Below are 72,089 nucleotides of genomic sequence, written 5' to 3' on the forward strand. Positions count from 1 at the left end.
ATTCTTCACGCTAAATCATTAAATTTGCTACTAGAAACTAAAGAGGTAATAACAACATATCTTCATGCTCTCCATCGGCTATGGAAGAAAACCAAAAATTCCAGCAAACTCCAAAGGAGAAAACTTTGGAATTAAACATTCCTTAAACAATCTTTACAGTAGCAATTGAACTAAAAAAAAGAACCTATATTTCTAGCAACCATATCCGGTCACAGCAGGTTCCAAAGCAAGGAACTAAAATCCCTAACCTATACCATCTTTCCTTCCTTTGTTCCCATTTGAGGCTCACGGCAACAACCTCAAAACCAAATCCGAATTGCAATGGAAGCAAGGAAAACCAATCGAAGCTCGGAACTACTCGGCACGGCAAAAACCGAAGCAAGGAAAACAAATCGAAGCTCGGAGCAACTCCTACCGCAGGTGAGTAGTACTTACCTAGGGTTTCTTGCACTTACAACCGGAAAGAAGGGAAGGGAACTTCTAGGGCTAGGTAGATCCCTTTTCCGGCGTGTCCTCTGAGCTCTCGGGCTTCTCTCCGTCGGGAACAGCCACCGTGGATGAAGGACGGCTGGAGGGAAGCTTCGCCGGCGTCGGAATCTCCAACCCTAGCTGCTCCTGGTTTCCGCCGAGAGTTCTTGCGCCGTCGCGAGGGAGAAGGCGAAGAAGAATTTAGAGAGAAGAAGTTAGGTTTTTTAAAATCCCAAAACTTATTTCCTTTTATAAGTAATCGGATATAACTCAACTATACTATAACCTTATTTAACTCTATTTGAGATTAACATAAATCTCTTATCCCAGCTGGTCAAGCCGGTTTGGCTTGGTTTGGTCCGACCCGTGGTCGCGGGTTCGAACCTCTTCTCCAACACTTTTTTGCTTAAACTTCTTTGGTTTTGTAAAAATACTAAACGACCTCCAAAAATTACGTAAAAATACTCTAAAAATTCCTAAAAATCTCTAGAATATTTTAAAGGAATTTCCAAATATTTTTATGGCCCTTAAAACTTGAAATGGGAAAAATTGGGTCGTTACATCATGTGTGGCCAATGAAAATGTTCAAGCAGCATTTCTAAGGTCTTTTGAACCCCAAAGTGTCCCATTAAACCCCTCTCATGTGCTTCCCTAACTAGCAATTTACGCATCGATCCTTTAGGCACACAAAGTCTGTTATTCTTAAACAAGTAGTTGTCATGCATAACAAATCCATTTTGTGATTTCTTTTCACATGCAGCATATAATTGGGAAAACTCATTATCATGTACATACAATTCCTTAATATGTTCAATGCCAAGCAATTTAGTTTCAAGTGTAGCTAACAAATTATACCTTCTTGAAAGTGCATCTGCTACAACATTTACCTTTCCTTGCTTATGCTTAATCACATAAGGAAATTGTTCAAGAAATTCAACCCATTTGGCATGCCTTTTGTTGAGCTTCCCTTGCCCTTTCAAATACTTCAAAGATTCATGATCACTATGAATGATAAATTCTTTAGGCAAAAGATAATGCTGCCATGTTTGCAATGCTCTAACAAGGGCATACAATTCTATGTCATAAGTGGAATAGTTGAGGGTGGCACCACTTAATTTCTCACTAAAATATGCAATGGGATGACCATCTTGAAGTAAAACAACCCCAATACCCACTGAAATGCATCACATTCAATTTCAAATGATTTGGAAAAATCAGGTAAAGCAAGAATGAGTGCATGTGTGAGTTTATCCTTAAGTGTTTGAAATGCATTTTCTTGATTCTCTCCCCATCTAAAACCCATATTTTTCTTAACAATTTCATTTAGGGGTCCTGCCACTGTGCTGAAATCCTTCACAAACCTTCTATAGAAACTTGCCAACCTATGGAAGCTCCTAACCTCACTCACAGTTTTAGGAGTTGGCCAATCTCTAATGGCCTTAACTTTCCCTTCATCAACCTGCACTCCTTTAGAACTTATGATAAAACCAAGAAAAACCACATGATTAGTGCAAAAAGAACACTTTTCCAAGTTAGCATATAGTTTTTCCTTTCTAACGACATGCAAGACAGATTGGAGATGTGCAATATGCTCAACAAAACTCTTGGAATATACCAAAATATCATCGAAGTATACTACCACAAATTTTCCAAGAAATTCTCATAAGACATGGTTCATAAGCCTCATAAAAGTGCTTGGTGCATTAGTTAACCCAAAAGGCATTACCAACCATTCATACAATCCATATTTGGTTTTGAAAGCTGTTTTCCATTCATCCCCTTCCCTTATCCTAATTTGATGGTACCCACTTTTTAAATCAATTTTAGAAAAGAAGCAAGCACCATGCAATTCATCAAGCAAATCATCAAGTCTAGGGATTGGATGTCTATACCGAATTGTGATGTTGTTGATGGCTCTACAGTCAGTGCACATCCTCCATGTTCCATCCTTTTTAGGCACCAAAATTACGGGTACAGCACAAGGACTTAAACTTTCTCTAACCCATCCTTTTTGCAATAACTCCTCCACTTGATTTTGTATCTCCTTTGTTTCTTGAGGGTTGCTCCTATAAGCTGGCCTATTGGGCAGAGAAGCGCCAGGAATAAGGTCTATTTGGTGTTCAATTCCCCTCATTGGTGGCAATCCGTGAGGTACTTCCTTGGGAAACACATCTTTAAAATCTTGCAAAATAACAACAACTTCACTAGGCAAAGAGTTAGTATTAGATTCCATGCACAAAATAAGAAATATTGGTTGCCTTGTCAAATAAGCTTTCTTCACCTCACTTACTCTTGTAAACAAATTTTCTATTTTTCTCTCTTTTTTTTTCTCATTCTTTCTTTTCTTTTGAATTTTGTCCTCAAAATCAAGTATTTTCTTTTGCACACACTCTTTCTTTTTCTTATGCTCTCGCTCTTCTTTTTCTCCTTTCTCTCTCATTTTTATTTGATCCTCACAAACCTCACTAGATGATAATGGTACAAGTGTAACTTTGCGAGAATTGTGGACAAAAGGGAACTTGTTGGAGAATCCATCATGGTGCGTCTATCAAACTGCCAAGGTCTTCCAAGAAGAATGTGGCTTGCCTCCATAGGCACAATATCACATAGAACTTGATCTTCATATTTGCCAATGGAGAAATTAATCAACACTTGCCGGTTCACTACCAATTCACCACTATTACTTAGCCATTAGAGTTTATATGGTCTTGCATGTGGTGTAGTCTTGAGGTTGAGTTTGGTGACCAACCTAGTGCTTGCCACATTGGTGCAACTTCCACCATCAATGATCATAGAGCATGTCTTTCCTTGAATAAGGCAGCGAGTATGAAAAATATTTTCTCTTTGGTCCTCCTCATGCTCCTTGGCTTGGCTTCCCAATAATCTCCTAACCACCAAGAGATCTCCATCTTGCGCATAGGCTGCTCCATCATTTTCTTCATCGCTTGAGGAAGAGGAATGAGAAGAAATTTCTTCACTAGAGATACTCCCATTATCCCTCACCACCATAGTCTTCTTATTCGGGCATTCGGATGCAATATGACCTTTTCCCAAACACCTAAAACACTTGATATCCCTACTCTTAGAAGTGGAAGAAAAGGTAGTAGGAATAGGCTTCTTAATGCTTGCTTCCTCCTTAGAATTTGAAGAAGAACCCTCCTTCTTTGGCTTGTCCTTCCAACTTGAAGAGTAGTTTGGAGAAGATGATTTCTTCATAACACCCTTTCTCTTTAATTGTTGCTCTATTTTCATTGCTTGATGCACTAAGTCATCAAGCTCCACATAATGTTGTAACTCTACAATGTCTCCAATGTCTCGGTTTAGGCCATGGAGAAACCGAGCCATGGTAGCTTCCCTATTCTCCACAATATTGGCCCTAATCAAAGCCACCTCCATCTCCTTGTAGTAATCATCCACACTCCTACTCCCTTGGGTGAGTCTTTGCAATTTGTTGTGCAATTCCCTATGGTAGTGGGAAGGCACAAATCTCTTTCTCATCAAAGTCTTCATTTCGTCCCAAGTGTTGATAGGATGCTCTCCATACCTTCTTCTCTCCTTTTGCAATTGATCCCACCAAATTAAGGCATAATTGGTGAACTCAAGGGCAGCCACCTTTACTTTCTTTGCATCATTGTAATTGTGGCATGAGAAAATTTGTTCTATTTTCATCTCTCATGCAAGATATGTTTCAGGATCATTCCTCCCTTGGAAGGAAGGTATCTGGACTTTTACACCTCCTAGATCATCTTCTCGTCTATGATCTCTACCTCCTCTTTCACGTCTTCTTCCCCCTTCATGTCTCCTTCTTTCTCTTGGTGAATCATAGAATGGTTCACTTTGACGAAATTCTTCATGATTAGAATTGCCCCCACGGTTCGAAACTTTTTCTCCTTCAAGTCGGTCCATCCTTTCGTGTATTTCTTCAAGTTGTCTTTGAAGTATTCTCTCAAATTGTTGAGTAAGTGCCTCCATTTGAAGCCTATTAAGATCTCGCCTAGGGGAATTAGGTGATTTTTCCCCACTCATGCTTGCAACAAAAGAAGATGACAAGGAAAATTACAAAAGAAATGTTAAACGTATCTCACCACTCTACTCACGTGGTTGCACTCAGATTTATCCACTCAGCTTCCGTTATAAGCTCTTAAGGAAAGAACCTTATCATGGTCTTTCTCAAGACAGCAAGTAGACAATCAAGTGAACAAGAAACCAACAAGAGAAATATGAGTAGAACAAAAGAAATAAATGGATAAAATGAGAAATTCAGCAACGATAAAGAGCAATGAAAGGAATATCTTTTGAATTCAGATTTCACAAAAAAAGAATATTGAGTCCTTTCAATTCATAAATCCTCCTCATTTTTTTTTATATTATTTTTATTTTTTTTTTCAATCAGAAACCAATGACTAATGATTCCTTTTTTTTCCTTTTTTTTTTAAGTTGAGGACCCAAATAGTGAATAGAAATTTGCGACAGATAGGGATGGAGAGATCAACAAAGATGGACAAGAACAAAGATGAAAACAAAACACAAACCTGAAAATCAAGGAGCCAAGGCTCTAATACCAAATGATAAAGAAACCTTATAAATGGATCGCCTTGAAATTCAGCTTGGGAAAGGGTATTGACGCCACACTCAAGCAAGATGAGAAGGTGAGTGATAAGTCATGGAGTTTTGATCGCCACAAGTTGCCTTGATAAAATCGAAATTAGTTCTTTGCCTTAGAACAAGAAGGAAGCTCTCACAAAAGAAAAACTCAAATTTTCATTCAAACTTACATCATTTGTCATACAAGAGTTCTCCTATTTAACATCCCTTAAGATCCACTATGCACTAATTATGTAATAAATATCATGCTTGCATACATGAGTTTTATTATCCACTAATGCAACCACTAATCCCTAATACTAGCTTAATGCAACCATGCATGCATGGTATTTGTTATACTAGCTTAGGAACTCTCAAAAATATATTAAAAACCCACAAAGGACATCAAAAGTCACTTTAGAAAAACCCCCCGATGCATGCACACGAAAATGGTCCTCATGTTGGTCCAATTTCACTTTCAAATTGAAGGAATGTGATCCACTTAGTTGTTGCCTCCATTGTGCATTGATCCTCCTTTTCCTTAAGCCTCATTATTAAGCCTTCCAAAGCTTGCTTTATTCTCTTAGTCTTGGACCTTGTCATGGGTCCCCCAATTCCCTTCAATGCCTCTTCTTGGCTCACATCAACATGTCCATAAAATGACTCTTTAGTCAATGACATAGTAAAAGGATCAGCAAGCATATTTCGTGTAAGGGTGTACTCAAGAATTATCTTTTTCTTGTCAACAATATCCCTTACAAAATTATACTTAATTTCTATATGTTTGTCTTTGCTGTGATATTTGGGATCCTTGGAAAAAGTTATCGTAGCTTGACTGTTACAGTACACAGTAACATGACTCCCACTATCCTCAGCAATCTTCAGATGCTTCAGGAACCTTCTTAGCCAGACAACCTCTTGCATAATCGCTGCACAAACCACATACTCAGCTTCCATTATCGACAAGGCTACACAAGCCTGCTTCTTGCTGTTCCATGAGATGGCGCCACCATTCAGCAAGAAGACATAGCCGGATGTGGCTTTTCTGTTATCAAGGTCCCCTGCCCAATCTGCATCTGTGTAGCCACTTAGGCTCATTTCTGATCCTTGGAAGCAGAGGCAATAATCTGTTGTTCCTTTAAGATATCTGAATATCCTCTTCACCGCTTTCCAGTGTCTCGATCCTGAGTTTGACTAGAAATGACTCACTAAGCCAACAGCATAGCTTATATCAGGACGAGTACACAACATAGTGTACATCAAACTACCAATGGCACTGACATATGGTTTCTTCTTCATTTCGGTTATTTCCTCAGGAATCTTGAGATACATACTTTTGTTCAAAACAGTGCCTTTCGCTATAGGCGTCTGTTCAACATTACAATCTGACATATTGAAGTGTTGCAGCATCTTAATGATATAAGCTTCTTGAGACAAACCCAAAAGCCTCTTTGATCGGTCTCTAACGATCTTCACTCCTACGATGTACTCTGCTTCTCCCATATCTATTATGTCAAATTATGATGAAAGCCAACTTTTGACTTTTATCACATACTTTATGTCACTTCCAGCTATTAGCATATCATCAACATATAATAATAAAATGATAAACTTTCTTTTTTCCTTTCTTAGGTAAACACAATGATCCTCATTAACCATTTCAAAATCATAAGATAATATTACTTCATTAAATCTTATGTTCCATTGTCTTGACGCTTGCTTTAGCCCATATATAGACTTCCGAAGTCTACATACTCTTTTCTCTTGGCCTTCAGCAACATAACCTTCTGGTTGTACCATATAGATTTTTTCATCAAGATTACCATTAAGGAAAGCCATTTTTACACCCATCTGATGTAATTCCATGTCATATTGTGTTACTATAGATAGGATGACACGTATTGACACAAACTTCACAACTAGAGAGAATGTCTCTTCAAAGTCAATACCCTCCATTTGTGTATATCCTTTTGCAACTAATCGAGCTTTGTATCGATTAATCGATCCATCTGCTTTCCTCTTTACTTTGAGAATCCACTTATTCCCAATAACCCTTCGGCCCGGAGGAAGATCGACTAAATCCCAAACTTGATTCTTTCTCATTGACTCTATTTCTTTATCCATTGCAATTTTCCATTCTTTTCTAACTGAGCTTCTCAAAGCTTCCTCAACTGTTCAAGGTTCCTCATCATCAACTGGGAGACCCATCAATGCCCCATTCTCAATATCAAACCTTCTCCGAGAAATAATCTGACGATTACTTCTTCGAAGGTTAAACTGTTGAGAAACTGACTCATTCAGTGGCAAATTACTCCCACTCGGTTAACTAGTTTCAGACATCTCCTGATTTGTTGATAAAGGAACATTATCCTCCTCCTCTATCTCATATAGAGGAATTATCTTATCAACTTCACCTCGTGTTGGGAACTCAGTTTCAAGGAAAGTAATATCTCTTGACTCTATTTCAGAGATGGTTCCATCTTGTCGCTCACCAATAAAAACATAATTCTTAGAAGTCTCAGAGTACCTTATAAAGATACACTTCTTAGTTCTGGGTCCTAATTTTCCATGTTCGTGAGTCTTATCATGAACGTAGACAGTTGACCCCCAAGGTCTCAGATTACTTAAATCCGACTTTCTGCCTGTCCAACGTTCATGTGGGGATGGAACTGATTTTGAAGACACTTTGTTAAGTATATAGGCCACAACCAATAATGCATCTCCCAAATAGGAGATTGACAAATTAGCCTGCGCCATCATAGACCTAACCATTTCAAGAAGAGTCCTATTTTTCTTTCAGCAACCTCATTTTGCTGTGGAGTTCCAAGGATAGTTAGTTGTCTAATAATCCCTTTCTCATTACACATTGTCTTGAACTGATCAAACAAATATTGTCCTCCACGGTCAGTGCGCAAGGTTTTAACCTTACATTCCAATTGATTCTCAACTTCGTTCAAGTAATGAATAAAGCAATCCAATGCTTCAGATTTGTGAGAAATCAAATACACATGATCAAAACATGTGAAGTCATCGATAAATGTAATGAAATAAAAACTCTCATTTCTAGCCTTCATATTCATTGGACCACAAATATCCGAATGAATTAATTGTAATGGTGATTCAGCCCTAATAGCCTTACCAAATGGTTTTCTAGTCGTCTTTCCCGCAAGACAATGCTCACATATAGACAAATTAATCTTAGCATGAGTGTCTAATAGGTCCTCCTTAGCTAATCTATTTATTCGTTCTTGTCCTATATGTCTCAATCTAGTATGCCAAATTTCATCATTAACATCAGCATTACTAGTAAGAGCAATGTTTGAAAAACAACCATCATTATTATTTGGTTCTACATCAAGAACCATAAAACCATTTGTTACAAAATCATATCCAATTAACACAGAGTTAATTCAAAGTTCCACACAATGACTATAAAAATTTACATTGTAACCTAAATCAAGAAGACAAATGACGGATACCAGATTCCGTCGAATCTCAGGAGCGTACAGGACATCATGTAGAAACAAGGTGCCTCCACCACGTAGGTTGAGCTTGCAAGTGCCAATTTCTTTGACTTTAATTCTTGCATTGTTTCCTACATATATCCATTTGTTGCCAGCTGGTACCCGACGGAACTCCACATATGTAGCTCGATCACGAGCTACGTGGTTCGTTGCTCCTGAATCTACAATCCACAAAGGATACGAATCAGCTAACAACACTGTACTTGCAACATATTGCTCGTGGAAAGAAGACAAAGATAAATATACTTTTTTAGGCTCAGCACACTCCCGAGCAAAATGACCCTTCTTGCCATAGTTGAAGCAAGTCAACTTGCTCCTAGGTTTTTGTCCATATCTCTTTCCTTTATTCTTAATTTGGTTTTTCGCAGCAACAGCATTAGCCTCCTTTCCTTTTCCCTTTCCTTTCTTAAATAATCTTTTTTTATTCTTGGAACCAGAACCTTTATCTACAAAAGCTTGACCAGAAATCCTTGCGGATTCAATCCTCTTTGCCTCAAGTTCAACATGGCGTGAGACATCGGTGAAAGTCTTGATACTCTCACTGTTGGTCAGATTCTGTTTCATCGTTTCCTAAGAATCAGAAAGGGAACGGATAACTGCTTGAACATGTTGTTCATCGGTCAACGCATGACCAGCAGTCTTAAGCTTTCGAATCATGTTACCCATCTCCCTGAGATGTTGGCCATGGTAACATTTGAACGCTTTTTACAGCTATCAAAGTTGATAGTTAGCTGACTGAGCTTACTCAGACTGACTCCACTGTACTTCTCTCTAAGGGCTACCCAGACAGCATGAGTCGATGGTAATGACTCATATTTAAACATCAGGTCATCCACCATTAAACTAATCAATATGTCCTTAGCAATGGAGTCCTTCCTTTTCCATGCTTTATAGGCATCAAGGTCACATCTGTGCTGTGCTGTAGAACCATCAACCGGTTCCTCCAAGAATTGATTTATAGCCTCTAGAACTTCTTGTTCCTCAAGAACGTATTGTATCTTGAGGTGCCAGATTTTGTAATTATCCCTATATAATTTCTCACCCTTATTGAATTCAGGTATGATATTTTTAGTTGTCATGATCTACATAAATAAATAAATTATTTATCATTTCAGTGTAATTTATATATGTGTAATTAATTATTGACTCAGTATAAATTAGAATTAGTTTACAGAATCAAGTGATAACATTGTTTCCACTCATCATTTGTATGTTCTAATCTAATCAACATTGATCAATTATATTACACACATCTCATCTAATGAACGAATCATTTTTCATATGAACTAATCATATGGATATATGAATTAATCATATCATGAAATGAACTAATCATTTCCAAGTTAGTTAACATATAACATAACTTTTCATTATTTAATTCTGTTTGTACAAAACAATAGAAATTATTACATGACTCAAAAACTAGATGAGCTAACATTGTTCGTACATAACGACAGTAAACAGAACACTAATAAACTAGATAGTGTTAGAGTGTATACTAAAAGCCTAGCTTTTGGTATAAACATTTATCTAGAAATAAGAATCACATTGGTCAAATGTCTATATTTATGATAAATGTAGTTGTTCAATTAATTTATATTGTAGATAACATGGTGTGTGGTGTCACACACAGAGGATCATGTTATCAGTATCTTATAAATTATAAACAGTAGCTCACGACCATAATGGAAAGGAACAAACCATTGGAAGGTCGTAGTGTAATTAGGTATCAGTTTATCTTGACTGTATAATTACACTAGTACACTCAGAGTGTATTGAGTAGGACCATATGAGGTCGTTTCTTTTATACTGACTTTATAAAGAAACAAAGACCTCGGTTATTATGGAAGTGTGTGCTCTTAATCCTAATATAATAACAAGCACATATATTTGATATTTATTTCTTTAATTTATCAATGGGTGAGATTTAGTTCGATAAATCAATAAGCCCGATAAATTGGGAAATAATATCACTTATAGTATGTGTTGTTGATTATAGAAGGAAACTGTGTCCTAGAGATACTAGGTTGATAATGTCCTCAAGAGGAGCTCATAAGGATTGTCATGTTAAATCCTGCAGGTGGACTTAGTCCGACATGATAATAAAGTTGAGTGGTACTACTCTTGGACTAAGATATTAATTAAATGAGTTGTCAGTAACTCACTTAATTAGTGGACATTCGATATCTTAAACACAGGGAGACTAACACACTCATAATAAGAAGGAGCCCAAAAATGTAATTTGGGATTGGTGCGGTAGTTCAATAATAGTTCTCTAGTGGAATGAATTATTATTGATAAAATTAAGTTGTGTGTTCGGGGCGAACACGGGATGCTTAATTTTATCGGGAGACCAAAACCAATTCCTCCTCTCGGTCCCTATCGTAGCCTCTTATTTATAGAGTTCTATACCCACCTATACCCACCTTCTATACCCACCAATAAGGGGCCGGCCAAGCTAGCTTGGGAACCAAGCTAGGGCCGGCCTAGGTATAAAATTGGGTGGCCGGCCCTAGCTTGAACCCAAGCTAGTGGGGGCCGACCAAATTAAATTAAAAAAGGGATTTTAATTTTAGTTTTTATTATGTGGAAGAAATAATTTATTAAAGATAATTAAAATTAAAATATCTCTCTTGTAAAAGATCTACAAAAGATTAAAGAAATAGATTAGATCTCTTTCCTTATTTATAGATTGGTGAGTTATTTTATTTTCTCTTTAAAAATTATCCACATGTTGATAAAATTAAAATTATAGAAATTTCCTTTTATCAACCATGAAGAGATTTTTAAAGAGAAATTTTATTTTTAAAATTTCCGGAAACAAATTAGGAAGTTTTAATTGTTGATTAAAACTTGTCTAATTTTTTCCTTCATTGATGTGGCCGGCCATTAGAGTTTATTTGGGAAATTTTATTTTATTTTCTCAAATAAATCATGTCAAGGAAATTAAGGAAATTTTATTGTAAATAAATTTCCTAATTTGCCTAGGCCAAGGAATATAAAAGAAGGGGTAGGGGTGCCTTCATGAGACACAACCTCTATTTTTTTCTCTCCCTCTTTTGTTCCTTGGTGTGGCCGGCCATCCTTTCCCTCTCTTCTTCTTGTGGTGGCCGAACCCCTCTCTTTCCATTGGAGCTCTTGTGGTGGCCGGATACTACTCGGAGAAGAAGAAGAAGAAGGAGAGAAAGCTAGCATCTCTTGGAGCTTGGTTAGTATTTTGGTTTTTCTCCTTGGTGAAGTTTTCCTTTGTGGCTGAAACTTGCTTGGAGGAGAAGAAGGTGGTTGGTGGTTTCTCATCTCGGTAGATCGTTGGCCACACAACGTCCGAGGTTAGAAGAGGAATACGGTAGAAGATCAAGAGGTTTTTCTACAAGGTATAACTAGTAATTTTTCCTTTCCGCATCATACTAGTTATTTATGGAAATAATACCAAATACAAGAGGCTTACGTTCTAGAATTTCGAATATGTTTTTCGATGTTGTGTTCTTTTGATTTTTCTTTTCCTTGTGATTTGATTGTTCTTTTCGGTTAACCTAAAGTTATTTTAGGAAATTAAATATTATATTTCTATAAAAGGTCTTGTCTAGTCGGTGGTGGTTGCTCTCATATCCAAGAAGGCCGTGTGCCTCGCCACGTCAGTACTGGGAACCAATTATGGAAATTAATATTTAATGGAATTAATAACTTAAGGTGATTTGGGTCGAAAGTGTTAAGTTTCGCAGGAGATCCAAGTCTAAACCTAAAATAACATATAGATTAAGTTTTGGATCAAAAGTGTTAAGTTCCGCAGGCGATCCAAAATTTAATTTAAAAGAACACATGGTAGCTAGGAAAAGGTTCAGACCTTTGTACAAAATTTTTGTACAGTGGAACCTCTAGGTTTTCCGAGTAGCAACCAACAATTGGTATCAGAGCTAGGGTTTTGTCTCTGTGTATTTGGTATTAGTTTAATTATGCACATGTCATACATAATTTAGGCAGGATAATAGTAGGATGTGCTAACTTTGTGGATGCAGGATCCAACTATTATGGCTTATAGTTTTATGTGTGTGATTGGACCCTTGGACATGTCAAGGGCATTTATATGTGTGTGTATGATTGTATTATAAAATACAGCAGGAGCTGTATTTAGTTTTATTAGGATTTTATTTTTGATCTAGATACATGTACATTTCTTTTATGGAATATAGGATCAAAATTGTAAAATTCTATTTATGTCGCGGATCGAATCTTGCAAAGCGTGGAACCTTCTAAGGACCAGAGGCGCTGCGGAACAAGGAGCAAGGTGGATGCGACAGCTAGACCCGGTGGCGGTGGCCAAATATGGCAGCAGCTTGGGATGACAACACACGGAGGACAACTAGAGATAAAAGCCATAATAGTTGAAAATTAGATTTTCTATTTATTGCTTTTATATTGTGTTGTGCGTGCATGTTAGTTTACAAGTTTAGTAGGCTAGCATAGTTAAAATTCCTCATTAATAAATAACTATGTGGGAGAGGGATTTTTAAGTAAATCCCATGGTCTCCATTACTGGTTTGTAAGTGATGCAAACAAGCTTGCGCGTTGGCTCTGAGTACCTTCCTCCATAACGGATGAGCTAGTTTGCAGATCACTAGAACAGACTTCCATTTTTGGATGACTATAGGAAGTTAATTAAGAGCGTGTGATCTTCCCCAACGGAAGAGACATAATCTTATTAATGGACTTAGTGTCAAGTAATGGTATACACTTAGACATATCTAATAGTATCCTCCCCATCGGAGTCACTGTTATTATTTGTGTGACCAAATGAAACCAACTATTAATTTGTCATAAAACTAGGTTGACAAGATAATAAAATTAAAGGGTTAAAACCCCTCTTACAAATGATTGATTTTGTATACGTCCACACTAACGTGGCATACAAAATTAACGGTGTTTGAGATAATTTTATTTGTCATAAAGTTACGTTGACAAGATAGTTAATGGGTAAAACCCTCCTCTTACAAATGTTGATTTTGTATACGTCCACACTAACGTGGCATGCAAAATTTACGGTGTTTTGAGGTGTTGGTAAATTTAAATAGTATTGTTAGAGGAATCAATATTATTTTAAATTTAGAAGTCTTGACCAAATATTTGATTAAAGATAGACCAACTATTAATTTTATTCGTCATAAAGTAAGGTTGACGAGATAATAAAATTAAATGATAAAATTTCCTCTTTGAATTTGTATACGTCCACACTAACGTGGCATACAAAATTCATGGGGATTTTTAAGGAGTTGGTCTTAACCAAATATTTTTGTGATTCTTAGGATGATGGTCAATCCCTAGCTGATATACTTTAGGATAGACTTAGTGGTCCCAATTATAATTGATTGGAAATAGGATTTGGACATTAAGGTAGACTGTCCTCTTAGAACTAAGAACAATATAGGTGTATTTTATTCATTAGTTGAAACATGTTTAGTGGTGTTATCTACCAGAACCTGGAGTGTAGATACAGATGCCATTAATCATGTCCGCAATTCATTGCAGGGTTCCAGGAAACCCGACAACTAAATGAAAATAAAAACACCGCCCACATGGGCACTGCTGTAAAAGTGGCAGCTGTTGCAGTGGGAGATGTTTATCTTTTGATAAAAACAAAACATGGATTTTTAAGTAATTGTCTTTACGCACCAAGTTTAGAAAGAACTAGTTTTCAGTTTCTAAACTATTCAAAGAATATGATATTCTGTCTCTTTTAATAACAAAGTTGTTATTAAGAAAAAGAGGGAAGTTATCTGTTCTGGTACATTGGTTGGCAATTTATAAATCCAATAACTCTCACGATGCAACAAATGGAAATTAGTAACACATCTTCTAACTTTAAGAGAAAGTAACCTTCGGAAATAAACCAATTATATCTTTGGCATCTAAGGCTAGGTTATATTAACTTGAGTATGATTCATTGGTAGCTGATGAACTTTTGGGTTCATTAGTAGTGGAAATCTTTCCAACCTGCGAGTCTTACTTGGAAGGAAAAATAACCAAGAAGCTTTCAAGTCTAAGGGGTATGGAGTCAAAGATATGTTGAAATTAGTTCATTCTGATTTGTGTGATCCTATGACTATCCAAGCAAGAGGTTGTTTCAAATATTTCGTCTATTTTATAGATAACTATTTGATATACGGATACATTTACTTGATGTGCCACAAGTCTAAGTGCTTTGATTAGCTCAAAGAGTATGAGGCTGATGTGGAGAAATGTCAAGGTAAAAGTATCAAGACACTACGGTGAGATCGTAGTGGCAAGTACCTCTTGGGAGAATTTAGGAGTCACTTATCAGAAGTAGGGATTCAATCCCAACTAACTACACCTAGGTATATCCCAACAGAATGGTGTAGAAAAGGAAGGACTCTTATGAAAATAAGTAGATTGATGATGAGTTATTTAGAAAATTACCAAATTCATTTTAAGGATATACTCTGGAAACGGAAGTGAACATAGTACCTTCCAAATTCATAACTCTCTACTCATATAGAATTGCTGAATAAGCGTAAGTCTATTCTGAAGCATATTCGGATTCAGGTAGTCCAGCACATATGCTGAAGAGAGACAATGAAAAGTTGGACAGGAATTCACTTGTTTATGGGTTATCCTAGAGAAATGAAAGTAGGTTTATAGTCTTAAAAATCAGAAGGTCATTATTAGCATCAATGATCGATTTTTAGAAAAGAACTATGTAATAAACCTCATGCCCATAAGAAAATTTGTTCTTAAGGAAATAATAAAAGACATGTCTAATCTAGTATCAACTGTACAAGATGAGATACCACAAGGAAACTGCAACACGTATCACAAATGATACACAATTGCAGAAAGTGCCTCATCGTAGTGGGAGGGTTGTTAGGCAACCTAAAAAGATTTATGTTTTGGGAGAGTTTTTGGACTCGATCCCTGGAGGACATGAATCTGATCTCCGGACATATGACGAAGCACTCCAAGATAAAGATGTAATATCTTGGCAAAGAGTAATGAATAACAGAATTAGAATATATGTATTCTAATAAAATCTGGAAGCTTATAGAACCACCAAATGGTATAAAAGCCTTTGGGTGTAAAAAGGTCTATATTAGGAAAAGATGGATAGACAGGAAGGTAGAAACTCTCAAAGCAAGGCCAGATGAAAAAGGAAACTTTTTCACTGGTAGCCATGCTTAAGTCTATCCGGATTCTTTTATCTATTTGGCAAGTGGATGTTAAGACAGCATTCCTTAATGGAAGTCTAGAAGAAAACATCCATATAAAGCAACCAGAAGGGTTCATTGCAAAGGGCTAAGAGCATCTTGTGTGTAAGCTCAATCAGTCTATGGACTGAGGCAAAGCTTCAAGGTCTTGGAACATCCGGTTTATCAAAGTAATCCAGATCTATGGATTTAGTAACCGGATAAGTTTTGTGTATACAAAAGGTGTGATGGAAGCGTGGTTGTATTTCTTGTACTATACGTAGATAACATTTTTGGTAGTTGGAAACAATATCAAAATGTTGTCAGAAGTAAGGGTATGGTTGTCCAAATAATTCGATATAAAAGACTTGGGAGAATGAATATATTCTTGAGATCAAAGTAATAAGGGATCGCAAGAAAAGAATATTTTACTTATCCCAAGCTTCATACATCGGAAAAATCCTTGCTCGTTTTAAGCATACAAAACTCCAAGAAAGGTTTCTTACCTTTTCAGGATGGAGTAACTTTATCTAAAGATATGTCTCTGTAGACATCAAAGGAGATAAAGGAAATAAAGGCAGTTCTTTATGCTGCGGATGTTGGAAGCCTAATGTATGCTATGCACGAGATCAGAAATTTGTTTTGCCAAGGGCATAGTTAGCAGATATCAAAGTAACCCTGAACAAGGACAGTGGACTGCAATAAAACATATATTGTAGTACCTTAGAGGCACTAGAGATTATATGCTAGCTTACAAGGCAGTTAATTTAGTCCTTGTGGGTTGCATGGATTTTGACTTCCAATCAGATAGGGACAATAATAAGTCAACCTCGGGGTTTTGTGTTTACTTTAGAGAGGTAAAGTCATAACTATGGAAGAGTGATAAGCATAGGTATTTTTCTGGACTCCACCATAGAAGCTTAGTATATGGCAAGCCTCTGAGGTAGTCATAAAAGCTGAATGACTCAATAATCTCAAGATAGACTTAGATATGATTTCTGGTTTGTCCAAAGATTATTACAATTTATTGTAATAATATTGGTGCAGTAGCAAACTCGAAGAAACCATAAGTCTATAAAGGCAAGTAAACACAATAGAGCGCAAGTACCACCCAATACGAGAAATCGTATAAACGAGGAGAAGTTGTTGCTGCCTAGATTGCATCACCTATAGATCCTTCCTCCGAGGTCCTTAAGGCAAGAGCTTTTGATGGACATGTTGAAGGGTTAGGAATCAGATGTATGGCAGCAGATATATCAGCTTAGTCTTTTAGTATAAGTGGGAGATTGTTAGAGTGTATACTAAAAGTCTAGCTTTTGGTATAAACATTTATCTAGAAATAAGAATCACATTGGTCAAATGTCTACATTTATGATAAATGTAGTTGTTCAATTAATTTATATTATAGATAACATGGTGTGTGGTGTCACACACAGAGGATCATGTTATCAGTATCTTATAAATTATAAACAGTAGTTCACGACCATAATGGAAAGGAACAAACCATTGGAAGGTCGTAGTGTAATTAGGTATCAGTTTATCTTGACTGTATAATTACACTAGTACACTCAGAGTGTATTGAGTAGGACCATATGAGGTCGTTTCTTTTATACTGACTTTATAAAGAAACAAAGACCTCGGTTATTATGGAAGTGTGTGCTCTTAATCCTAATATAATAACAAGCACATATATTTGATATTTATTTCTTTAATTTATCAATGGGTGAGATTTAGTTCGATAAATCAATAAGCCCGATAAATTGGGAAATGATATCACTTATAATGTGTGTTGTTGATTATAGAAGGAAACTGTGTCCTAGAGATACTAGGTTGATAATGTCCTCAAGAGGAGCTCATAAGGATTGTCATGTTAAACCCTGCAGGTGGACTTAGTCCGACATGATAATAAGGTTGAGTGGTACTACTCTTGGACTAAGATATTAATTAAATGAGTTGTCAGTAACTCACTTAATTAGTGGACATTCGATATCTTAAACATAGGGAGACTAACACACTCATAATAAGAAGGAGCCCAAAAATGTAATTTGGGATTGGTGCGGTAGTTCAATAATAGTTCTCTAGTGGAATAAATTATTATTGATAAAATTAAGTTGTGTGTTCGGGGCGAACACGGGATGCTTAATTTTATCGGGAGACCAAAACCAATTCCTCCTCTCGGTCCCTATCGTAGCCTCTTATTTATAGAGTTCTATACCCACCTATACCCACCTTCTATACCCACCAATAAGGGGCCGACCAAGCTAGCTTGGGAACCAAGCTAGGGCCGGCCTATAGGGTGGCCGGCCCTAGCTTGAACCCAAGCTAGTGGGGGCCGGCCAAATTAAATTAAAAAAGGGATTTTAATTTTAGTTTTTATTATGTGGAAGAAATAATTTATTAAAGAGAATTAAAATTAAAATATCTCTCTTGTAAAAGATCTACAAAAGATTAAAGAAATAGATTAGATCTCTTTCCTTATTTGTAGATTGGTGAGTTATTTTATTTTCTCTTTAAAAATTATCCACATGTTGATAAAATTAAAATTATAGAAATTTCCTTTTATCAACCATGAAGAGATTTTTAAAGAGAAATTTTATTTTTAAAATTTCCGGAAACAAATTAGGAAGTTTTAATTGTTGATTAAAACTTGTCTAATTTTTTCCTTCATTGATGTGGCCGGCCATTAGAGTTTATTTGGGAAATTTTATTTTATTTTTCTCAAATAAATCATGTTAAGGAAATTAAGGAAATTTTATTGTAAATAAATTTCCTAATTTGCCTAGGCCAAGGAATATAAAAGAAGGGGTAGGGGTGCCTTCATGAGACACAACCTCTATTATTTTCTGTCCCTCTTTTGTTCCTTGGTGTGGCCGGCCATCCTTTCCCTCTCTTCTTCTTGTGGTGGCCAAACCCCTCTCTTTCCATTGGAGCTCTTGTGGTGGCCGGATACTACTCGGAGAAGAAGAAGAAGAAGGAGAGAAAGCTAGCATCTCTTGGAGCTTGGTTAGTATTTTGGTTTTTCTCCTTGGTGAAGTTTTCCTTTGTGGCCGAAACTTGCTTGGAGGAGAAGAAGGTGGTTGGTGGTTTCTCATCTCGGTAGATCGTTGCCCACACAACGTCCGAGGTTAGAAGAGGAATACGGTAGAAGATCGAGAGGTTTTTCTACAAGGTATAACTAGTAATTTTTCCTTTCCGCATCATACTAGTTATTTATGGAAATAATACCAAATACAAGAGGCTTATGTTCTAGAATTTCGAATATGATTTTCGATGTTGTGTTCTTTTGATTTTTCTTTTCCTTGTGATTTGATTGTTCTTTTCGGTTAACCTAAAGTTATTTTAGGAAATTAAATATTATATTTCTATAAAAGGTTTTGTCTAGTCGGTGGTGGTTGCTTCCATATCCAAGAAGGCCGTGTGCCTCGCCACGTCAGTACTGGGAACCAATTATGGAAATTAATATTTAATAGAATTAATAACTTAAGGTGATTTGGGTCGAACGTGTTAAGTTTCGCAGGAGATCCAAGTCTAAACCTAAAAGAACATATAGATTAAGTTTTGGATCAAAAGTGTTCAGTTCCGCAGGCGATCCAAAATTTAATTTAAAAGAACACATGGTAGCTAGGAAAAGGTTCAGACCTTTGTACAAAATTTTTGTACAGTGGAACCTCTAGGTTTTCCGAGTAGCAACCAACAGATAGGTCAGCATTGCTCCCACTAGGACAAACACTAGTGTAGCAGCCAACATTATCCCTATTAATCTGGACTCATTTGGGATAATATCAGATGGGGTAGCTTCAGGAGTCTCCATCAGATCCATTTTTGGATCTTCCTCGAGCATCTCCTGATCCTCTTCAAACATTTCAGGCTCTTCTTCACCCATATGGTGAAGTAGTTCCTCACACAATACTGAATATGTGACGCGTCCTTCATGACGCCCCCATACATAGTCTGCTATTACCCTGAGATACTCTGACAATGAATGCATCAATGCCTAGATCCTATAACTGTCCAGGACTGGAAACTCTTCTTGCTCAAGTTTCCAAAATAATCTATCCAGCCGTCTAACATGTCCGTCGACTCCATAAGCAGACTTATACTCTATCTCCTGAATTTCCTCTCGGAGCTGGTTTCGCCGCACTTTGCGACGAGTCAATGTGGTAATCGTTCATGCCATCTGAAAAATTGAATTTAAATAAGTCAGTAAAAACCGACTAACCAATACAAAACCAGTTTAATTCAATTTATACAGGCATACCATCATTATAAATCAAGAAAAACAAATCTTCTCGATTTTCAGGAGTTTAAGTCGACTGACCCATTAGACCGGTCAATCAGGAGTCCGGATGTTAAACTTAGTCTATTGTCCTCATTAGAACTAATTTAATTGGACTTATGTTCTGTTATTGTTTAAGTCCATTTGAGTCAATCTCAGACTTATTGATCAAACTTAGGTTCGTTTGATTCATCCAATGCCCATTAGATTAAGTCTGACCCATTAGAACAAATCTAATTTTTATGATTAAATCTGACACAATAGAACTAATCCGGTCATATTTGATCAGCCCAACTTCTGTAATCAAAGTCACCCCAATTAATTTAATAATAAACGAACTTGTTAAACCAACAAATAATTTGAACCAGATCTTGATATCATTGAATCAATTTGGTTTGCTTAAATTAATTAATAATTTAAACCAGACCTGAGTTTGTTGGACAAGTTGGTCTGGTTCTATTTTCAGTAAATTAAACCATAAATTAATTAAATATCTATTTATTAATTAATAATACATATCTATATGTATTTAATTAATTAATAAAAATATTTAATTAAAACTTAAACGATGCACTATTCATGCATGCAACGAACAGGATTTTATTTTTTTTACTCAATCGATTGAAGAATCGATTGAACACAGATATACTGTGCTGTCAAAATCTATTGTTCATGCCATTTTTTTCGATCTTTAATCGATTCAAACTTGGAATTGAATTGATTCATATATTTAAAAATATAAACTGCGCACTTCAATCTTTAAGCGATTCATGCACAGTGTTGAATCGATTCAACACTGTGCTTCGTCAAAAGCGGCATTGTTCGCGATTTTGGATCGATTGAAACGAAATTTCAATCGGTTCAATTCAATTGAATTGATTGGTTAATCGATTCAATTGATGAACAGTGTTACTGTTCATCTTCTTCTTCGCGACAGAAGAAGAAAAATACGAGTCTTTTCATGTCAATTTTCATGCTTTAAAAACCATTGCTCTGATACCATTGCTGGTAGTTTTGAGAGCATGAAACAAAACCTAAATAAAGCGGTAACCACTCACAGTGAATCGCCGAAGACGTCACTGAAGAACCGTCGGTCGACGAAGGGGCTGTCGCTGTCGGAAGCACGATCACGGAGCTACTGGAAAGCGCTTCAAGATTCACGAGCCAAATCCCAACCTCTGGATGCTCCCCCTTTGCTCGCACACGATCACCTCACAGTGCTCTTTGATCACCTTCGAAACCTTCTCCACCGTCCTCTTCTCATGGCTTGGATGCACCTTAAATAAGAAGGTTGAGGAAGACGAAGGGGAAAGGACACCCCTTCGTCTCCTTGGCGTTTTGCAGCAAATGAGCGTTTGCAGCAACGAAAGAGACGAACCCTTTCGTCTTCTGTAATGCCCAACAGTTAGTAGCTACATGACTACAATAGTTGTAGCAGTTACGGTTTTGTAGTAGCTATTACATGTAAAAATAACTTTAATAAAGAGAACTAAATTTTTTTGAGTCTCCGAAAAGACTTTAAATGTTTTTTTTTAAACTTAAGACTGTGCCGTTACATGTTACACTCAGTGACAAATGTAAATCTCTGAACGAGTTTCGATTTAATATATTGTGTGTCTCATAGTTTAATCCGAATAAAAAATTATAACCTCTCAAAGTTTACCTAACATTTACATTATAGTAACTATAAAATTGTAATTATTAGAAGTTCGTAACTACTATTACAATGTGCCTTTGGTTCAAGAATTAGGCTAAAAATATAGGCAAGAGATAATAATAATAATAAATAATTGGATAATTATATATATAGGATGGAGTACTCTTTCATTACAAAAAAAAATTAAACATTCCGAAACCATGATGAATCCCAAAACTAAGGGACACCTCTTATATTTTTGTTTCCCTAAAATATATTCCTAAACACTTGTTAACTCTAAAGGAGAGAAAACAAAAAAATAAAAGAGAAGAAATATTAATTCCAAGCTCAGCCTCGGGCCTAAAAGATCCTGCAGTCACTGTACGACTATGGATTTCCGGCACCGAATTGGGAGACTGAGAGTGGAATTGCCTTAATTTAATGAGATCAGGTTTTCTGTCCTTAAAATTTTCTGTCCCTGTATTCTACTCGTTACCTCAATCCATCACTGACAGCCTTCTATCACCGCTCAATCAAAACTATATTTCGGGAGAAAATGAATCCAAAGAGATTGTCATCAACATGATCTGCATCAAAATTCGGCCATATTTAAATAGATTTTTTGTTACCGTTGATCTGAACTCTTGGTTAGATCTTATCGGATTCCGGCCTTGATCATGCAATGACGGATCCAGAAATTTAAGTATGGAGGAATGATTTTTACGTGCAACAAGGGACGATATTCTCTATCTCCACCGATGGAACCCTATAATACTAGGGATTCCACTGCCGATAAAGGGAACAACCGCCGATGCCGCCCCTCTCTAGATCCGTCCCTGCGATCATGTCGGTGATCATCCCCTTCCCCTTGTATCCATCTTTCTCAGAATATATTTTTGGCCGGTCCAACAGCATGTGATGTGTTGGAGGCGATCAATTGATGACGTGGAAACAGGATCGGATACTAATTCCGTTCAAATGAGTTAAGTCAGATGAATGCAAAGACGACGAAAAAACAATTAGAGTAATTTCTCCGTTATTTGTGGAGCCATTCGTCCAATCAAAAACTTAGTAAATAATTTATTCACTTTAGTAAATTTATTATTAATCTTTTAATTGATACAACATATTGGACTTTTTCGAATCATTAATTCTACAATAATTCGTCTTTACAAAAATTTTATAGAGACTATCAAAATAAATCAAAAAGCACTGAGATTCAACCAAATAACATCTATTTTTTACCGGAAGAAAAATACTTTTTATTGAATAATATATAATATCTTTTCTTTCATTATTTATAGATGAAATCAAATAGAAAAACAATTAATATTAATTCAACAAAAAATTAAATCTTTTTTCTTAGAAAATTCTATTAGAAAATTCATTATAACCTAATTATCTCAATCTTAAAATTATAAACCCTAAATATATATAATATACCCATAACTATCTAAATTTTTTAATTTTGAACACTATAATCTAAGAGTAAAATCTGAACCTTAGGAAAAAAATCTTATTGGTTCATATATATATATATATATATATATATATATATATATATATATATATATATATATATATATATATATATATATATAATTGATATCTCACGCATCGCACAATGTAAGACTGCGCACAGGATATCAATATATTTTTTTTATTTTAGTATTTTTAGTTTTTTTAAAAAAATAATATTTCCTTGAATATAAATCTCAAATACATTACTATATCCTGTAAACACATTACTATGCCTCTAAATTTTATTCTTTTTAATTTCTCTTTTAATATAATACTATAACTCAATTGAAAAGTCTAAACCTTGGTTATGTGATTACCTGGTAATCACATAACCAAGGTTATACATGATGACTTGAATCAAACACACCCTAAAGGTAAAATCTTAAAATTTTTTAGCTTGAACAGTATAACCTAATTAGAAAGCCTAAACCCTAGGGGTAAAGAGTTAAAAAAAAAACTATATTAAAATTTTTTAAAATTTTATCTCTAAGGTTCGAACTTCCCAACTTGGGTATAGTGTTTAGTTAAAAGATAATTAAAAATAAAAAAATTAGATGTTTACAAATATAATAATGTGTTTACATGGTATAATAATATATTTGAGATTTATATTCGAGAGAATATTATTTTTTTAAAATAAAAAAAATGTGTTGTGCGAGCACAATCACACATTGTGCGACGCGCAAGATATATATATATATATATATTATTGGGAAGTGGTCCGAGAACCCCGACTTTGACTCACTTGGGATCGCATGACTCACTCAAGTCTGCAACACAAGTGTGGAAATCTAGTTTGCAATATATAAATATATATACATAGTTTTACCCTAAATAACATGTGAGCGGGAGCACCTCTCACAACTACCTAAATATTATTTTTTAATTATTTTTTAAACTTTTAGTTATGTCAATAAACTTTTACTTTTAATGATAGAGATTGAGTTATAGTATTAAGTAAAAAAATAATTTTAAATCAATTTTTTTTGAAAGTGCAAGCTACAAGATGTCAAAACTATATCCAATGTATTCAACATTTTTTTTATTTTTTATTTTTTTTAAATTTTTGATTATATCAATAAGATTTTACCTCTAGACTTTAAGAGTTGATTTATAATATTAAGTATAAAAATATTTTCAAATCAATTTCAAGTTTGCATTGTATATGACCCTAGTATCAAAATCATGTATATATATATATATATATATATATATATATATATATATATATATATATATATATATATATATATATATATATATATATATATATATATATATATATAAAATACAATTACTATAACATATAAACAAGTAGAGATAAGATCTGTATGTTGCCCCATCTGTCCGTGCACAACTTCATCCGTGACTGACTTATCATTTTCGGACGCCCACACACTCAATCGAGCATGTAGATCGAATATATCAATTTCATGCACAAGTATAATTCAATTTTTATGCATTCAAGCTAGCGCGGTAAAAAGAGCTAATTTAGATATCAAAAAAAAAAAAAAAAACAATTCCAATAAAAAAATGCCTTTTAATTTTTGCCCAAAGAATATCCCATCTTTTTCTCAAATAAATGCCGTGAGTTATGCAGCAGTATCCTCAAAGAACACGAGTTCACTCCATCATTTAAATGTCAATTGGACCACTTGCAAGTTAGATGCAATTCAACTATATACTCTACTACTAAATATATTTAAGTTGACTTGAATCATTGGCAATATTTGCATGGAAACTGAGATTGATCACATAAAGCTGAAGTTGTATAAAATCATGAAATTTGGATACTCTGCCGCTGTTCACTGAGATCACTGATAGAATTAATCAAATAACTAATACTGGTACTTGTATAAAGCATATAACAAAGACTGCAAAATTTTAAACAAAAAACACAGACAAAAGTTTTAATACACAATGTTCTGAAAGGGCAGCGAAGAAAACAGATCATCGTCCTTTTCTCTCTCTATATATAGATAGATAGATACAGAGCTAAAAGAGAGAAACTGCAAAAATAAATGCCATGATGCATGGGATGATCAGACTACAGGAGATATGGGCTGGTAACTAAAAAAAACAGAAGGTAATTTAAAGTCAAATGACTGAATTAATTCCCCATAACAATACTTCAAAACTATTGACTTGATGTAAAAAATCTAAATAACAGTAATGAACTTCATGTCCAGTTTAGTATTATTACCTCAGCACCCTCCTTGGCCATGGAATGTTGCGCAATTTAACTGGTAACAGATCAACAATGACATCTACTCCCAAAAAATAAGTAGCAGCGTGCTCCTCAAGTGCGTTTGTAAATGCATTGAATTGTACAATGGTCGAATGAAAAATCATATCGTTGCACTAGGGTTACATCCTGATGATATTGATCCTAAACTACCTCGAGATCAACTGAATGAATAAAAACCTCATAAAAATAGCACCATCTGAACAAAGATATACAGCTATCGTAGCTGAAATTGTAGATACATCTTCCAAAAAGGCTTTAGCATGAAAACTGACAAGATCTGAAGAAACCAAGATTTACAACTAATTGCCAAGGACGACAAAGATGTTTTATTTTGTTTTACTTCTCCTTTAGAAGGGAAGAGCCCTAATTCTGAAGTTTATTTCAATTTAAAATATGTAATCATACTAATACTCATCCCCTGTTCGAAAATGAAGACCTACTCTTTCTTTCTTTCTTCTTCATTGATATACAAATACCTATATTTAATGAAGCATTAAACATCAAGAATCAATGCTGTTTCAAATGCAACACCCCTACGAGGTAGTTGAATCAGAATAATGACTACCTGCCCCCTCGACTCGTGTTCAACTGGGCGTTGGTGGATCAGATGCTAAGTGTTATCTAATACTTTTCACTGGGGGAGTGCTTGAATGATCATGGACAATTGGTGGGGCTTTTTGCCATTTTGGCAAGGAGAAATTATCACTGACCTAGAGTGACAAACACATTACCCCGTCTGGAAGATTTCCTTGCATGGAAAGTGCGGTGATGTGTCTCTGTGCAAAGGTTCTGCGAGGGACAGTTCCAGAGGCAGAAACTTCGACTGCATCAGGATGAGTTCGACCATGAAACTTTGCCAACCTATTGACTATGGAGAACCTCTCTAATTCTTGACATTCCAACCGTACATCTAATAGAAAAGTTTCCTTCTCCATCCTGAAATATGTTCAGTAATGAAAAATGTAAGGATTAGGTACATCTATGTACAGAAATTTGGGACATTACATAATGGATATTCCAACTGTAAGAAATGCTTGTTTTAGAACAATAAAATTTATAGAAGGATCATACAAATCCAAATTTCAGTATCTATTGGTTCAATAAAATAGAGAAATATAGAGGAAAACTTTAAATATAGAGGAAAACTTTAGCATGATCCTCCTTTTTTTTTGTAATTGCTAGGTAAAAGTGACTGGATGGTGCAAAACGAAGAATATCTAAAAGTGAGCTAAGAAAGAGTCATAGAAAACTTGTAATTAATTTTCTTATATGCTTATAGCATAGGTGTTTGATGAATTATCAACCATAAGAGCCTTCTTGCACCACTGAAACAGAGAAGCAAGCTGTTTTTCTCTCTTAACAGAATTTTACAAACAGATATAGGTTGACAATGCTAGAGGTAAATCAAGTCCCTGAAGATAGATGGCAAACTCCTCTACAAGCTCACTTTTTAATATGATTACCACCTAAAGAAGGAAAGCTTAACATCAGCGAATTTTATTAATGCCTACATATTATCTTATGACAAGCATGTTGTTTAATTCAAATGCTCGACTCTGTTTATTCCTCTAGATAGATAGGCCAGGTAAAGGATTGATTGCACAAGAGTGAAGACAGTTACATCAGTTTACTTCACATAAAAAATTAAGGGAAGGACAGATCTAAAATTCATCAGCTAGATCATTTTTGCCCATTTTCTCGTCCCCCCAAAAAATTTGTTCCTCCCTAATCAAATTTTCCAGTGAATCACAAACCCCAACAACAGGCTCCAGTAGAGATCTTCTGGTCCACAAATTGTGGATCCGGGATGGTCCATCTAAATCAAGGGTCTAAAAAAATGGATCATCTTCTGGTCCGCAATTTGCGGACCAGAGGATCCGTCCTCCAACAGGCTCCAGCGAACCAACAGCCCACCAACAAGCTCACCGCAAGCTCAAGGCTTGGCTGTGCAATACAAGTTCCTTTTATTCTCCTTTCCTCCCCTCTTTCCCTCTTTCTTTCATTTTCCTTTCTATTGTTGATCCTTTTCCACTGTTAATCTTTTTTGCCTATTCTATCCACTCTCCAGCGGTAAAACCAAGTTTTAGGGTATAAAAGGTATTGTTCTAATGAACACAGGCGCATGTTCTTGGCTCTTATTGGCTAAAGAACTAAGGGTACTTGAGCAATTTAGGATCCAGACTAGTTCAATTTATTTGATGAATACAAATACCGGTAATCATAAAGCTTCAAATGGCACAGGGCATGTGACCATTTTTGTCACTCCGTAACGTAGCCTAGCGGGCGATTAAGGCAAACAACCTCTCACAAACTGGAGAACTCTCACACACATATACAAAAAGAAATTCTTATTAATTTAGAAGTATAAAATTATGTCTGACTTTGGGTTTCTTCTATAGGTGCAAACCTAAAAAAAATTAAATAACCAAATAGGGAACACGCTAGATCATAATTGGGAGCACAATTACCCTAAAATTAATTGCAAAACAAGAAAAGGTGGCAATCCTAAATTACCAAATCCCTCAACAATTAATCAAACAATAAACAATCAAATTTAAAATTCAGTTGGACTCAAATTATTCTCCAATTTGTTTCATTTTCTGCAACATTCTCCCCTCACCAAGAACTCAACTTCGTCGAGTGAGGAAATGAGACTATCCAAATCAAGTTTGGTAGCACTGCACATATGTGTGAAGTGTAGGCACCTCTTTGATGGATCTGGTGTCTGCCACTCCATTTCTTTAAGTAACTCGGCATTTGCTGCACATAGGTGCGAAGTTCACCTTTGATGATCTGAGCATCATCAATCTTGGAAAGTCTTCTCCAATATATTAGATACTTTTGGGTGTTTTCACTAGAGGATATCAGCAAATTAGCAACCTCAATCAACTAAAAGTGTCAAAAAGTGATCCACTTCAGCAAAAGCAAAATAATGGTGCTGCTGTGAGTAATGCCTAGGTGATAATCATGAAGCCACATTAGATGTATGATATACACTCTTGTCCTACTATTGTCCTTAACTATCTTATCAATTACACTAGCAACATAATCCCTCAATTGTTCTAAGTCTTCCACTTTCGATTGTAAGATCTTAAGTTTATCATCTACCAGCTCACACCTAATATCTACCTCTCTAACGGTGAAGATTCTTATTGTACTTAATGTGGAGATTTAACAATTAATGAAAATTATAAAACTAAGGGTACTAAGTAGTAGGCATGCCAATAAGTAAAAATCTAAATTGGATTCCTAGATGGAATTGAGGAAAGGATATCTTTGCAACAATGACAACGTTTTTTTTTTTTTTTTTGCTTATTGTTGCCATAAGAAGGGGAGCTTTGGCGTAACGGTAAAGTTGTTGCCTTGTGACCAAAAGGTCACGGGTTCGAATCTTGGAAATAGCCTCTTGCAAAAAGCAGGATAAGACTGCGTACAATGGATCCTTCCTCGGGATCCGCATAGCGGGAGCTTCGTGCACCGGACTACCCTTCTTGTTGCCATAATAACATAGTGTTTTTTCACAGAGGAACAACCTGCAAAATATTAAAATTGTTAGACAAACTTGCAAAAATAGCTAAGTATCATTGGGCTTGCAATGGGAATGATCTTAATGGAAGCCGCAGGGCCAGCGAGTTGTGGTGCAAGGAGAAAATCTCGCCAATGCAGGAAGCATCCAGTGCAGATGGAAAAAGATGCGAGGGTCAGACAATTACATTAGTAGGTTCTCCTATTAATGTAGGCAAGTGGATGAGCCACCGTAGGCAATCCCTATTGGAGGTTTGTCAGCATTGAGTTGGTAGACGAAATTGTTAGGATGAGGTAACACTCAACTACAACTCGAAGAGCAGCATGATATGATGGACAGGAAGGGGGCTGAAAGTGGAGTGTTGGTAACTGATAAGATGGTTGGCACAAAGACAAGAAGTAGTTTTGGTTCCCCACAGAAAGGGCTTATCCTTGTGTAAGGCTTGCCAAAGGAAAAAAGAACTAGCATAGAAGTGCGATTGAGGCAAACAAGCTTCCAAAGATATCTCTCACATGGAGAAAGAAGTAGAAATTCTTATTAAATGAAATTACAAGGACTCTAAATTTCTTTTATAGATGCAACCCTAATGGAAACTAGGGAATAAATAACCATATTGGATGACACGCTAAACTATAATCAGGAGCTCAGTTATTCCTCTAATTAATTACCGAAAAAAATTAACAAGACTAGATTAAATATGTCAACAATTTACTAATCAATAAAAAATCAAGTTTAAAATCCAATTAGACTTTATTTTACAATTTGTTTTCTTTCCCACGTCACCATATTCTTATTTTATTGTGTTTCCTCATAGAAGTTGGTTTTCACAACTTGGTATGAATAAACTTAGTATATATAATATAAGCAGAGGCAAAATTGTTCCTAACTAGAACAAATCAAAGTTTTAAAAGCATATACACATGGTTTAAGAAGGATATGCCAGTGCATATGGATCCATAATTTCAGTGGCATAAAAGTGATATTGACAATAAGGTGTTAAAACAATATGGTTTACATCTACCAAGAAAAATATCCATTTTGATGATATGGAATGACACTTTAAAAGATGGTTACTATATAATAATTGTTGGACAATTTGTTGCCAAATATATTGGGGAAATTATAGAATTGAAATTACACAAAATCAATTCTAATTGATCTGTTGAGATGACCTGAGCGGATAATCTCAGGCTGCTAGTGGGGCTGGTTCTGCCAAGCTTCCGGTGGTCTTAGTTGCAGAGTTGATGCGGTGTGTAGCAGAATCGGAAGTCGATCATCGAATCGGGAAGAAAATTCACTGACTAAGATACCGAGGTCTGCGTTCAACGCAGTTTTCTTGAAACAAATTCATCCCACCTCCGACTGTGTTTTGAGGTTCTCTCGGGTCGTCTATTTCTTAGGATACAACGGCAAAACCACGCACGCAACCAAGCACTGATTGTTCGTGGTGAACTGAGAATGCACCCGAGTACTATCACGAGTGGTTCAGCCGAACGGATGCACGACTTAGAGAAAAGAATCGGGGAACGAAGGTGGAGGAATTCTTTTGCTTTCGCTTTTGCTTTTGCTTTCGCTTTCGCTCTCGCTCTTTATCCTTTGCCCAAGATCCAACCTCCTTATATAGGAGCTCTCACATTGCCTGCAATAAATGACCAAATTATAGTCATTTAATGGGTTTAATATCGCTATTAATGGGTTTAATGTCTTCATTAATGTTGAGACATTACGAAATCATTATTAATGGATTTAATGATGTCATGAATGTCGAAACGTTACGAAGTCACCATTAATGAGTTTAATATCACCATTAATGTCGAGACGTTACGAAATCGTCATTAATTTCATATTAATGCTTTCGTTACACTCTTGAGTAGGTAGCAAAAAGAGATTCAGTTGGCAAAATGTTAGTTCATTCACTTGGGCAAATCTTGCCTCGGCCAGTCTGACATTCAACATGTGTAGGTCGTGCTCGCACACGAGTCAACCTTGGTTCAGTACAATCCGGGCCCTAAATTTGCACCCACCCTTGCACACTCATGCGTGAAAGAGTCTCTCACCATGTATATGTTTACAACATCAATGCATGTGCCATAATTTAAACCAACAATAAATGCAAGAGACTTCTAATGTGGAACTAACAACCCATGCACAATAGTCTCTTCGTCTCCACCTCTTTATTTCATTCACATTTCCAACAATAACTAAAATTAATTAACCTAAGAAATCAATCTAAACAAAATTTATATTTGAGGGGTGGTTGGAAAGAGGAGTGAGAAGAAGCTTAAAAAACAAGGAGAAAAGCACACCAGAAGCTTTAGGAATAAAATGAAATCAAGTGACTTGACTGAGGAATCTATTGATGTTGGTGAGGAGAAATCAAGTAAGGTCGTCAAAGGAGATTTCATAAGGTTATGAGTCTCACCAACAGTCCAATTTAACTACCACAACCATGACGGGGGTGGTGAATATAGTTCAAAAGGAGTGGGGGGTCAATGTCACTTCTTTCCCCTTTTTTAAACTATACCCACTCCTTTTGAACTACATTCACCATATATAAAAAGGAGTGGGGGGGGGGGGGGGTTTCAATTCACTTCTTTCCCCTTTTTAAAACTATATATATTAATTACAATGTAATTAATTGATAATACATATATGTGATGTATAACTATATATAATTATCTAATATAGTATAATCAATTTATTAATTAATATGGAAGTATTATGTATTGTGCAAATAATTGATGTTAACCATGTCGAAAATTGATAATTGTATTAACTAAAAATTTATCCAATATATGGAAACCCCTTTTTATAGAATGATAACATGACTTATTCCAAAATTTATGGATATGAACTTCTGAGATATGCATGAATTGACTAATCATACTAATGTGTATGCTGTCTTATCGTGAATGAGACAGATAAATAAATTTTGCTTCCATACTTTGATACATTTCCTTAGTCATTCCAAGTATGAGATTTAGATCTATTTACTTGAGTTGTGTTGCCTTTATTTTAAGGAGATGTATGATATATTTCTTTTGGAAGATAAAAATGTCTTGTTTAAAGAGCCACCTCAATCCCAAGAAAGTATTTCAACTTTCTTAATACCAAAGTCCTACATACACTAAGAGTGTTGCAATTCCTCTTGTAGAAGAGTGTTTCATAAATAATGCATCATCCCCTTGGCTCTGTCTAAACCCCATAGCAATCATAAATCTCACAAATTTGTCAAATCATGCCGGTGATAATTGCTTAAGTATGCCAATACTACCAAATAATGGCATCTATAAAAAAATCACGGATACAAAGATGAGCTATACTACATGACGGAAATTAAAAATTATATCAACTCAAAACCTTATCCAATTCATGGATCCTAATCCCTTTTTGTATATTGACAATATGACTCGTCTTTCATAAATACCAAAGCTGTTCTAATAAAACTCCTAAATATCCCAATTAAAATTCTAACTTTTCTAAAAAAACAAACTTTTTATGGCAACTAGTTATGTTATGATATTTTATACATAGTTTATTTAAGTCTAGTTTTAAAATATATACATAGTTACAAAATCATATTTCCCCACAATATGTAATTAATAAATTCAACACTTTATTTAATTAGTACTGTTTTATTAATTAGTACATGTTTTTGAATAATTGAATCAACTAATTTCGTTGATTTTAACAGGTTAATTGATTTATTTAGTTAATTAATTTATCTGTTAATTGATTTTAATCAACTAATTGATTCTATTTAGTTATTTATATATTAAAATCATAATCAAATTACAAACCGAAGAATTTGATATTTTGCCAACTAGTGCAAATGGTTTTTTAAATAATATAAATTTATATTTATAAATAAATAAATATCAAAATTGTATTCGCGTGGCATGGTACCAAAGTTGCACCATTCTGATCAGTTATATATATCAACACTAACCAATATAAACAAAACTATATATATATATATATATAGAGAGAGAGAGAGAGAGAGAGAGAGAGAGAGAGAGAGAGAGATTTTCTTAAAACGAATGGAACTAATTTTCTTGATCAAATTAGTAACCACATTAGCAAAGCAATAACTACAGAATAAATGCAGCAAAACAATCCTGAAACTGTGATTAGCAAATTGGCCTCTAATTGAACCAATGATAAGTAATTCAGCCATACAAAAACCTATGCAAATTTGCTTGAAATGGATTCTGGTAAATTGCAGCATAAGTGGTAAAATTGGTTTGAGTGAAAAATTTCCAATTACTTTATTCAATTGGATTCAATTTCCACCATAGTCATAGAACTCTCAAATTGAATAAGCAAGCTAGCCCATTTGGGTCGTGCCCCCGACACAACCACTTGGCATGCTCAACACAGCCTGCACCTAAAACTATATTGAGCACAATCTGCGAGCCAAGAGGAGATTTCCCAGCCCAATCCACATGATGGGTTGGGCTTGGCACAACTCAACCTTTTGGCAAGTGTTTGTGTGTGTGATGTGTTTGTGGGTTGTGGGTGGGTGGGTATGCGTGTGTCCATGCATAGGTGTGGACAGATGTGTATGCATGTGCTTTGCCTTATGGCTTCTTCCCTTGTGTGTGTTGTGTGTGTACGTGTCTTGTGGGTGAGTATGGGTGTGTGTGGGTGTGCATGAATGCATTTGCATGTGGATTGCCTTGTGGTTTCTTCCACTGTGTTGTGTGTGATGTGGGTGGGTATAGTGTGTGTGGGTGCGCATGCATGTGTGTTGCCTTGTGGCTTATTCCCCTAGAAAACAAGATTACACCTATTATAATTGAATACAAATCTAGTCTGTACATTCCCCATTCTTGAACTAATGTAAAGACAAAATCAGAAGCCACTAGTATCAGATACAACCAAAATATCAGTTGTCAAAAACAATGCAAGTCATGTTAAGCTTTTATGTCATCTTTTGTAAAGTACTGTTCAGGTGATAAGAATGGCTAAAATGGTTAAATATATTGTCAAGGAAAAGAAAGATCTATAAAAATTATTATCCATTGCCCACCTTGAGAAATCAGCTTGAAGTTTATTAGATTTCGTAACAGAATCCTCTGTGAACTTGTTTGAAGTCCCAAGCTGTCCAAGCATCCTAGAGAGTTGAGATAAAGAATATCTAATTAAATAGCAGTATAAAAAGTTCTAGAAAGTGGCATTCCCTAGTTTACAGGTAATAGAACAGTTTAGCATCTCAAATATTATATAGTGAGATCTTGAATTTCAATTTGGAGCGTACATATTTTGCTTTACCAACGGTTCATGCCAATCATTTTTTGAGGAAGGAACTATGCTACATGCATCTGCAAGTGCTGATTTAGCTACAACAAAAGACAAACTTTGATAAGCTGAAGTTGCCTTTCTGTTCAGCAATTCAGATGGTAAAGCTGGAACAAGTTGCTGCATCAGCTGAGTTGTCAGGATTAGCCTTCTTCGCGAATGAGGAAATGATGGACCATCTTCCACAGCTTCAGCTTCATCATCTACCTACTCAACGAACAATTACAAGAAAAAGAACTACAAAATTCACTCAAGCAGTCCTGCTAAAGATTGCAACAAAATGATTGAGACAAGAATTGTTGGTTAATGAACAAACCTTCTCCATCAATCTATCAGCAGACAGATTCCAAGCCAACTCTGCCATACTAGATGGGAAAAAAGATCATATTTATCAAACAAACCAAATGCAAATCATTGTTCTTAAGAAAAGTATACTCTATAGAGCAACATTAAAGCAGCCATCTAAAAAGTACCTTATGCTTTCCAAGCTTTGTAGGGATTCAGTGACAATCTTATGCCAAGGCATATCCATTGTCACACCTTTACGTTTCTTTGGTCTTAAAATTGCACCATGGTCACTGGTGTTTGGTAACAAGGGTGATGATTCATTGGGTGATGTCTTGGAGGACAATGCACCTTCCCTGTAACCACCAGCATGGATGTTATCAAGTCTTTGTTCAACTATAACACTATCTTCCATCCCTGCAGTAACATTTTGGAGTGAGTACTGCTGTGTTGAAGTGGTTACACTCTTTTGAGCATCATAAAGAGCAACCATCTTGCCATTTTGGTAGATTCCATAATGCTCAAACGAGGTAGGAACCATGTGAGGACTAATGCGTGTGCAATCATTACCCCCCGATGCAGTAGCTGTGGAATTTGTGCAGAGGGGATGAATATGTGATTGAAGGTCATCCTGTCCTGCTGTTGATGTTCTAGGATCTTTGTCTTTATGGACATTTGAGTTAGAGTTTAACATTTGGGCATCTGAAACATAAGAAGCTTCCACAACTTTAACATCAGGGAGATATCTAGAATGTGGATTGTCCCTGTGATTAAATCTCTGATTTACATTTAAGTTCATTTGTGGAGTATTAAAAGATGTTCCTCTCAGCATGTTTTCTGCCAATGTGTTCATATCAGAATCAGAAGCCTTTGTGGACTGTATTTGATGGAGAAAGGAATAGTTTTTCTGCTGACCATCTGAGGGCTTTGGCATGTGTTCACAAATGCCACTGCTCCTAGAAGAAATAACACTTGTTAGAGAAGAAAGCAAGTCTTGAGATCTAAGAGCTAGATTGTGTTCATGTTTAGCCTTGTTAACATCCTGCTGATGCAGAGAGACAAGAGATGATACTGAAACGCTAGAACCTCCATCTAAGGTTGCTGTTTCTTCCCCTTGGAACATATTACTTGCCCTTGAAACAACATCCATCTTCTCTTCAAGTATATTTGAGGATTTGACATGAGCTGAATTCTCTTCTTTCCGTGAGTTTGAAGAACAAGTGCTAAGTTCAGGAGCACTTTCTTCCTTGTTCAATTGACTGTGAGCCTTTGGCATGCCCCACGAACTTCTATCCCTTCCATGATTTATTATGGACTGAAGTACATTTGGAGCAAGTATAGGAGTGATGCCGGCTTGACGTCGTTGAGCTGATATAGTCGTCCACACATTATGCAGCTTTGAGAAGCCAGCTTGGTTAGACATAACTGATTCTGAAGATTGTAAAACTTGTTTTGTGTCTACAGAGGGTAATCGATGGCCAAAACTTGTAATTTGAGAAAATTCTGCAAATGTTGGTTTCATGTGATCTGCCCTTCCAGAGAAAAATTGTGAACCACAAGTTATATGATTTTGAGCATTGGAAGCAACTCCAGAAGCTGAAAATCTACTAGACAAAATAGGCAATGCCTGAAAAGATTCGCCAGCTACAGCTGTATTATTAGAATCTTCTGGCTGCTTCATGAGTGCACCTTCGTTATCTTGGTTTCTGTTAGAAATATGACCTTGCTGCTGCTGTAGGCGACCTTGTACACCAGAACGATCTTGTTGCGGAAATTGGAGATGCTCTTGCTGATGATTTTGTGCTAAAGGAAAATCAGAAGCAGTGACTGATGATGAGTTAAAATACTTGTTTGCTTCCAAGTGTTCATTCTCTTGTTCTCTTGGTAGGCTGGAAATCTTATGCCCATTAGCTGTTTCAGATGCTTCATCAAGGGGAGGCAAAGGTTGACCTAAAGAAGTATGACTAGACTGCGACTGATCCTGACATCCAGCCTCTACATAGCCTGATTGTCCAATCATATCACCATTCAAGAGCTTCTGATAAATTGGGTCTTTGTCAGGCAGTGATTGCCTCTGAGATGGAGGAGCCAGATGCAATCCAAACCCTCTTGAGTTAGAAGAGCAATCAGAGTGAACTCTGGCAGCAGGAACATTGGCAACAACTAGTATGGCCTTATCAGATGCATTCACAGAATTCTCATTCCTTGACTGATCAACCTTGTAAAGAAGTTCAAGCATATTATTGCTGCCATTAATAAATAAAAAAAAAAAAAAAACAAATCTAGGATTAGAAAGATCGGAACGCATAGCTCGTAATAGAAAATAAAAAATTGAATTAAAAACATAAAAAATTAAATGAAGAGAAGAAATTGAGGGGAAGAAAAGGGTGCAAAGTTGTGACCCATTATCAGGTGCCTTTGCAGTGAGGAATGAACAAAAAAATGAAAGAAAAAAAAAAATTTCTAAGACCAGGTTTTCTACAAAAGAAGGAAACAGCTAGATCTCAACACCAGATGCCTTGGCAGCAAGGAGTGAACAAATAAATGAAAGAAAAAAAGCCCAAAAAAATGTTTCTTAAAACCATGTTTCTTACAAAAGAAGGAACAAGTATTTAAAGAAAGAAAATGTGTTGGGAAAAAAAAGGAAAAATATTGCAAAACATTTTGCATCCAACCATTTCCATAGAGAGAAGGAAAAAGAGAGGGAAACTTTAAATTCCAAAACTTGTCAAAAATACAGAGGAAAAGCATAAAAAAAACATATTTATTTTTTTAAAAAAATGTTTATTTTTGAATAGAAGCAATATAGAAGAAAACTAGAGAAGATTTCTCAGTATTTTCCTTCCCTCCAGCTTTTTCCGCAAAGGAAAGAGAGGGACAGTGTCGCTGGGGAAATATATATGTTCCCTTTTTTTTCTAGTTTCCTGCCCTCATAAGAACCATGCCCTAAGTTCTAGAATCATACAACAAAATATTACTTTGATAGTAGCATAGAATCAAACTTGAACAGTCTATTCCACCAGTCCCATTAGGCATGGAAAATGCATGCTAATGACTATTTAACCAGGGTAAACCTATAAAACAGGATATGCATGGCACATGCTGTCATGAAATACTCAGCTATTAAAATCATGCTCCATAGAAAGGAAATCATCTAGGATGTCACAACAATGGTTGACTTAAATAAATGTTCTTAAAAGAAAAAACAATTGTACCTTGCTTGAGAAATGGTTTGATTCTGTGTATATTGAGCTCTTGATTCATCATAAGAACTGCTAGAGGGGTGGAGAGGTTTTGCATCTATAGATGGCTGCTCAGCTTCCACTCGAACCCCCTACAGGAAAAGAAGTTTTTATTCAATTTGGAATTGAATTAAAATATCTAAAATATGAATTCTAGAGAAAGATGTGAAAGGTAGAGAATGAATATTCTTCCAGGACCAACTATATTACCTCACTAGTGTCATTTGGATTGTTACCAACAACATGACCAGCAAAATGTGAATTCCCATTGAATGATTGGCCTATGTTATTTGATCCACTGAAAACTGAGTTGGGTAGACTTTGTAAGTTTAAATGGTGATTTGGTTGGAAAGAAGGCTCAGCTTTCCTCTTCAAATTACCAGCTGAGTTCTGAAAGATGTTAGGTCCCATTGAAAGTTGGCCATGATGAATTGAATTCTGGCTTTCAAAGTTATGGCTCAATACTTCTGCTGCAGGAGTAGTTGACAAATCACACTGAGTCTGATTTTCTTCATCATCTTTGACAACGTCAGAAGTCACATACATATTGCAGGCAAAATTTCTTCCAAAAACAGATTTTTGTTCATCCATAGCTTGTTGATGCATGTTGTGTTTCAATTTTAGGGAATTTGGGTGCCTAACAGACCCTAAATTTCCTGCTAATGAATCTTCTGATTGCATCTTGAGACAAGCAATATTTGGTTTGACAAATTGTGTTCCAGCACCCTGATCAACATGATTTTCAGGGATCCTATCATAACTTGAAGGAGTGTCACCTCTCGATTCCGTTGCATGACTAGAAATCCAGCGACCTAAGCTATTGACAGGCTGAAAAGAAACATTGGATAAGAGCAAGTTCTGTTGGCCAAGATTACCATTTCCATTGTCTTGTGACTTTAACTGAACGTTCTCTGAAGTGTTATGGTTCTGCTCAATGGACTGTCCATCCCATATTCCAATAGAAAAAGGAATTTTAGCTTGAATAGCACCTATAAGTTTGGTTTCATTCTCACTAGCTGAAGAAATCCTAACTTCAACACCACCTTCTACTAGCCTGGATTGATTCTGACTATTTCCAAACTCTTTGCTATTGGTTTCTTGCAAGGAAGACCTTAGACACGCATGGGAAGCCTCAGTTGTTGCCGTACTATTTTCTCCATGAGCAGTCTTCAAGAGAAGACGATTATTGCCAGTCAAGGAGCTTGGAGTTGCAAAAGGTTGTGCTATCAACGAAACTTGATTGTAAGAGCTGTCATCATCCAAGCCAATTGATTGTTTCCCATCATCAGTTGCACACAAAAGTGTTCTTATTGGTTCAGTTTTACTCAACCCACTCCACTCTTCCTGCCCTTTATAGCTAGTGGAAGCTTGAACAGCCTCTTGCATAAGAGCGCTCCAGCTCCCACTTTGAATAGAAGGAAATGCACCATAATGATCATTATCTACTTGTTGTGCATGCACATTGCCATCCATGCCAGACATAAGGCTTCCACTAAATAAAACTCCCCAGTTATTATCAGCATCTGTGCCAAACAACAGCTTTTGTTCCATTGGATCTAAACAAGCAACATTTGGCGAATTCCCAAGTTCTGATACTTGCTTCCCCTGTAAATTAGTAGGCATAGCATCTTGTTCTTGCCTACCATGAAATTCCTGAAACTGATCATGGAGATGCAGATTGCTAGCTTGTTGAAACTTTCCAACTGTAACACCATTAGCTAGATCTTGCATAGGAGATTTTACATATGCATTTCTGTCTTGTAGATTATGCATATCCAATGTGTTGTCGTGTAAGAATCCTCGTTGAGTTGATTCTGGACCAGATTGAATAGTAGACGGATTCGATGACTTAGCTTCAATGGTTGCATCTGAATTAGTTATCAAATTGTTGCAATTATTAGACAATTCTAAGAAGTGAGAGTATTGGTCTAAACTGCTAGTGCCTGGAACAGGCAAGCCATGAATAAAATGATCATTCTGCTGTGGCATAAATCCCATGGATCGCATTGCTCGACTGCAGTAATTCAGTGTACCATCACCATTGCCAAGGTTCTGTAAAGCTGTTGGGTGACTAGGCTGCACCAAGTTCATATTGCCAGCAATAACCATCTCATAGGTAGATGGTAAGTTGGACAGGTCTCCAGGAAAATTATTTGTCTACATGTAGTTATATGCATTGTTGATTGACATTTCACTACGCATTGCAGTTAACTGATCTCCTGTGGCAGATTTTCCTACAAATGACATCTGTCTCTGTGGAACCAGTTGTCTCGCTTCATGATCCAACTGCTGAAGGTGGTGCCGTCTCCGAAGCTCTTGGAGTTGGAGCTCCTTAGATAACAATTGTTGTTGCCACAACTGCATATAGATAAAGAAGATGGTGTCTTGGATTATAAAGTGTCACACAAGGCAGGTATCTTTGAGGAAGCAGTGATCTACAACAGAGAAATTTTATAAGAAGTCCAAAAAACCAAAGAATCAGAGGGAATCTTCAAATGAATTTAGTGCCAACTGCAATGTTGTGGATGAGTTGCATTGTTTCCCCTCAGAATGATCATGAAAATCAGATGCAAAATATAGCAAGCATGAGCATCTTCTTGAAAGGAAAACAACAATGACTTTTGAACTTGTATTTTTCTAGACAGGTGCCTAGAATCAAAATATATGAAGATAAGTTAGATTAAAGACACTAGCAATATTAACAAACTTCGTAATGAGTTAATAACTTTCAAACTTTATGCTCACTCTAAGGAGATGGAAGAAAGTAAACTTTTGGTCCACAATTCATGTGGGCACACCCATTAGAAAAAGTACTAGAATTTTTCAAACTGGGATTCATACCATTGCTTTAAGACATTGAATCACCTAACATAATACATAACCACCTAAATTTTCAACTTCAAATTGATAAGCACACACTAAGTTTTCTTCCTTAAAATACCGGGGGTGGTGTAACTAAACTCCACTGCAAGCACAGCAATCTAGTTCTTATGTACTACAAACTGAATTATCAAATGCTACCATAACAGACAAGAACATGAGAATCAAAAGTAGTTAATTAAAAGAAGATAAGAACCCACCCTATATCAACTTACAGATTTTTCACCTAGACTAGTAAAAGGAGGAAAACAATATAATACAACCAAAAATTATCTCTTATCATAATCAATGAAGTAACTAAGTTTGTGATTTTTAATTCTACATCACAATCAACAGCTCCCATTGGTAAGGAGCACATAAACATTATTTTAATTAGTTAGTCTTTTAACCAAGTGTTGTCTTTCCAGTGAAGTCGGATCAACCAAATAATAATGGGGGCATAAGTGAAGTTCAAAATGGAGTATAATTTATCAATGGCAGATATTATGGCCTATCAAATATGGAATTTACTTTGCCATAATTGTGCTAATTAGCTGTGTATATATTATTACCTAGAGTAGATTATTTGTAATTAGTACATACTTAAATTAGATTATCAGTAATTAATATGGTAGCTATATTTACTTTGTTACTAAAGATAAATTGTAAAGCAATTCTATTTAATGAGAAAAGCTCCGGAGAAGAAAGGGACACTTTTTTCTGGAATTTCAAAGCTGTTTTGTCATGGTATCAGAGCCAAAGGAAGGCTGAAATTTCTTCTGCCCTTAAAGCTCTCTGGTTTGTTTCTTTTGGGTTGATTTCCAATCAACAATTTTTTTTTCTCTCGGTTGATTGACTTGTGATTGAGAGTTTGGATTAAGATTTCTGTTTTTCTGGATTGACTTGTTTTTCGGATGGCTAATGAGAATTTTTCTGGAAGAATACCTACGGAGACTTTGGCAATCAAATTTACTGGAAAGAATTATGCAACATGGGAATTTCAGTTCCGGATGTTTTTGAAAGGGAAGGAGCTTTGGGGTCACATTGATGGGTCTTTAATGGCTCCTGAAAACGCTAAGGACCTTGGTCAATGGGAGACAAAGGATGCCCGAATTATCTCTTGGCTTCTCGGATCCATCGAAGCTCATATGGTGAACAATTTACGTCCTTTTAATACGGCTAAGGAGATGTGGGATTACCTGAAATGAATATATCATCAAGATAATACTGCAAGGCGATTCCAACTAGAGCTTGAGATTGGTAACCTCAGTCAAGGTGATCTTTCTATTGAGCAATATTATTCTGGATTTCTTAATCTTTGGGGTGAATATTCTAATATTATATATTCAAAAGTACCAAAGGAGGCCTTAGCTAGTATTCAGGCAATTCATGAAGTTAGTAAACACGATCAATTTTTAATGAAATTGAGATCAGACTTTGATGTTGCTCGGGCTGGATTGCTAAATAGAAATCTGGTTCCTTCTTTGGATATATGTCTTGGAGAATTGTTGCGTGAAGAACAAAGATTGGCTACCCAAGCTGTTCTGGGTGCATCACTAGAAAAATCTACAGTTATCAATGTTGCTTATGCTGCTCAAGGGAGGAACCGTGGTAAGGATCAACTGCAGTGCTATAGTTGTAAGGAGTTTGGGCATATTGCTCACAACTGTAGTAAGAAATTCTGCAACTATTGTAAGCAACATGGGCACATTATCAAGGAGTGTCCTACACGTCCGGAAAATCGACGAACCCAAGCTTTTCAAGCTACTATTCCAAATCTGAATGTTATTGGTCCTACATCTACAGTCACTGGCACCCATCAATCTGTTCTTACACCAGAGATGGTCCAACAGATGATTCTCACAGCCTTTTCTACTCTTACTCTTCAGGGCCAAGGTATGAATATTTCTTCTTCATGGATTGTTGATTCTGGGGCGTCCAATCATATAACTGGGTCACCTGATCTGTTGCATAATGTACGACAGTATAATGGCTCACAAAATATTCAGATTGCTAATGCCAGTAATCTTCCAATTACAGCCATTGGTGATATAGGGTCTTCTTTTAGTCATGTATTTATCTCTCCTGGGTTGTCTGCAAATCTAATTTCTGTTGGTCAGATGGTTGATAATCACTGTGATGTACATTTCTCTCGTGATGGTTGTATTGTACAGGATCAGGTGTCGGGTCAGGTGATCGCGAAGGGGCCTAAAGTGGGAAGATTATTTCCGTTGCAGTTTTCTGTTCCTAGAAATTTATCCTTCTCTTCTATTGTTACTGCAAATAAGGCTGATATTTGGCATAAACGATTGGGCCATCCGAATAATGTGATTTTATCTAATTTAATGAAGAATGGCTTTCTTAGTGACAACATTCAGTCTTTTAAACATCTATTACCTCTTGCCTGCACTACTTGTAAACTTGGGAAAAGTAAAGTTCTACCTTTTCCTACTCATGGTGGTCGTGCTAAAACATGCTTTGAGATAATACATAGTGATGTTTGGGGCATTACTCCAGTTACTTCCCATGCACAATATAGATATTTTGTGACGTTTATTGATGACTATAGTCGATTCACGTGGATATATTTTCTACGTAGTAAAGCTGATGTGTTCACTGTTTTTCAAAAATTTCTGACATTTATTGAGACACAATTCTCTACGTGCATTAAGATTTTACGGTCTGATAATGGTGGTGAATATCTATCACATGAATTTCAAGCCCTTTTGCAAAACAAAGGTATTTTATCACAACGGTCATGTCCTTATACTGTAGGACCGTTGGGCCAGCTAGAAGGGTTGGTAAATAACCTGTCAATTAAAAACAAACAACCCTTCCTCGAACGATTAAGCTAACACTTGTAAAATGAATTAAGCAGATAAATGAAAGCATAAAAGAAAAGACGAGGCACCAGATGTTTACTTGGTTACAACCGATGTGGTTGTTAATCCAAGGAAGATTAAGCTCAAAAACTCCTTCAGGCGGAGAAGCCTCTTACAGCGTTTAGGCACAGAAAACAGAAGCTTAACTACAACTAATACATACAAGTGTTTGGAAATAAAATGATCGTGATTGTTGAAAAGCTTCTGGACCAAGGCTATATTTATAGCCTTGGTCGGGGCGCCTGGAAGGATTCCAGGCGCCCTGGGGGGATAAAATTTATCCCCCAACGGTTGGATCGAGTCAAAGCTCGATCCTGGGAAAAAGTCAGTTCCGAGCGCCCCGGACAGTTCCGGGCGTCCCGGACAGCTCCGGGCGCCCCGGACAGTTCCAGGCGCCCCGGAGCAAAAGTCAACCCAGTTGACTTTTAGTCCGTGCTCTCTTCTCCGGTTCAACTCTCCTCTGGTCCGGGTATTTCTGCTCCGGCTCCGCTTGCTTGGGTGATCTTTGACATCCGGAATAGGGCTCACCCGAACCCATCTTCCGGTCTTCTCGAGCGTGCTTCCCTCCGGCTTCTCGTCCCTCGGAATTGACGCGTGCCCCTTCTCGTCCACCAGTGTACTCATCCGCAGACTTCGTCCCTCGGTCGCACCCCGTGCCGACCTTCGCGCTAGATGCGTCTCTTGCTCCCCGAGCAATCTTCCGCTCCGGCTTTCGTACCTCGGAACCATCGCGCGCACTTCCTTCTCGTCCGCAGGTGTACTCTTCCGCAGCACCTCGTCCCTCGGACGCACCGCGTGCCGTCCTTCTCGCTAACTGCGTCTTCCGCTCGAGTACCTGTGCTCCTAAGCTCCTGCACACTTAGACACAAGGTTAGAAACAACGCAGGACCTAACTTAACTTGTTGATCACACCAAAACAACCTTGGGGTTCCAACATATACTCCCCAGCAAAATGGGGTGGCTGAACGAAAACATCGTCACTTATTGGATATGGTACGCACACTCCTCCTAGAGTCCTCAGTTCCACCTACATTTTGGGTGGAAGCCTTGTCTACTGCTGTGTATTTGATTAATCGGTTGCCCTCTCAACAACTGAATTTTGATTCTCCTTACTATCGTCTTTTCGGTATGCATCCTAATTATCACATGTTGCACACATTTGGGTGTGTTTGTTTTATCCATTTGTCGTCTCATGAGCGTCACAAGCTTACAGCTCAATCTGTACAGTGTGCTTTTATGGGTAACAACAATGTTCAAAAAGGTTTTCTATGTTATGATGCGATTGCTAATCGTTTGCGTATTTCCCGAAATGTGATTTTCTTTGAGCATGAGTATTATTTTCCGCAACATGTTTCTCCTTCTGGAAGTATTCTTCTTCCTCATTTTGAGAATACCTCTCCATCAACTGATCGTTTTATACCTGGCGTTATATATCAACGACGAAAAACCTCACCATCACAAACTCTTCCCGATCCTAATCCAATGGTTCTTCGAAAATCCTCTCGCACTCGTCATCCTCCTGATAAATATGGTTTTTCTGCCACTTTAGCTGATACTACAGTTCCTACCTCTTATTCGCATGCGACTAAGCAGACATGTTGGGTTAAAGCTATGCAGGATGAACTTCAGGCTCTTCAGGAGAATCACACTTGGGATATTGTTCCTTGCCCAAGTGGTGTTAAGCCCATTGGTTGTAAATGGGTATATTCTATTAAGCTACGATCTGATGGCTCAATTGATAGATATAAAGCAAGGCTGGTGGCACTTGGTAATCGCCAGGAGTATGGAGTGGATTATGAGGAGACATTTGCTCCTGTAGCTAAGATGACGACAATGCGACTTATCCTTGCTATTGCTGCTTCCAAGGGATGGTCATTATGACAAATGGATGTGAAAAATGCCTTTTTGCATGGAGATCTTAAGGAAGAAATTTATATGACTCCACCATCAGGATTATTTTCTACACCCTCTTCTGATGTTTGCAAACTAAAACGTTCACTCTATGGTTTAAAGCAGGCTCCACGTGCTTGGTTTGACAAGTTCCGCTCTACGCTTATTAACTTCTCTTTTGTCCAAAGTCAGTATGATTCTTCTTTATTCCTGTGCAAAACTGCAAAAGGAATCGTCTTGCTCCTGGTATATGTTGATGATATTGTTATTACAGGGTCCGACTCTGTCTTAATTTCTCAGCTTCAAGAGCATCTTCAGGGGTCTTTCCATATGAAAGACTTGGGATCTTTACACTATTTTTTGGGGCTTGAAGTACACTCTACTCCAGCTGGAATTTTCTTACACCAACATAAATATCTTCAGGGGATAGTGGCTTTGGCTGGTCTACAGGATGGTCGTTCTGTTGATCATCCTTTAGAGGTGAACGTTAAATATCGCCGTGATGAGGGTGATTTTCTCCCAGATCCATCTTTATATAGACAACTAGTGGGGAGCTTGAACTATCTGACTATTACCCGGCCTGATATTGCCTTTTCTGTTCAACAAGTTAGTCAATTTCTACAAGCACCTACACATCTTCATTTGGCTGCAGTTCGACGCATTGTTCGCTATTTGCATGACACTTCTTCCCGGAGACTTTTCTTCTCTGCGGGCTCTCCTATTCGTTTGGTTGCATATAGTGATGCTGATTGGGCTGGTTGTTCTGATACTCGACGCTCAGTTACAGGTTGGTGCATGTTTTTGGGTACCTCTCTTATTGCGTGGAAAAGTAAGAAGCAAGATCGGGTGTCTAAGTCTTCCACAGAATCAGAGTATCGCGCTATGTCCTCTGCTTGTTCTGAAATAGTTTGGCTTCGGGGACTGTTGGGTGAACTTGGGTTTTCCCAACTTGAACCTACTTCACTTCATGCAGATAATACTAGTGCTATTCAAATTGCTGCTAATCCAGTATTTCACGAATGCACCAAACACATCGAAGTAGATTGTCATTCTATTCATGAGGCATATGATGCTTGTGTCATCACTCTTCCACATATAACCACTGAATTTCAAATTGCTGATGTGTTTACTAAAGCTCTCTCCCGACATCGTCATCACTTTCTTATTGACAAATTGATGCTTGTTGATCATCCAGCATCAATTTGAGGGGGGATATCAATGACAGATATTATGGCCTATCAAATATGGAATTTACTTTGCCATAATTGTGCTAATTAGCTGTGTATATATTATTACCTAGAGTAGATTATTTGTAATTAGTACATACTTAAATTAGATTATCAGTAATTAATATGGTAGCTATATTTACTTTGTTACTAAAGATAAATTGTAAAGCAATTCTATTTAATGAGAAAAGCTCCGGAGAAGAAAGGGACATTTTTTTCTGGAATTTCAAAGCTATTTTGTCATAATTAGCACAGACAAAGTGATGGGAAGTAAAGAACATTTAATAAGGTATATGTGCCCAAAGCATAATTTTTCAAGAAAAGTAATGGAGAATATTGATAGTGTACCCATAACAGCACCACAATGCCCTTTATGCTGCATGCTCTTTCCTGAATCAAGATCATAAGGATTCTAAATGCTCCATTTATCTTTGTGTTACACAGTTAGCATATTTCCTCTGCTCACTAATCCCACAAGAGAACCTTCTTGAGATTCGTTCCTAGCATGATAAAGAACCACCTTCTTTTTGTCAATATGCCACAAAAAGGAGGAACAGAGTAGCTGAAGCTTTAGGATACAAGAGAAGAACAATATGGCAAGTTTAGCTTCCAATATCAGAACCAATTCAAAGTTTTGTCAGAAGACGTAACTCAAAATAGCATATAAATTGCTAGTTAGCAAAACAGTTCAAATAGCAAGGAGGCAAAAAAAAAAAAAATTGTTAATTGCACTAAAAATGGAAACCGAAACCACGTAACCAAGGTATCCATCTAGCCTCGCCTGACCAATCAACCAAAACCCTCGCTACAACCGTACAACAACAGCAAAGCATACACCCAACTCCCAGCATTTCAAATACAAACCGACTCCTAAGCTTCCGATACCAAATTGGAGCTAAAGATAGTGGAATTGCCCGTTCAGCCAGCTAAACTAAGGCAAGTCAGCACAAGGAAACTCAAGGTAATGAGAATCGAGGGCCTACGACGGCGAAGGGCTACAGATCTACAGATCGATCCAGGGGAGGTAAGATAGATACGCTAGGCCGGATTTGCAGCGGAGGAAATGGCGAGAAACTCGATCGTCCGCGAGCTAGGGTTAGGGTTCCTCCGCACTCCCAGCAGGGGCCTATGGTTAGCGCTAGACGAACAGACGGTGCGTGTTCACCCTATTGGAGCTCGTTCGCTCGGTCTCACTCTCTCCATTGCTCCATGCGAGAAAACTATGAATTTTTTCCGCGAAAAAGGATGGGCGAGGGAGAAGATTGGAACTTTGTGAGCTTTCCAACGAAGGGGGCGATAGCCGAGGAGGAAGAAGACGCCGGCTCAGCGACGAAGCTGGTGATTCGGACGACGGACCGGGTGGTTCGGCGTACTTTTTGGTTTTGAGCGTGTTTCTTGAGCCATTTATCGCCCATCGCGGCCGTTGGTTTAGCAGTGGGACATGTGCGCATATCTGGTGCGTTTGATGTAAGATTTGATCGGAGATGGCGGGAATCGAATGATACGTACGAGTTGCTGTTATCTCGATGATGACGTGGAAGGTAACGAATTAGTTAGAGAGTGGAGGAGATACGATGCAACGGTATTAGTTTTTTCCGTTATTCGCAGGGTTGTTCGTCGAATGGAATAAGATATTTTAATTTTATATCAACTATAAATAGTGGGAGATACAAAATTCGTGTTAGTTTTTTTTAATTATATATTATCTATATGATACAGGAAATACTGAAGGGACCCATGGATCAGACGGAGATAATAATTAAGATTACATGACAGTTGAAAAACTCAGGGAGGTGGCGTTCATGGCCAAAAGCTAGATGTCCTGATAGTTCATTCGTCTAAATTTTATTCAACTTTACGTCGATCGAACTCAGTCCCTTCACTTCTTCTAAATATCATTCTAATTTTATTTTTGACCGACCTCTTAATTGGTTGAATCCTAGGACTCAGTTCCATCACTTTTCCTAGACATCATTCCAATCTTATTCTCGATTGGCCTATTAACCCGTCGGACACTCCGACTCAGTCCCTTCATTTCTCTGGATCAACATACGAGTCTTATTCCTGGCCGGCCTATTAGCCGGTTGGACTCTTAAGCTCAATCTCACTATTTCTGGGCATCATCCCAGTCTTACTCCCCGATTGGCTTATTATCCAGTCGGACTCTAGGGTTCAGTCCCCCTCACTTCTCTCAGGCACCATCCCAGTCTTACTCTCGGCCGACCTCTTAGACGGTTGAACTCCCTGAGGATAACGCTGTCAAGGAATTGTAATAACTTGTCAGAAAATAATAGATATTCGTCAGGAAATATTCCAATACTCTGTCACATACAAACCGCAGAACTTTCCTCTACCTAATAGAAGTCCGTTGTACATCTTCTTTCACCCGACACCCTTTGACATGTGACATTCTCTGATACCTTATGATTGCAGAGGTTACAAAAGGTAATATAAAAAAGGAAGATTCTCTCTATTGGTCAGGTACGTGCTAGACAGTATTCTTACTTACGCTCATATATTTACTGTTCTTCATCTTTTTCCATTCGACTTCTCTTCTGACTTGAGTATCGGAGGACTTGTGCTAAGGATTTCTTCCCTGGTTCTCGCTCTAATGCTTCCAAGTGCTTAGCCTGTGGTGTTTACAGGGTCATGGATACCATTAGTGATCCTCTTCCCTAGATTCCAGATTCCTTTCTTCGTTAATGTTCTCGCTATTATCATTGATATCCTATCTGGCTCAACTTTCAAATAAGATCATTATATATTATATATTGTGATTTCTAAGTGTTTATTCGTAGATAAGTATACATCCATCTCTGTATTATTTGTATCCTACTTACCTTTCCTTAAGTATAAGTTTTTTTGAAAAGAAAATTCCATTTTAGTCGATGAAACAACTACTTTTATTGCTATATTTGTTTTTATTTCAGATACCCTGATAACATACCAGATGACAATTTAAATTATCAAACTCCCTAAAGAGTAAGTATTGGTGTCTCTCTCAAGAAATATAATGATGAATTATAATTTTAGGATGAATTATTAAGAAAATGGAGGTTTGGGTTTTTGATATTGTAAATAAGGGTTTGTTGTTGAGTTGCTAAAGTGTTATGAAGCCATAAGTATACGGTTACGTTGTCAGTAATAAAAATATTGATCCCACAGGGATTGAGAACACTTAAAGACTTACATATTGAATTAGTTAAACTAACGAATATTGAAAAAAGATTTCTTGTATAAAAGTAAAGAACACAAACAAGAAAAGTAAACTAGAAATAAGAAAATTTAGTAAGTCTTGATTAGTAAAAGGTTCTAGGAGTTTTGCTATCAAAATGAAGGAACTTATAATTAATGTACTTGGACTCACCAATTCCTACCATCAACTCTCATATGTGCAAGAAGTATAACCAATGTACCAACACTAATCCGCGGCTAAGTGTTGGAGTGATATCCCTATTATTATCCAATGCACCTAAATGAAGATGGTAATCTAAGAAGTCTGGTTAAGAGGGAATCCCTGTCATTAGGACCCCCGACCATATATTCCTAGGCCACTCACATCATCTATGTACACAAGATTAGGAAAACTCATTAAGAACAGTTAAAGATCTCCCTTGTGGAAGAATTGCCTCTCTTCATCTAAACCAATCCAAGATGTCGGTTAAGAGAGAATCACTATTACTAGGATAATAAGTGACTTGTGCTCTTCAAGTCTCAATCCCTAATCTTAGTTAAGTCGTCATCAAGTTAAGTTCCTCATGCTCCCAGTGATAGACACTTACCTGCCAGACACTTGGTTCATCTTTCTCAATCTACCCAAGGTCTCAAAGGCGTGCTCGAAATTAAGAGAAACATAATATTTATATCTCTAGTAACCTAACTCGGTCTCAAATGGGTAACTATATATATATATAATGTGTGTGTGATATTTTGATTTTTCCAAATCGAGCAACATCCAGTAACCAAGATGTAGTTTAAGAAAACACCATGGAAAATTAAGTACTACATACACTTGATGAATCATAACTATTTTCAAGGTTATCAACCATTCAAGACATAAGTTAAGTGAAGTGATAAACTCAACATCAAACTAATACCCAAAAGACATTCACAATAATTCATTGCTCATTTCTTACTACTAGAGATAGAAATAGGAAATTCATTAAAAATATTAGAACAAATTTGATAACACATGTATCAAGACATAAACGTACTATGATTTCTATTTTTGGACAAGTCAACAAGTAAAGTAGATAATGATGTAACTTTTTTTATCACAAAAGTTGCAAACAAGAGTGCAACAAAACAAAGACTAAAGTGTAGTAGATGAAAAACTGAACTGAAATAAGCAAACTATAGCTAGAACAAGCAAAAGTACGTACACTCCTCCAAGACTTAAACGCTTTCATTGTCCCGATGAAATCAATATGAAGGAGGAGGAAAATAATCTGATGGTGGAGGATAGTCCGATGGAGGAGGAGGGTGAGGGTTATGGGGGGGGGAGCTGAGCCTCCTGAGTGACAAGGGGAACGTGGTCGTAAAAGAAATTGAGGCAACTTAGGCATAGTATCAATATGCTCATGATATTGAAAAATTGTGGACACCTGCTGCCTAGTAATCTCCATAGAGCGCCTGAATTCCTCTATTCTCCTTTGGTCATCATTGTAATCTCTAATGAAGACTGCCACTTGATCCTGAAAATCCCTTGTATACTGAAAATGATCCTGCACCTCTTAAAACTGATCATCACTCAGTTTGAAGCAGTCCTCCAATAATCATTGTTGGATACCATGCTTTTCATGAACAAATCCAAGGAGGAACGAAAATCCAAGAAATCAAACCTAGAGGGACTCGTGTCGTAGGCGAAAGAATGTTGACCCAATTCTAGATGGAAGGGTGGCTCCAGGTGTCTAGATAATGAGGGTTGAGGATGTTCTACGAGAGTGGGGGCAACCTCGAGGACTATATCTATAAGAATCCAATTGGCTGAGTAGTGAACTGTGATGCTATCAAGATTGGAAAGAGAAAGTGGAAATCCATCCCTCTTTGAGAAGGCAAAGCATTTCTCATCCCGAACGATCATCTTCATGGCAAGACATGTATCAATATCAATTTTTATATTTCCATGAGTGACATATAAATGATACAATTCACAACCTAAATGTAAAACAATATTTGTTATCAAACTGCCAAAAATTATTTGTCCTGAAGAAGCTTTACCGAACCTCGCAAGTGTTTGTAAGAAATAAAACTCTAAGTTGAAGTAGAATTTATTAAGCATGGCCCAAAACAAATAAAGTTTTACCTTCTGCACCACCCCATCACTTTCTCCTCTACCAAAGATGGTTTTACTCATCATCCAGTGGAGGTATCGGAAGACTGAATTTTGTATGTTGGAAGCTTTAGATCGTGAAGGGTTATAGGATTCATTTAAGCTTATTAGTGAACTCCAAAAGAAATTATTATTGAAGTTATAAACAAACTTTCGAGGTCCCCCATTGGGCAGGCCAAAATAAGTATTAAAGTCATATATAATTCATTGAAAATCTTGGCTCATCAATCTGAAGCTAATCTTACCATCATAGTTCTCATCCGATGAAAAGTTTGTTTCAATAGAACTTAAGAACTCTAGGATAAGCCGGGGATAGGTAGGATTGTGTGAATACATCATGTCATTCTAATCCATAGCACTAATTAGCCAATCTATGTCTTCTTTAATCTCTAAGTCTTCCATGGTGTTTATGTCCATATAATGAGTGCAAATAAGCTTACGAGTAACAAGAGTTTTAAATCTAGACTTTTGTTCATCATTTCTAAAAATAACACTGTACTCATTTTCGTTACCTTCGTCGCGTATCGCTTGTTTTTCTTTGCCTTTGGAGGTCACCTTTTCTTTGTTGGTGCAATTTCCACTAGGTCAAGGTTGACCTAGTTGACCAAGCGTAAACCTTGGTCATGGTTTCGATGTTTGACAATACAGAAAGACATGTAGACATGGACAATGCAGGTGCAGTTGTCCATGCGGAGAGATACTTATGAGGGTCTGATCAGGTTGGATGAAGAAGAGTCAAGTAGGTCAAGGTTGACCGGATACTTGACTGGGAAGTCCTAACTGGGATGTTAAGCAGTTCGGGAAATCCTGGTGAGTGAAGCCAGGTGAAAATCCTAGTGAGTGAAGCTAGGTGAAAGTGAAAGTCCTGGTGAGTGAAGCCAGGCAGTTGGAGAAAGTCCTGGTGAGTGAAGTCAGGCAGATGGGAAACCCTGGTGAGTGAAGCCAGGTAAAAGACCTAGTGAGTGAAGCTAGGCAGTTTGGAAGTCCTGGTGAGTGAAGCCAGGCAAGGGAAATCCAAATGGGTCAAGGTTGACCAGACATCTGGTGAAAAGTCCAAGCAGGGAGCTTGGCACGGGAAAAGTCCAAGTTGGAGACTTGGCACGGAGAAGACCAAGATGGAGACTTGGCACGGAAAGTCGGAGAGGGCTCGGTAGCTCGTTCTCCGGACTGTGGTCAGAGAGGGCTCGGTAGCTCGTTCTCTGGACCGGACGAAGTCGGAGAGGGCTCGGTAGCTCGTTCTCCGGACTATGGTCAGAGAGGGCTCGGTAGCTCGTTCTCTGGACCGGACGAAGTCGGAGAGGGCTCGGTAGCTCGTTCTCCGGACTGTGGTCAGAGAGGGCTCGGTAGCTCGTTCTCTGGACCGGACGAAGTCGGAGAGAGCTCGGTAGCTCGTTCTCAGGACCAAGTAGGGTTTAGAGCTGGGAGCTCTAAACCTGGATCGATCTGGTGACCGATCCAGTGATACGCTGGGTTATCTGATCGGTCTGGTGACCGATCAGTAACCAAACAGAAGTATTCTGTTGCTTATCTAATCGGTCAGCAGACCGATCAGTGATCGATCAATAGACGATCAGAAGGAGATCACCTTCGGGAGGGAAAGGACCTGATCGGTCATGGGACCGATCAGGGAAGGACCTGATCGGTCTCCATGACCGATCAGGGAAGGGCCTGATCGGTCTTGTGACCGATCAAGACCCTTGTGGACCGATCAGGATGAAGCCTGATCGGTCCACATCCTAGCCGTTGCGTAGCAACGGCTAGATTCTTCTGTGTCTTCTTCGCAGGTTATAAAAGGAGTTCGAGGGCCTGTACAGTATGACTTCTTCTTCTTCTTCCTGCTGAGTTCTGCTGAGCTCTCGCTGCCGAAGCTTCGGGTGAGCTTCCTGCTGGTTTTCTAGCTGAGCTTGGATCCGAGAAGTTGCTGCTTCATCAGGACTCAAGTCGGCAACGAGAAGGCAAGCAAAGGGTTTTACATTTCGATTGTTCTTGTTTGCTTTCTCTACTGTTGTACTCCTTATTGCTGTTGCAAAGAGATTGTGGCGAGGTTTCTCCACCCACAAGGAGTATTTATTAGCCGGTTCTCCGGGGACTCATCCACCGACGGATTGATAGGGCTCGTCCACCTTACGGACACGCCGAGGAGTAGGAGTTTATCTCCGAACCTCGTTACATCGACGAGTTTGAGGTTTGCTATTCTCCGTTGTCATTTCTATTGTTTATTTCTGCTGCGCTAACCTTGATTTGTAGAAAGAAACGAACGATTTGGGGCGGCTATTCACACCCCCCCCTCTCTAGCCGCGATCATCGATCCTAACAAGTGGTATCAGAGCGAGGTCGCTCTTCGCCGGATTAACAACCGAGGGAGCACAAGCTAGAGATGGATCAACTCGGAGAAGACATCACAATTCCACCCTTCTACGATCGCGATGACTTCGCGTTTTGGAAGGTAAGAATGAGGTATTTTCTTATGATTAACCTTGAAAATTGGAGTTGTGTTCAATTAGGTTTCGAGCCTCCGATGGATAAGAAAGGAGAAACCCTAGAGAAGAAGGAGTGGACCAAGGAACAAGTCCACCAATCCCTAGTCAACGATGAGGTATTGAAAATTTTTGAATTTTCTTTACCTAATGATATTCTATGTAAGATAGGTGGATACAACAATGCCAAGGAGTTGTGGAACAACTTGGCTAAGTTCCATGAGGGGAACTCCACTTCAAGCCATGAAGAGGAGTCAAGTGAGCCAAGGAGCTCACATCATGGAGGAGAGGAATTAGAAGTTAAGGGCTACTCAACATCTAAGGAAGAAAAGGAGGAGAGTTCTTCTTCAAGATCGGAGCAAGAAGAAGAAGCGTCTACCTCTGGAAGGGATGAAGGAGAGAGCGTTCATCCATCCTCAACTCTAGGTAACTCAAGCCTTTTAGTTTCTAGCAAATTACACATAATGTGCTTTGAGTGTAGGAAATTTGGACATTATAAGAGTAAATGTCCAAAGAGGGTTAGAAAGACTCCACCGGCGCCAAAGGTCAAGGAAGCCGGAGTCCCAACACACAAAGGCAAGGAGCACGTGGTGTGCTTCCAATGCAAGCGGAAGGGACACTATAGGAGCCAATGTCCGAGGGGGAGGCAACCTCACAAGGACAAGAAACCAAGCACATCGATAGGGGGAGCTAAGGCAAACCCTAAGGTAACCTTTAAGGCTCATTATTGCAATTCTAATAAGACACATGCTAGTAGTTTTATTGCAATTGCTAATAATGATAAGCATGTTAATTATAGGAATCAATATATGTGCTTAGGTGCTAAACATGTTAGCTTGAATAAGGACAACACTAGGAAAGCCAACCCTAAAATTAACCCATCTAAGGCTAAGGAAAACCTAGGTAGGAATCCCAAAACAACTAGACACATGCCTAGGAATACCTCAAAGAAAAATGAAAAATTAAAAATTGAGGTATTAGAGAAGGAGAATCAAGTCTTGAGGTCAAGACTTGATACTTTGGAAAAGGCTCTTAAGAACTTGGAGAAGTCATCTCTAGGGTTTAAGGGTCAAAAACCAATGTCCAAGGACAAGAAAGGTTTGGGTCACAAACCTAAGTCCCAAATGGTCAAGCCCACTTATCATAATGTTCCATTCGATTATGAAACAAAATCTAGGGCTAGAAAGACCATCACCAAGGTCACAAGGGGAGTCACCCCTAGAGTTGATCCTGATGAGTCTCAAATGACCAAGGCTTTAAAGCCTAGGAGGGTCATTAGGAGGGTTGCTAGGGAAGACATCCCTAGTGAATATTTAGTGAACCCAATGAGCTCCAATAGGTATTGGGTTCCTAGGAGCGTGATTTCATCACACTAGATTAGTTAGGGTGTGCCAACCTTACTTGAATAGGTAGTTAACCTAATCATGGCAAAAGGTGACACTTTAGGAATTTTCAAGGTGCAATCAAGCCTTGAAAATGAAATTGAAAATTATTCCTAAGGTGATTAGGATGTGCCAATCACATTTGAGGAGTTCTCTTAGGTCAATTTAATTGGCACATAGTGATCTAAACATCCTTGGTATGTGATTTTAGGTCTATTACACTTAGAAATATAGAACCTATGGCAAAATGATCAAAATTATCAAAAATGGCAACTAAGGCTAGAATTAGGTATTTTCTATACCTTTATGTGTTATTTGCCATATATTGTTTTCCATATGCCATGTCATGACATCATATTTATTTTATTATCATTTGAAATGTCATGATAATGCTTAGGTTAGTTAAATGTCATGCTCTATTTAAGTTTCATACTTTATGACATGACATCATGACATTGACATATGTTTTTACTTATGATATCATTATATGCCATGTCATCATCTTTTGCATTTAAAATCAATTAATTTGATTTAAGGACAAAAACACAATTTGATATGGAGATCAAATTGTTGTTTAGAAAATGCATGAGAACTTAGCCTAAGCTAACCTAAACCCATATCTCACATCAAAATTGACTTGGATATGTTTGATACACCCTAGATGTGTGTGAGATATTAGGATTGTGAGTTAGGATCAAGGTGCATAGTTCTTGTACCTAGATGAGCCTAATTCTAAATTGGGGATCATAGGGAAAGCTTATGTACATTTAGCCCTAAGATTGTGGTCCCAAATTAAAGGGTTTAAAATCATTTTAAAATTGATTTGAAAAACCTTGATGAAGCTTTTCTAGTGATAGCATTCATCATTGAACAAGGTGATACAAAGATGAAGTTAGTTAACTTTGAGCTATTTCAAAGACTTGTGAACTTTGTATCAAGATTGAAAAATGGAAGCTATTTTCATAGAAAACTATTTTTCCATGATAGTATATGTTATGAGGAATGTATCCTCAAGATTTCACAATTTTTGGAAATTTTCTGTAATTTTCTAGAGGTTTCTGAATTTCGTGGAGAGAAATCAGAACTTATCAGACCTTTATCAGGTTTGTGGATCGATCAGAAGGGTTTCTGATCGGTCCAGGGGAGCCTGGATCGGTCACTGTGACCGATCCAGAGGGAGCCTGATCGGTCTGGTGACCGATCAGGGCGTGCCAACCTGCTGAATTTCGACTGTTTGTCTGAAATTGCAGCTGTGGGAGTGGTGCTTTAGAGTTCTAAAGGTTTGAAACTCTCCAAGACATTGTTGGTGCAATGGTTAAGGGGGAGTTGACTTTTAGGGGGAGTGTTACCTATTAGTCAAGGAGGAGTTGACTTTTAGGGAGAGTTTTTACTCGACAAAATTTTTGAGGATGAGTGATATGGGATTATCACTAAGTTAATTGTTGAATTTAGTTTCAAGGGGGAAATTAAGGGTTTCAATGAAAGGTATGGGACTTTCATTAGGAAGAAACTCTTGACCTTGATTCACTCCTTTTGATGTGTGTCAAAAAGGGGAAGAATGTCTAGAGAATGTTCAAGGAAGAACATTGGAGTTAGTGGGAGAGTTTGTTGATCACGACGAGTGAAGTTGTGAACAACGATAACTTACTCTTCAGGGGGAGAGTTTGTTGATGTGTGCCAATAGGGGGAGAATGAAGGGTTTAAGTTAGGCCTTCATTATCTAAGAAGGAGGTTGCCTTCTTAGAAGGAAAATGTAAGGTTGTAACTTATGTTTCATTACCTAGTGGCATGAGGAAAGTTGAGGCTATTGGATTAGCCTAACTTAAAGGTATTGTCAAACATCAAAAAGGGGAAGATTGCTGGTGCAATTTCCACTAGGTCAAGGTTGACCTAGTTGACCAAGCGTAAACCTTGGTCATGGTTTCGATGTTTGACAATACAGAAAGACATGTAGACATGGACAATGCAGGTGCAGTTGTCCATGCGGAGAGATACTGATGAGGGTCTGATCAGGTTGGATGAAGAAGAGTCAAGTAGGTTAAGGTTGACCGGATACTTGACTGGGAAGTCCTAACTGGGATGTTAGGCAGTTCGGGAAATCCTGGTGAGTGAAGCCAGGTGAAAATCCTAGTGAGTGAAGCTAGGTGAAAGTGAAAGTCCTGGTGAGTGAAGCCAGGTAGTTGGAGAAAGTCCTGGTGAGTGAAGCCAGGCAGATGGGAAACCCTGGTGAGTGAAGCCAGGTAAAAGACCTAGTGAGTGAAGCTAGGCAGTTTGGAAGTCCTGGTGAGTGAAGCCAGGCAAGGGAAATCCAAATGGGTCAAGGTTGACCAGACATCTGGTGAAAAGTCCAAGCAGGGAGCTTGGCACGGGAAAAGTCCAAGTTGGAGACTTGGCACGGAGAAGACCAAGATGGAGACTTGGCACGGAAAGTCGGAGAGGGCTCGGTAGCTCGTTCTCCGGACTGTGGTCAGAGAGGGCTCGGTAGCTCGTTCTCTGGACCGGACGAAGTCGGAGAGGGCTCGGTAGCTCGTTCTCCGGACTATGGTCAGAGAGGGCTCGGTAGCTCGTTCTCTGGACCGGACGAAGTCGGAGAGGGCTCGGTAGCTCGTTCTCCGGACTGTGGTCAGAGAGGGCTCGGTAGCTCGTTCTCTAGACCGGACGAAGTCGGAGAGAGCTCGGTAGCTCGTTCTCAAGACCAAGTAGGGTTTAGGGCTGGGAGCTCTAAACCTGGATCGATCTGGTGACCGATCCAGTGATACGCTGGGTTATCTGATCGGTCTGGTGACCGATCAGTAACCAAACAGAAGTATTCTGTTGCTTATCTAATCGGTCAGCAGACCGATCAGTGATCGATCAGTAGACGATCAGAAGGAGATCACCTTCGGGAGGGAAAGGACCTGATCAGTCATGGGACCGATCAGGGAAGGACCTGATCGGTCTCCATGACCGATCAGGGAAGGGCCTGATCGGTCTTGTGACCGATCAGGACCCTTGTGGACCGATCAGGATGAAGCCTGATCGATCCACATCCTAGCCGTTGCGTAGCAACGGCTAGATTCTTCTGTGTCTTCTTCGCAGGTTATAAAAGGAGTTCGAGGGCCTGTACAGTATGACTTCTTCTTCTTCTTCCTGCTGAGTTCTGCTGAGCTCTCGCTGCCGAAGCTTCGGGTGAGCTTCCTGCTGGTTTTCTAGCTGAGCTTGGATCCGAGAAGTTGCTGCTTCATCAGGACTCAAGTCGGCAACAAGAAGGCAAGCAAAGGGTTTTACATTTCGATTGTTCTTGTTTGCTTTCTCTACTGTTGTACTCCTTATTGCTGTTGCAAAGAGATTGTGGCGAGGTTTCTCCACCCACAAGGAGTATTTATTAGCCGGTTCTCTGGGGACTCATCCACCGACGGATTGATAGGGCTTGTCCACCTTACGGACACGCCGAGGAGTAGGAGTTTATCTGCGAACCTCATTACATCGACGAGTTTGAGGTTTGCTATTCTCCGTTATCGTTTCTATTGTTTATTTCCGCTGTGCTAACCTTGATTTGTAGAAAGAAACGAACGATTTGGGGCGGCTATTCACACCCCCCCTCTCTAGCCGCGATCATCGATCCTAACATTCTTTCCCTTTGTCTCTCCTCAAATCATCTCCCCCGCTTGAGCCATCGCTTCCTCGCCTAAGCCTCTTCAAGATGTTAGACATAATAGAGCAAATATGGAGAGAGTGCTTATTATCCAAGAAAAGAAAGATCTAAGAAGAAGAATTGGCGAGAAGAAGGATGAAAGAAAATCATTATTCAAATCTAGATCTAGACCTAGATGTTTACAATGGATTAGAGGAAGGGACAATTATGGAAGAAAGGTGTAGCGAAGGAGATTTGGGAATTTTAGAAGAAAGGTTTGGGAAGATCTAGAGTGGAAGAGATTTTGAGAAGAAGTGCAAGAATTTTTGTTTGGAGGTAGAGAAGAAAAGGATAGTTGGATGAAGAGTTAATAAAGAAAAAGAAGAGGAGAAAGAGGGTGTGGATGGGGCATGTGCCTCCCCACACCCATGCCTGGAGGGCACAAGCCGAACCATGTTTGGTTTGCCGGGTTGAGCACGACCGTGCCTACACGACATGACTGTGTCAACCCCTTTATTTCATTATTCTGCAAAGGCCGTGTCATTTGACATGACTTGACCTTATTCACCTCTGCCACTAAGGCACGATCGTGTCAAATGATACGACCTTGACTAGATCATGTTCGATTGCAATTGCACAACCGTGCCCAATGGGCACGGTTTGAGCTTATTCAACTCGACCAATATCGCACAGCCATGTCAAATGACATGGCCAAGGTGTGTAAGTGTGTTTTAATGAAATTTTACCTCCTTATTGGTTGTCAAAACACCTCTACAAACCTAATAAAGGACACAAATAAAAATAAAATGAATACCTACACAGAGTAATAAGGAAAAATATAAACTAGACTAAAGAACCATTGGGTTGACTTCCAAGAAGCGCTTGTTTAAGGTCTTTAGCTCGACCCCATTTATGCTCTTTTAAGAACTAGGTATCAGAGGAATGAGTTTCTCCTCTGATGGTGGATTCTTCCTTCATCTGTGCTCTCGCTGGGCAGAGGTACTTTTCATTTTGAATGGGAGGCCTTCTTCTATTGTTTGCTGAGCTTAACTCCGCATCCGGCGGCTTCTTATGTGGATAAAACATCCACTTAGTGGTGTGATATATTTCAAATATTTTGCAACCATTTAATAGAAGAGAAACATGGTTAGAAAACTTAGATAAATCAAATGTAAACCTTTTCTCACTAATAACTGGGTCCAACTTATAATTTTTCACATCAAATATGACTCCGGTCTTTCTAGAATTATTTGAATTTTGGGGTCCTCCTCCATGTCAAGAACTATAAAATCGGTGAGCACCAAACATCTGCTCACCTCTATCGGCACATCTTCAATTACTCCCAATGGATATCTGCATAAATGATTAGTCAATTGTAGTACCATGGTAGTAAGTTTAATGTTTTTTAGGCCTAACTTATTACAGAATGAATAAGGAATATAATGAGGCTAACACTTGCCCCCAAATCACAAAAAGTCTTTTCTATCAAGGTATTCCCTATCTTGAAGGGGATGGAAAAGTTTCCTGGATCTTGAAGCTTTGGAAGTATAGTGTTTAGTAGCAAGGCGCTACTCTCCTATGTCAATGCTATTGTTTCGTATCCCCCTTTACTTCTCTTGCTTGACATTATTTCTTTAAGAAATTTGACAAACTTAGGCATTTCTTATAGTGCATCAATGAGTGGAACCTCAATGCACAAGTCCTTAACTTTCCTTAGAAATTTGCCAAACTATTTATCTCTTTTAAGTTTGACCAATCTTTGAGGGAATAGAAGTGCTTGTATTTGAATAATAGGTGGAGATAACTCCTTAACCTTAGCGACACTCTCCTCCTTTTCTTTATTGCTTTCATCATTGGGAAGAGAAGGAGAGGACTTCCATCATTGTGAGTTCCATGACTTTGAGTAGTCATTTGGGATTCTCCCAAGGTCTGTCCACTCTTAAGCTCAATCATATTATAGTACTCAATAGGATTCACATCTATTTTCCCTGGAAATGACCCTAGAGCTTTTGCAGAAGATGAAGCTATTTGGCTATCCTAGATTTTCTGATGTTTTTCCACACTGTCTATCCTTTGACTCATTTGCTTGAATTCATTTTTTTTATCTCCTTTTACTTAGTAAGAATTTTCTCAAACATCTTTTTTATTTGGGATAGTTGATTGCCTTGTGGTGGCTGTTGTTGATAGATTTGTTATCTAGGTTGGTAATTTGGCCTTGCCCTTATAGATGGTTCTTGATCTTGATTGTTCCGATAAGAAAAATTTGGATGATTCTTCCACCTGGGGTTATAGTGTTAGAATACGGATTATTTTGTCTTTGATTGTAACTTACTATTTGTTATGCTCCCACAAGTGCACGATTACATCATCAGTAATGTAAAAGATATCGAACTCACAGGGATTGGTTATAATCACTAGCGATCTCTCACGTAGAATTAACTAAACAATCGACTAATTCAAAAGAAACAAGGCTAAGAACAAGAAAGAGAAGGTGGAACTTGGTTTTACGAACGCTCTAGGAGTTCGATTTCATTGTGATGTTTATCAATGTAACATGGTTCACCAATTCACTATCCTCAATTCACATGCATTTGTAGGAAGTTGTCGGTTCTCCTTTGTAGTGGATAACCGAGAAGGTATTTAGATCATCATCACTAGCAATTAAATATGAATGATTTTTATGAAATCCGTTAACGAGTTACCCTTGTCATTAGGACCCCTCGGTCATATATCACAAAAACACATGCACTATTCAATACACATAGATATGTAGGTAATAATTACATACAACTACCCACTTCCTTGTAGGGATTTGCTTCTTCTTTCAAGATGACACCCTAGACGTCCGTTAATGGATTACCATTGTCACTAGGGTTCCTCGGTCATACGATCTAGGGCATCCCTTTATGGGATCCACAAATACGCACAAACATTTAATCAAACATGAGAATTAAGCTCAAACATATGCATTCACATAAGATCAAATAGATACAAAACATACTAACATGATTTAGATAGGAAATTGGCATATCCATGAGTTCTACATCAAATTACACCAAACTGCTCCCTTAATCCTAGAACAAGAGATCTACTCCATAACAAGAAAGAAGAGATCCAAAGATATGATAATTACAAGCATTTAAACCCCAAACAAGAGAGAAAAGGGAAGAAGTGTTTATCCAATGATGTTAAGTGGTCTTCGGATCCAATCCTAAGCTTTCAGAGTCTATACGATGATGGAAATGGCTTCGGATAGTTAAACGGAGGTCGAAGAGGGCGTGGATCGACACCAAGTTGGATCTCCCCAAAGGGAGAGCCTTCCTCCCTTAGAAAAGGGAAGAAATCCTCTTTTATAATACAGGGCATGGGCACCACACGACCCATGCCACGACCATGTGACTTCCACATTACCGAAGCCTTCTTGGCCGTGAAATAGGTTGCACGACCGTGTGGATTCACACGGCTGTGTTCTTTTCCTCTGCTGGGCTACACAGTCGTGTGGATGCATACGACTGTGGTCTGCTTTCCTTTTGGAAGAGTTGCACGACCATGTAAGTCACACGAAGTGCTCTGTTTGCTATTGAATTGGTGACACGACCGTGTGGGATCACACGATCGTACCTTGATCCTTCTTTGGTGAAGCCACACGGTCGTGTGGCTTCACACGGACGTGGTCATCCTCCTCTCTGCTTCTTTGACACGGTCGTGTAGTTTTAGACGACTAGTGTCATTTATCTTCGTTTGCTCTCCGAATCGACTACAAGCGCCATTTTTGCTCCAAAAATGGTTCATGCCAACAGAAAATGCACAAAGAACAAGTCTCCGATAAAGAAAAATAATTATGTTGAAAGTAAGACAAGAGGTATAAAAATGCATAGATAAAGTATGCCTAAAGTATGTGAATGTGCGTTAAAACATACATAAAAGTGTATATAATCTATGCACATCACTATTACATCACACTGCTCAAGTTGATCTATTTGTACAGAAATAGCCCCTAGAGGACAAGTTTCTTGAGCATGGTTTGTGCTTCCATAAGAATCACACACACATATAATCGCATTAACTGTGCCAATACCCATATTCTCAAGCTTTTTAATCAAGACATCCAACTTTATAGACATGAGAGTAATTACATCCACACCATATTTTCCTGATGCCTTGATAGAGTTTCTAGAGAAGGAGCCTCCACATCTTTCAGTTTCCCATTCATGATGGTTCTGAGATACACTCTCAATAATATCTTTGACCTCATCTAGACTTTTATTCATTAATGCCCCTCTAACTGTAGAGTCAAGTGACACCTTTGTGTGATAGTTGATGTCGTTATAAAAAAATATGTAGAACCAACCACTTCTCAAGTCTATGATATGGACATTGCTTGAGCATATTTTTGAATCTATCTCATACTTCGAATAATGATTCTAAATCTGTTTGTTTGAAGGTTGCTATAAGATTTCTCATATAAGCAATTTTACTAGGAGAAAGAACTTATCTAGAAATTGTTGCTTGCATTGCTTCCAAGATATAATGTTATTAGCCATTAAGGAAATAAGCCACATTTTAGCCCAATCCCTTAAAGAAAAACCAAATAGCATGAGTCTGACGACCTCTGCAAGGACACCATTTATCTTTATGGTCCCGCAAATCTCATAAAAGACCTCAAGGTGTTGATTCGGATCTTCATGGGGCCCTCCCCCCAAATTGGTGTTGTTGCACTATTATAATAACTGTAGACTTTATTTTAAAATGACTTCAATAGTTGGTCTCGTGATGTTTGACCTCAAGCCACGTGCATAAGGCGCTGCATAGCCCTTGAGAGGTCTATTTGCCATTTCTGAATATGATTGCTCTACTTGTTGCTTTTACAGGTTCTTTCTTTTGTGAAATATACTATCCATCTCAGAATCAATAGGATATAAATTTTCTACAATGTTAGTCCTACGCATACAAGAGTGATACTAAACAATTAAGTCCAAAGAATGAAAGTGCAGAAAATTTGAAAACAAAGAAAAACTGAGTTTTAGAAATAAAAAATGAAATGCAAAATAAGTGAAATGCAGAAATTAGAAATGCAGAAATAGAAGTTAAAGAAATGCAAGATGTATGTGTAAGTATATTTACAAAAAGGAAAAGAAGAACTGAGTTTAGACAATCGAAAGTGTTTCTGTGATAACTCTAAATAACAATTGATAAGTGCTGCACCAATCCCCGGTAATAGCGCCAAAAACTTGTTATGAAGCCGTAAGTACGCGGCTACATCATTAGTAATAAAAATATTGATCTCACAGGGATTGGGAACATCTAAAGACTTACACATCGAATTAGCTAAACTAACGAATTTTGAAAAAGGGTTTCTGTATAAAAGTAAAGAACACAAACTGTAAATATCTCATAGTGATTTTGATGTGATCAACTAAGTTAAATTAGGTCCTGTTGTGTTTGATGCCCTGTGTCTAAGTATGCAGGAACTTAGAAGCATAGGGGGTCGATCGAAAGATGCATCTAGTGAGAATGACGACATGAGAGAGAGCTGACGGACTCGGTGGGTCCAAGGGACGAGACACTGCAGAAGAGTACGCTATTAGATGAGAAGGAGGTGTGAGACATTTTCGAGGGACGAGAAGCTGAAGCGAAAAGTTGCTCAAGAAGGCCAAAAAATGGGTTCGGGTGAGACCTATTCTGAATGGTCAAAATCACCTAAGTGAGCGGAACTGGAACATAAGACCCGGACAAAAAGTCAATTAGGAGTTGACTCTTGTCCGGCCACCCGGAGCTATTTCGGGCGCCTAGATCACCCGGGGCAGCTAAGGTGCCCCGGGTGTGAGCCTTGGTTGTGGGATGGTTTAGCTTGGTCCGGGCGCCTAGACTTGGTTCAAGCACCCAAACCAGAAAACTTATCTTTTATCGAGCTGTCGCGATCCATTGTGTCGTGGATAAAATTTTATCCACCCTAGGTGCTCGGAACCCTTCTAAGTGCCCGGATCAGTGCTATAAATATAACCCTGATTTCAATAGTTGAAGAACAATACTTGTAAATAATTATCTTTTTGGTCTACTACTGTGTGAGCTGTCAATATTGTAAGAGGCTACTCCACCCAAAGGAGATATTCATAGTGAGCTTCATTTGCCTTGGATTAGCAATCCTCTTATTACCAATCGAGTAAATCATTTCTTGCCTCTGTTTTTAATTTATGTAGTTACTTTTTGTTATTACACAAGTGTTTGCCTAACTTAGCTATAAGATCAAGAAAGGTTTAAGTTTGCTTTTTCAGGCTATTCAGCCGCCCTTCTCTATCCCTCCACCAGGAGACCAACACAGACAAGGAGAGTAAACTAGAAATAAGAAAATTGAGGAAGTCTTGATTAGCGAAAGGTTCTAAGGGTTTTGGTTTTAAAATGAAAGAACTTAATGTACTTGGACTCACCAATTCCTACCATCAACTCTCATACGTGCAAGAAGCCTAACCAATGTACCAACACTAATCTGCGGCTAAGTGTCGGAGTGCCATCCCTATTGCCATCCAATGCACCTAAATGAAGATGATAGCCTAAAAAGTTCAGTTAAGAGGGAATCCCTGTCTTTAGGACCCCCCTAGTCATGCATTCCTAGATCACTCACATCATCTATGTACATGGGATTAGGAAAAACTCATTAAGAGCAGTTATGATCTCCCTTATGGGAGAATTGCTTTTCTTCACCTAAATGAATCCTAGATGTCTGATTAAGAGGAAATCCTTGTCACTAGGACTCCCGTCATACAATCTAGAGATTAATCCATGTAAAGATAATAATCTACACACATCCATCAAATCTAACATAAGAAATAAGCAGAAAACCACACATGCACATTAGATCTAATAAGAACAAGAATGAAAACATCATTTGAATAGGGCATTGACATAATCCAAGAGTTTTACATCAAATCCATATTCACATTTACTCTCTAATCCTTAGAACAAAAGATCTACTTCATAATAAGAGGAAAATTGATCCCAAAGATAAAGTACACTAATCTCCACAACCAAATCATGAAAGTAAGAAAGAGGAAACTTAGAGAGTGTTGATGAGTGATCTTCAGATCAATTATTGCTAATGGAGGGATAGAAAACTGAAATCCGACCTTGGATCATCGAGTTGAAGCCTCTCGGATGCTAGATTAAGAACTTTGAATAGTCCTCCCCCAAGGGGAAAACTTCCTGCCTCAATTTGGGGCAGAAACCCCTTTTTACAGGCTGGCAAGATCACAATCATGGGTAATGCCACTTCCGTGCCCCTTGGGCATGGCCAAAGCCTGTTGGCTACTAGAATTGGCGCACGGTTGTGTGGAATCCACATAGTCTGGATAAAATTGATCCTTGGAGGTGTAGCTATTGGTTAACCCTAGGAAAACGTACTAGTTCCACTGTACAAAAAAATTTGTACAAGTGTCGAACCTTTCCTTAAATAACCTATTATGTTCTTTAGAAGTTAAATTAGGAATCGCAGACGGAACTTAACATCATTGATTCCAAATTTAACTTATCTATTCTTAATGGTTTAGATTTGAATCGCAAGCGGAACTTAACACTATTGATTCAAATCTACCTAAATTATTAATTCCATAAATATTAATTTCCAAAATTGGCTTCCAGGACTGCATGGCGAGACACATGACCTTCTTGGATATGGGAGCAACCACCATCGCCTAGGCAAAGCCTTTTAAGGAAAGCTAATATTTATTTCCTTAAATAACTCTAGGTTAACCAAAAAGAACAATCAAATCACAAATTCGAAAAAGAAGAAAACACAAACTCGAAAAATAAATTTGATAAACTAGATCTAATTGCCTCTTGTATTTAGAATTCATACAAAGAAAAATAATTAGTATGATATGGAAGAAAAATACTAGTTATACCTTCTCTTTGTAAGCTAATGACCTCAAAATCTTCTGCTGTATTCCTCGCCTCACCTTGGACGTCGTGTGGGCGACGATCTTCCAAGATGAACACCACCCAAAAGCTTCCTCCTCTTCTTCTAAAATCCGGCCACCACCACCACCAAGGAGAAGAGAGCATAGGGAAAGGGAGAAGGGCGAGGGTCGGCCACCAAGAGATCTCCAAGCAAGAGAATAAGAGTTATTGTCTCATGAAACCCCCTCACCCCTTCTTTTATATTACTTGCCCAAGGCAAATAAGGAAAAACCTTTTATAAAAAAATAAAATCATCCAAGAGTTTTTCCTTTTTCCTTTTTATTTTTCCTTTTCTTTCCTCTTGATTGAATCAATCACCAATCAATGGTTGTGATCAATCCTATTAGGATTAGGATTGTGTTTTGGCCGGCTCCTTGCTTGGGCACCAAGCAAGATGGCCGACCACCATATTTAGGAAAGACAAATAATTTTTATAAAATTTTACAAGAAGAAAAAATTCTTATAAAATTTTACATGCTCTCTTTCCTAGAGTTAAGAAAAGAAAGTTCTAAAAATTAAAACCATGTTTTAAAATTTAAAACTTCTCTAACAAAATTTTCTTTTTTAACATGATGATAGAAAATTTTAATTTTAAAACTTATCTTCCCTTTTTCTCTTAAACCATGAGGATGGTTAAAAAAAGGAAAGTTTTAAAACTTTAAAAATTCTCTATTAAAACATGTGGCCTAATTCAAATAAGGATAGTTTTAAAAATTAAAATCTCTCTTTTAAAACTTATAGTTTTTTACAAAGAGAAGATTTTAAAAATTCAAAACACCCCTCCTATTTGAAATAATTATGGCCGACCCCTACATGCTTGGTCACCAAGCAATAGGGCGGGCCCTATTAAAAAGAGATGTGGCCGACCATTGCTTGGTCACCAAGCAATGGGCCGGCCCCCTTCTTGGACATCAAGACGGGTCTTTCTTTGAATGGACTTGAGGCTTTAATGAGGCTACGATAGGGACCTAGAGGAGAAATTGGTTTTGACCTTCCGATGAGCTTGAGTATCCCGTGTTCGCCCCGAACACACAACTCAAGTTCATCGATAATAACTTATTCCACTAGAGAGTTATTACCGCACTACCGCACCAATCCCAAATTACATTATGGGCTCCTTCTTATCATGAGTGTGTTAGCCTCCCTGTGTTTAAGATTATGAATGTCCACTAATTAAGTAAGTTACTGATAACTCACTTAATTAATATCTAGCTCCAAGAGTAGTACCACTCAACTTCATTGTCATGTCGGACTAAGTCCACCTGCAGGGTTTAACATGGCAATCCTTATGAGCTCCTCTTGGGGACATTCTCAACCTAGATAACTAGGACACAGATTCCTTCTATAATCAACAACACACACTATAAGTAATATCATTTCCCAACTTATCGGGCATATTGATTTATCGAGCTAAACCTCACCCTTTGATAAGTTAAAGAAATAAATATTAAATATATGTGTTTGTTATTATATTAGGATTAAGAGCACACACTTCCATAATAACTAAGGTCTAGTTCTTGTACTAAGTCAGTACAAAAAGAACTTACCTAATTGATCCTACTCAATACACTTAAAGTGTATCAGTGTAATTTTTTAGTCAAGATAAACTAATACTTAATTACACTACGACTATTCTGATGGTTTGTTCCTTTCCATCTTAGTCGTGAGCAACTATTTATAATTTATAGAGAACTGACAACATGATCTTCTGAGTGTGACACCACACTCCATGTTATCTACTATATAAATTAATTGAACAATAACATTTAACAAATAAATGCAGATATTGGCCAATGTGATTCTTTTATTTCAAAAATAAATGTTTACAAAAGCTAGGCTTTTAGTATACATTCAACAATCTCCCACTTATACTAAAAGACTAAGCTGCCATATCTGTTGCCATACATCTGATTCCCATCCCCTCCACATGCCGATCAAAAGCTTTTGTCGAAGGGCCTTAGTGAAAGGATCTGCCAGGTTATCTGCTGATGCAATCTTGGAGATGACAACTTCTCCTCGCTTGACGATGTCTCGTATCAGGTGGTACTTGCGCTCTATATGTTTACTTGCCTTATGGGCTCGTGGTTCCTTCGAGTTTGCAACTGCACCGCTATTATCACAATAAATTGTGATGATCTTGAGCAAACTAGGAATCACATCTAAGTCCATTAGAAAGTTCCTGAGCCATACGGCTTCTTTGGCTGCCACATACTCAGCTTCCATGGTTGAGTCCGAGACGCATTTCTGCTTAACACTCCTCCATGCAATGGCTCCACCTCCTAGAGTAAACACATAGCCTGACATAGACTTACTATTGTCCCTATCTGATTGGAAGTCCGAATTTGTGTAGCCCACAAGGAGCAAATCATCTGCTTGGTAAACTAGCATATAGTCTCTAGTCATTCTCAGGTACTTTAATATATGCTTTACCGCAGTCCAATGTCCTTGTCCAGGGTTACTCTGATATCTGCTAACCATGCCCACGATAAAACAGATATCAGGTCTCGTACACAGCATTGCATACATAAGGCTTCCTACAGCCGAGGCATAAGGAACTGCCTTCATGTCTTCTATCTCCTTTGATGTCTTCGGAGACATCTCTTTAGATAAAGCTACTCCATGTCTAAAAGGTAAGAAACCTTTCTTGGAGTTTTGCATGCTAAAACGAGCAAGGATTCTATCTATATATAAAGCTTGGGATAGACACGACATTCTTTTCTTGCGATCCCTTATAACTTTGATCCCAAGAATGTGTGCACATTCTCCTAAGTCCTTCATATCAAATTGTTTGGACAACCATACCCTTACGTCTGATAATACCTTAACATTGTTGCCAATTAACAAAATATCGTCTATGTATAGTACAAGAAATACCACCACATTTCCGTTACACTTCTTGTATACACAAGACTCATCCGGACACTAAATAAATCCATATGACTGGATTACTTCATTAAACCGGATGTTCCAAGATCTTGACGCTTGCTTCAGTCCATAAATGGACCGATTGAGCTTGCATACTAGATGCTCTTTACCTTTTTCAATGAATCCCTCTGGTTGCTTTATATGGATGTTTTCTTCAAGACTTCCATTAAAGAAAGCTGTCTTGACATCCATTTGCCAAATCTCATAATCCATATGAGCGACAATGGATAAAAGTATCCGGATAGACTTAAGCATGGCTACCGGTGAAAAAGTCTCCTCATAATCGATTCCCTCTTTTTGAGTATACCCTTTCGCAACAAGCCTTGTTTTGAAGGTTTCTACCTTCCCATCTATCTCTCTTTTCCTTTTGTAGATCCACTTGCATCCAATAGCTTTTACACCATCAGGTGGTTCTACAAGCTCCCAGACCTTATTAGAATACATAGATTCTATTTCGGAATTCATTGCCTTTTGCCAAGATACTGCATCTATATCTTGGAGTGCTTCGTCATATGTTCGGGGGATCAGGTTTATGTTTACCTGGGATCAAGTCTGAAGACTCTCCCAAAAACATGAATCTCTCAGGTTGCCTCACAACCCTCCTACTATGACGAGGCACTGTCTCTGGCTGTGTATCATGTGTAACTTGTGTTGCAATTTCTTGTGGTACTTCATCTTGTACTGTTGGTACTAAAGTAGACGTGCCCTCTCTAATTTCTTCTAGAACTATTTCACTCATGTGCTTCTGGTTCATTACATAATCTTCTTCTAAAAATCGAGCATTGGTGCTAACAATGATCTTATGATTTTTAGGATTGTAAAACAAACGACCTTTCGTTCCCTCAGGATATCCCACAAACAGACAAACTTCTGTACGTGATTCCAACTTGTCAGTATCTCCCTTCAGCACATGTGCTGGACTACCCCATATCCGGATATGATTCAGACTAGGCTTACGCCCATTCCATAATTCCATGGGAGTAGAAGGAACTATTTTAGAAGGTACCATATTCAGAATATACTCTGTTGTTTCTAAAGCATATCCCCAAAATGAATTTGATAATTCTGAATAACTCTTCATCGATCTAACCATTTCCATAAGAGCCCTATTCCTTCGTACTGCCACACCATTCTGTTGGGGTGTACCAGGTGCAGACAATTGGGATTGAATCCAGACTTCTGATAAATAATTCCTAAACTCTCCAAAGAGGTATTTGCCACCACGGTCAGAACGTAGTGTCTTGATACTTTTACCAAGACGTTTCTCCACATCAGCCCTATATTCTTTGAACTTGTCAAAGCATTCAGACTTGCGGCACATCAGGTAAATATATCTGTATCTTGAATAATCGTCTATAAAGGAGACGAAGTATTCATAACCACCTCTTGCCTGGATAGACATACGACCACACAAATAAGAATGAACCAATTCTAACGCATCTTTGGCTCTATACCCCTTGGCCTTAAAAGGTCTCTTGGTCATTTTACCTTCCAAGCAAGATTCACATGAAAGTTTTCCAGCTCTAATGAACCCAAGAGTCCATTGGCTACAAGCCTTTGAATCCTACTTAAGTTAATATGTCCAAGCCTTAGATGCCAAAGATACGTTTGGTTCATTTCCGAATGTTCTTTTCTCTTATTAGAGTTAGAAGATGTGTTATTAATTTTCATATTTTGCTTTGTGGGAGAAATTAGATTTAAAGTGTATAAATTGCCAACCAATGCACCAGAACAGATAATCAC

The 72,089-nt window shown here is 37.9% G+C and overlaps 2 protein-coding genes across 8 annotated transcripts; one reads left to right on the forward strand and one right to left on the reverse strand.

Moving 5' to 3' along the window:
- Nucleotides 1-25,302: 25,302 nt before the first annotated feature.
- On the reverse strand, nucleotides 25,303-48,023 carry LOC122026894. Of its 7 annotated transcripts, none has more exons than XM_042585626.1 (10): nucleotides 47,702-48,023; nucleotides 47,013-47,164; nucleotides 38,018-40,456; nucleotides 37,781-37,899; nucleotides 34,754-36,811; nucleotides 34,597-34,645; nucleotides 34,240-34,487; nucleotides 34,012-34,095; nucleotides 28,888-28,986; nucleotides 25,303-26,389 (listed from the first exon to the last, which is right to left on the reverse strand). In XM_042585626.1, exons 3-10 carry the CDS (start codon nucleotides 39,914-39,916, stop codon nucleotides 26,164-26,166), a joined length of 4,782 nt encoding a protein of 1,593 aa, XP_042441560.1. In that variant the 5' UTR covers nucleotides 39,917-40,456; nucleotides 47,013-47,164; nucleotides 47,702-48,023; the 3' UTR covers nucleotides 25,303-26,163. The 7 variants fall into 7 exon arrangements, with proteins under 7 accessions (XP_042441560.1, XP_042441576.1, XP_042441584.1 ...); XM_042585642.1 differs by having other exon boundaries at nucleotides 38,018-40,242; nucleotides 40,320-40,456; nucleotides 47,013-48,023; XM_042585650.1 differs by having other exon boundaries at nucleotides 47,934-48,012.
- LOC122000105 (uncharacterized mitochondrial protein AtMg00810-like) lies at nucleotides 45,433-46,644 on the forward strand. Its single transcript, XM_042554649.1, has one exon. It carries the CDS (start codon nucleotides 45,433-45,435, stop codon nucleotides 46,642-46,644), a length of 1,212 nt encoding a protein of 403 aa, XP_042410583.1.
- Nucleotides 48,024-72,089: the final 24,066 nt, after the last annotated feature.

The sequence above is a fragment of the Zingiber officinale genome, chromosome 1A, assembly GCF_018446385.1.
Source record: "Zingiber officinale cultivar Zhangliang chromosome 1A, Zo_v1.1, whole genome shotgun sequence".
Lineage (NCBI taxonomy): Eukaryota > Viridiplantae > Streptophyta > Magnoliopsida > Zingiberales > Zingiberaceae > Zingiber > Zingiber officinale.

Coding starts and splice junctions, on each gene's coding strand:
- LOC122026894 (XM_042585626.1), bottom strand. CDS start 39,916: ATGGTTATTGCTGGCAATATGAACTTGGTGCAGCCTAGTCACCCAACA. Junction 34,646..34,753: donor CAAAGCTTGGAAAGCATAAG/GTACTTTTTAGA, acceptor TTTCCCATCTAG/TATGGCAGAGTTGGCTTGGA. Junction 28,987..34,011: donor CTTCAAGCTGATTTCTCAAG/GTGGGCAATGGA, acceptor AATATTTTGCAG/GTTGTTCCTCTGTGAAAAAA.
- LOC122000105 (XM_042554649.1), top strand. CDS start 45,433: ATGGATGTGAAAAATGCCTTTTTGCATGGAGATCTTAAGGAAGAAATT.